This window comes from Arachis stenosperma, chromosome 6 (assembly GCF_014773155.1).
Source record: "Arachis stenosperma cultivar V10309 chromosome 6, arast.V10309.gnm1.PFL2, whole genome shotgun sequence".
Taxonomy (NCBI): Eukaryota; Viridiplantae; Streptophyta; class Magnoliopsida; order Fabales; family Fabaceae; genus Arachis; species Arachis stenosperma.
Window position 1 is genome coordinate 111313626 of NC_080382.1, and position 72089 is coordinate 111385714.

At 37.3% G+C, this 72089-nt stretch overlaps 3 non-coding genes across 3 annotated transcripts; all 3 read left to right on the forward strand.

Moving 5' to 3' along the window:
• Positions 1-14698: 14698 nt before the first annotated feature.
• LOC130938286 (small nucleolar RNA R71) lies at positions 14699-14806 on the forward strand. Its single transcript, XR_009069458.1, has one exon. It is a non-coding gene; the product is annotated as a small nucleolar RNA R71 (small nucleolar RNA).
• A 9818-nt stretch (positions 14807-24624) lies between these two features.
• On the forward strand, positions 24625-24732 carry LOC130937092 (small nucleolar RNA R71). The gene has a single exon (XR_009068326.1). It is a non-coding gene; the product is annotated as a small nucleolar RNA R71 (small nucleolar RNA).
• An 8481-nt stretch (positions 24733-33213) lies between these two features.
• LOC130938061 (small nucleolar RNA R71) lies at positions 33214-33317 on the forward strand. The gene has a single exon (XR_009069243.1). It is a non-coding gene; the product is annotated as a small nucleolar RNA R71 (small nucleolar RNA).
• Positions 33318-72089: the final 38772 nt, after the last annotated feature.

Here is a 72089-nt window from a genome sequence, read left to right on the forward strand (position 1 = left end):
GCCGCGCGCGCGTCCATGCGTGCTGCCGCCACTCTAGGCCATGGACCTGAGAGTTGGGCGTGCCTCAAGCCCACTCTAAGCCTCAGGCCCAATCTATGTACGCGTGCGCGCCCTGTACGCGCACGCGCCCATACCTCTTTCGCAATGCACGCGCCAGAGCGCATTGCACGCTCACGCGCGGATCTCCAATTCTTCTCACTGCGCGCGGACGCGTACATGCCGCGTGCGCGCCGATCTGATTGCGCGACTTCCAGGCCATTGTCCAGAGAGTTAGGCCTGCGTTGGGCCAACTCTAAGCCCCTAGCCCAACTCCATGCACGCGGGCGCGCACTATACGCGCACGCGTCCCTTCACATTTTGCTCACATACGCTCAGGCGCGCTATACGCGCACGCGTAGACCTCAAGTTTTCTCAATCGACGCGGACGCGCAAGGTGCGCGCTCGCGCCGATTCAAAAAATGGGAATCCTAAGATGCGAAGAGCGTTGCGCCGCAGCGCACTCCCTTCTTCTCCCTCCCCCATTTTCTTTTTCTTCTTCCTCCCTCCATAATCGCCGCTGCTCAGCCGGTACCACCGCCACAGCCAGAGCCTACCGGTGTACCTATCCCGGATCCTCAGGATTAGCATCGAGGACGATGCTTGATCTTAAGTGTGGGGAGGTAGCCGGTGGCATCATTAGATACCGGTGAACATTTTAACCACTTTTCTAGCTATCTCACTTTGCACATTTTTTTTGTTGTATATTTGATGTATTTTGAGTTTATTTTAGATACCTTTACTGCTTAGTCAAACATTGAAAGTTTCCAAGAAGTTTAAGTATAGGGCATTAACCCAATTGATTGAAAGAAAATTTTGGTAAAACTTGCTTGAATTTCATACTTTGTGAATCATGTATTGAACTGAGAACACAAGCTTGTGAGACTTGAGCCTATTGATGTGGTTACATTTTATAACCACTTATTTTCCATTCTTGTGTGAAATTGTTCTCTTTCTATGATTGTAATCCTTGATTTGCTTGATTCTATATATCCGATTATTTCTTGCATTTATGCATTTATATGATTGAGGCCATTACTTCATTAGCCACTTACCCAAATAGCCAACCTTTTACTCTCCATTGTTAGCCAATTTTGAGCCTATGCTTAACCAACGTGTTCTCAATTTAGCACATTACAAGCCCAAGGCGGAAAACCAATGAAAAGTCCTTACTTGGATCTTTGATTAGCCTAGGCTAGTGAGAGTGTTCATTATTCAAAGTTGGTGAGGCTTGGGAACATTGGATGGGATAAAAGGGGTAGTACACTTTCATGTTTAGGAATTGGGTACATATTCATGTATTGATTAAATGTAAAGACCTTATGCATTGATGTCCTTGTATGTAGTTTGAAAGAAGAAAAAGAAAAAAAAAGGAAAAAAAAAAGTATATAAAGAAAAGAAAAATGAATGAAAAGAAAAGAAAAGAGAAAAAATATGATGATGAAAAAGAAAAAAAAAAGAATATATAGCAAAGAGGGGACAAAAGGCCCCAAAGTGAAGTCAATAAAAAGGAATCAATGCATAGGTGTTATGAATCAAATAAGAATGCATGAGTATGTAAGAAAAAGTGAAGAATGGGTGGTTAGAATAGTTTGAATTTGTATAGGTCATCATATAGTTAGGTGGGAAAGTCTATGCTAATCAAAGATTCAAATCCTAGCCCACTTAACCATAAATGATCCTACCTTGACCCTAACCCCATTACAACCTAAATGAAAGACCTCATGATGAATGTATGCATGCATTGAATAAGTGTTGATTGTTAGAAGAAAATCAAATTTTGGAAAACATGATTAGAAGAGAATTGAGTGAATTAACCCTTAAACACTTGAGTGAATAGAGCGGATACACATCCGGTGAGGGTTCAAAAGTTCAATCACATGTATTCGCCCGTATTATCTATATTCTTGCAAGTTTGAACTCTTTTTGATAATTCAATACAATTGTGGTTTGGACTTAATTCCTATTGCCTAGCTCTTGTGCTTACACATGCTCTCTTAGGAATTAATTTGTTTGAACTAAGCATTTCCATTTGTTTAGATAGTTGCATTTAGATAGGATTCATATAGTTTAGTTGCATTCAATAAATGTCATAACCCTTAGCTCCTTCTTATTTTAGCATGAGGACATGCTAAGGCTTAAGTGTGGGGAGGTTGACAAACCCCAATTTGACGGTTTGTTTTGTATTGAATTTAGAGCATCTTGATAGCCTTTTGTCACATTTAGCCTAGGAATTAGCATGATTTCGTAATCTCTCCCGTATTTGTGCTTAAGTGTAAAAACATGCTTTTAAACCTTATTTTGATGAATTCTAAGCTTCTCTTTGATTCCATAAGATGCCTTGATGTGTTTGTTAGTAATCTCAGGATGAAATAGGCTAGGCATGGATCAAAGGAAGCAAGGAAGGAAGCATACAAGTGGAGAGAAGCATAAAAAGTCAAAGAAGCAAAGTCATCCAAGCACGCGCACGCGCACAAGGCGCTCGCGTGCACATTGCGAAGCAGGCCAAGGACGCGCACGCGTACCGTGCGCGCACGCGCCGATGATGGCACATGACCTCATTAAGGCAACACGTGCCTGGCGATTTTGGGAAGGTTTCAGCAACCAACTTTGGCGCCAAAATGCATATAAGAGCCAAGGATTGAAGGGGAATGACATGACATTAACACATTCACATCCATAGACTAATTGTAGATCATTAGGTAGATATTTTTAGTTAGTTACATTTGTAGAGAGAGAAACTCCAACTTCTCTCTAGGATTCATCTTCATCCTCTCAATTCTCAACCATTCCTTGGTGAGATCTATTACAACACTCAATTTACTTTGTTCATGTTGTAGATCATCTTCTCTCATCTCCATTAGTGTTTTGTAATTGTTCAATTCTTGTGGATCTTAGAATTAGCTTTGTTGTTTTGAATTCTATTGATTCAATAAAGATCTCATTTTCATTGTTGTTCATTGTTGATTGTTGTTTTCTCTTGTGTTGAATTGCTTTAATTCTAAATCTCTCCTCAATTTTACTATGTCTTTCATTCTTGCTCTCCAAGTGTTTGAGAAAATGCCAACTTTAGATATGGAGTAGTATTACCTCATTTGGCCTAGTGGTTGAGTCATTGGAGACACTTGAATAATGGATGTCAATTGTTGATTAGGAATTGAGGATTGCTAATTGACTTAGAGTGCACTAAAGCTAGACTTCCCTAGGGTAAGACTAGGACTTGTGACTTGAGTTAATTACTTTTACTTGACTTTCCTCTATAATTAGGGGTTAACTAAGTGAAGCAATACTCCTTTGTTATCACAATTGAAGGAAGCTATAGTGATGGGACTTCCAATGTTCAACCTTGGCCAAGGCTTTTAATATTGATTGATTGTTGTTTTCTTTTATTCACACTTTTATGCCACACTCTTCAAATCACAAAAAAGACCACTTAACCAATACATGCATCCTTGTAGCATTCCTAGGGAAGAACGACTCGGGACTAATACTCTCGATTATAGATTGTAGATTTGTTTGATGAATGGATTTTGCGTCGGTTTAGACTATACTACGATTGACTACTTAATAAATTCTATACCGTCAAAAATTCATTTGTCACATGTCTCTCAGGGGTGTGAGGTGGACGTTCAACTCGTCCGACCTCTTTGGCGTGAGACACTCAACTCGTCCGACTCGTCTGACTTCTTTGGTGTGAGACATTCAACTTGTCTGACCTCTTTGGTGTGAGGTGGACCTTCATCTCGTCCGACCTCTTTGGGGTGAGGTGGACCTTCAACTCGTTCGACCTCTTCGGTGTGAGGTGGACCTTCAACGCGTCCAACCTCTTTGGTGTGAGGTGGACCCTCAATGCGTCCGACCTCTTTGGTTTTGGATTGGTCGAGGTGGTGGGATCTTCTCAGTATTGCATATTTCTCGGTAGACATCCAATTGTGGTATTTTCTAGGCTTTTCTCCATGTTGATCTTCTTTTTTCTTGGACTCTTTATCCTTATCCCGAGAGGAGTAGGAATGTTCGGTTTTTGAGATCTCTCCTAGTCGAGAGTTTTCCTCCATGTTGATGTACTTCTATGCTCGTTCTTGTACCTCGTTTAGAGGTGTTTGGGTGCTTCTTGGATATTGAGTGGCTAAAAGGTCCTTCTCGTAGACCATTGATGAGGCCCCTGATAGCTGCTTCTGTTGGCAGACTTTGTATGCCTAGACATGTTTTGTTGAATCTTTCCATGTAGTTGCGAAGGCTTATCTCGATCTCCTTGCTTGATTCCTAATAGGCTCGGTGCGTGTTTGGCTTTGTCCCTCTGGATGGAGAATAACGGATTGCATCTGAGGCCTCCGTGAGATACATCCTGCTTCTGAAATTGCTAAGATGATGGCTTGGATCTGATGTGCCGTCGTACGGAGTCATGTCTAGAGCTTTGAAGTCCTTTGGGGCCTTTAGCTTTCATGATCTCTTTGGTGAATGGATCTTGGTCTTTGCAGGAGCTATCCTCATGAGAGGATCGATTAGCTTTGACCTTGAGATCGGCTTCGAGTTTTAGGAGTTTGTCCTCCAATTCCCGGCGTCGCTTTATCTCCCTTTGTAGGTCTTTCTCAGCCTTTCGTTGATGTAGGGCTTCTTCTTCCAGTTGTTTTAAACGGTCTCGAAGCGCCTCCATGGCTCCCGCATTTGGGGAATCCTTTTCGTTATTAAGTTGAGGAGTATCCTTTGGTGTAGTGTCCGTGTTTTTGTGCGGCGTTCTATCCTCTAGATCTGAATCATGGTCGTTGTCATGGTTGTCTGCCATGGTGGTGGGATGACTTCCAAGTTCCCCGACAATGGCGCAATGTTCCGAGGGTTACCTGAAACTATAGGTCGATCTCGGATGAGATCTTCTTGTGCTGGTCGGAGCCGATGTGTCCGGCAGGTGTGTAGCAGCCGGAGCTGGTGTGTCTAACTTGTGGAACTGAGAATGCTGCTGATCCCTTGTCACCGAGGGGGGGGGGGTACCTGCAAGGGACTCCGATGCTTAAGTTAGCAAGGGTATTAAACAGGTATTGAGTAGAATCAGAGTATGAGTTATACCTGGGTGCTCCAGCGTATTTATAATGGTGTGGAGTGACCTTTCTAGATAAGATAAGTTAGTTATCTTATCTTATTTTATCTTATCTTTTGGGTGAGGTCAACTTATCTTCAAGGGAACCGCCTCATCTTTCTAGGCTCTGACCGCCTTTAGATTTGTGCTGTGCTCCTTCATTTTGGGCCTACTTTGGGCTCCTATGGCGATTTGGCCGAGCTCTTTGTGAAGAGGTCGGGCATTGGCCGAGCACTTTGAGAAGAGGTCGGTCAGCTTGTCGCTAAACATCCCGGGTCGGACAGCTTGACCCAGGGTATGAACAACTACTTTTAGAGATTCATTTTGTACCTTATGACATTTTACATCTGAATTTGTATCTTCTATGGCATGAGTCTCTAAACCCCATGGTTGGGGTGAGGAGCTCTGCTGTGTCTCGATGGATTAATGCAATTATTTCTGTTTTCTTTTCAATCACGCTTATTTCTATTCTAAGATATTCATTCGCACTTCAATATGATGAATGTGATGATCCGTGATACTCATCACCATTCTCAACTTATGAATGCGTGCCTGACATCCACTTCCGTTCTACCTTAGATTGAGTGTGTATCTCTTGGGTTCTTGGTTTATGAGTTTGATTGCTTTTCCTGACAATAGAGCATTCAAATCCGTGGAACCAGAGTCTTCGTGGTATAAGCTAGAATCAATTAGCAGCACTCTTGAGATCCGAAAAGTCTAAACCTTTTCTGTGGTATTCCAAGTAGGATCTGGCAAGGGGTGACTGTGACGATCTTCAAACTCACAAATGCCGGGCGCAGTGACAGTGTGCAAAAGGATCAATGGATCCTATTCCAGCACAAGTGAGAACCGACAGATGATTAGCCCTACGTAACCCGTAGTTGGACCATTTTCACTGAGAGGATGGATGGCAGCCATTGACAACAGTGATCCACCAACATACAGCTTGTCATGGAAGGAGCCTTGCGTGGGTGAAGAAGACAACAGTAGGAAAGCAGAGATTTAGAAGACAAAGCATCTCCAAAATCTCAACCTGTTCCTCATTACTGAATCGCAAGTACTTTTTATTTCATGTTATTCATTCTTCATAAACATAAAAAATCATTTTTATCATTAATCTCCTAACTAAGAGTTACAAGATAACCATAGCTTGCTTCAAGCCGGCAATCTCCGTGGGATCGACCCTTACTCACGTAAGGTATTACTTGGACAACCCAGTGCACTTGCTGGTCAGCTGCACGAAGTTGTGTATCACGATTTCGTGTACTAAGCCCACAGGAAAATCCAAATTTGTTTATCTCTAATTTCCTGCAAATTTGTGACATGATAAAGACAAATGGTGTCTCAGCTGAAGTATACTGACTATTGCACTTTTCTTTTGCTGTGAGAGACCGGGCTAAGAAGTAGCTAGATAATCAGTGCAAGGAGAGCATAGCTACATGGGAGGACTTGGTCACTAAGTTCCTATAAAAGTTCTTTCCGCCTCAGAGGTTGACTAAGCTCAGAACCGACGTTCAGACCTTCAGACAGCATGAAGGAGAGTCCCTCTATAAAGCTTGGAAGAGGTACATGGAGATGCTCAGAAAGTGCCCTCAAGATATGTTCTCTGACTGGGTCCAGCTTCAGATATTTTATGTTGGGATCACCCTCCCCTCATGGGATTCACTGGACAACTCAGTTGGAGGGTCATTGAATATGAAGAAGACCATTGAGAAAGCACAAGAATTGATTGAGATGGTGGCCAACAATCAATATCGTTACTGTTCTGAAAGATCAACAAGAAAAGCAGTTATAGAGTTAGATGCTTTGGACACCCTTTTGATCATAATAAAATTTTGTCCCAGCAAATAACTATAATTACTCAATACCTAGAAGGAATGCAAGTGTTGGCAGTAAGCTCTTAGGAAAATTCCTGTGGTGGATTCTCTCAAAGTGAATACATGGAGTATGGACAATCTTCTCTAGAGCAAGTGAATTACAAGGGCAATCCTTCAAGACCACCTCAGAATGATCCTTACTCCAACTCTTTTAATTCCCTTTGGAGAAACCAGCCAAAATTTGGGTGAAAAAATCAAAACTAGAGGCCTAACCAATTTAACAACACCCACCAACCCAATCATTTCAATAACCACCAGTAAAGTACCTTCAGTAACCATCACCATAACCCTAATAACCCTCTTGTGAACCACTCTCACCAACCACCACCTCCTTCACAACCAACCTAGCAAGATTCACAAAGGCTTTCTAATCTGGTACTTGCCCTAGAAAAATTATCTTAGAGCACAACCGCATTCATGCAAGAAACTAGAAGCTTTAAGGAGGAAACAAGAACCAATTTAAAAAATCAAGCTACTTCAATTAGGAATTTGGAGGTGCAAGTAGGCCAAATTGCTTAATAGTTGGAGAAAGCCACAAATGTTCTCCCCAGTGATACAATTCTAAACCCAAGGGAGGAGTGCAAGGCTGTTTACTTGAGAAGTGGAAAGGTGATAAGAGAAGAAGAGAAGGAAGAAACCAAGAAAGAGGAGTTCACTGTCAGGGCAAGAAAGGAAGCCCAAGAGGATACTAATCTTGAGGTATGATAGGAAAAATTGTGATTTACTCTTTTCATAACTTGAACAATTCTTAGCAATGGCTCCAAAAACTTGGTGCATGCTACTATGGTTCACTCACATTCTTTACAATTTCACACAACTAACCAGCAAGTGCACTGGGTCGTCCAAGTAATAAACCTTACGTGAGTAAGGGTCGATCCCACGGAGATTGTTGGTATGAAGCAAGCTATGGTCATCTTGTAAATCTCAGTTAGGCTGATTTAAATGATTATAATAGTTTTCGAAAATAATAATAAATAAAGCATAAAATAAAGATAGAGATACTTATGTAATTCATTGGTGGAAATTTCAGATAAGTGTATGGAGATGCTTTGTCCCAGTTGAATCTCTGCTTTCCTACAGCCTTTCTTCAATCCTTCATACTCCTTTCCATCACAAGCTGTATGTAGGGCATCACCATTGTCAATGGCTACATCCCATCCTCTCAGTGAAAATGGTTCAAATGCTCTGTCACAGCACGGCTAATCATCTGTCGGTTCTCGATCATGTCGGAATAGAATCCATTGATTCTTTTGCGTCTGTCACCACGCCGAACAATCGCGAGTTTGAAGCTCGTCACAGTCATTCAATCCTTGAATCCTACTAGGAATACCACAGACAAGGTTTAGACTTTCCGGATTCTCAAGAGTGGCCGCCAAAGGGTTCTAGCTTATACCACGAAGATTCTGATTAAGGAATCCAAGAGATATTCGTTCGGTCTAAAGTAGAACGGAAGTGGTTGTTGGTGCGCGAAATTGTGAACTATATTTTTCACAACTCTCATAATCCCTGGTAATGGCTCCAAAAACTTGGTGCGCTCAATACCATGGCATTACACAACTTCGCACAACTAACCAGCAAGTGCACTGGGTCGTCCAAGTAATAAACCTTACGTGAGTAAGGGTCGATCCCACGGAGATTGTTAGTATTGAAGCAAGCTATGGTCATCTTGTAAATCTTAGTCAGGCAAACTCAGATGTATATGGTGATGAACGAAAATAACATAAAAGATAAAGATAGTGATACTTATGTAATTCATTGGTAGGAACTTCAGATAAGCGCATGAAGATGCCTTCCCTTCCGTCTCTCTGCTTTCCTACTGTCTTCATCCAACCCTTCTTACTCCTTTCCATGGCAAGCTCGTATAGGGTCTCACTGTTGTCAGCAGCTACCTCCCATCCTCGCAGTGAAAGCTAATGCTCAATACTCTGTCACAGTACGGCCAATCACCGGTTCGGTTCCCTCCCCTATCGGAATAGAATAACTCTTTTGCGTCTGTCACTAACGCCCAGTAGGTTACAGGTTTGAAGCACGTCACAGTCATTCAGTCATTGAATCCTACTCAGAATACCACAGACAAGGTTAGACCTTCCGGATTCTCTTGAATGCTGCCATCAGTTCTTGCCTATACCACGAAGACTCCAATTAAAGAATCCAAGAGATATTCACTAAGCCTCAGATGCTTGTAGAACAAGAATGGTTGTCAGTCACCTTGTTCATGGGTGAGAATGGTGATGGGCGTCAATCATCACCTTCATCATGTTGAAGAACAAGTGATATCTTGGACAAAGAACAAGCGGAATTGAATGGAAGAACAATAGTAATTGCATTAATACTCGAGGTACAGCAGAGCTCCACACCTTAATCTATGGTGTGTAGAAACTCCACCGTTGAAAATACATAAGCATAAGGTCTAGGCATGGCCGAATGGCCAGCCTCCCAATGATCTAAGAACTAAAATGTCCAAAGATGATCTAGAGATCTAAAAATGATCAAAAGATTTCCATACAATAGTAAAAGGTCCTACTTATAAGAAACTAGTAGCCTAGGGTGTACAGAAATGAGTAAATGACATAAAAATCCTCTTCCGGGCCCACTTGGTGTGTGCTTGGGCTGAGCAATGAAGCAATTTCGTGTAGAGACTCTTCTTGGAGTTAAACGCCAGCTTTGGTGCCAGTTTGGGCGTTTAACTCCCATTTGGGTGCCAGTTCCAGCGTTTAACGCTGGGATTTCTTGAGGTGACTTTGAACGCCGGTTTGGGCCATCAAATCTTGGGCAAAGTATGGACTATTATATATTGCTGGAAAGCCCAGGATGTCTACTTTTCAACGCCGTTGAGAGCGCGCCAATTGGGCTTTTGTAGCTCCAGAAAATCCGCTTCGAATGCAGGGAGGTCAGAATCCAACAGCATCTGCAGTCCTTTTTGGTCTCAGAATCAGATTTTTGCTCAGGTCCCTCAATTTCAGCCAGAAAATACCTGAAATCACAGAAAAACACACAAACTCATAGTAAAGTCCAGAAAAGTGAATTTTAATTAAAAACTAATAAAAATATACTAAAAACTAACTATATCATATCAAAAACATACTAAAAACAATGCCAAAAAGTATACAAATTATCCGCTCATCACAACACCAAACTTAAATTGTTGCTTGTCCTCAAGCAACTGAAAATCAAATAAGATAAAAAGAAGAGAATATGCAATGAATTCCAAAAACATCTGTGAAGATCAGTATTAATCAGATGAGCGGGGTTTTTAACTTTTTGCCTCCGAACAGTTTTGGCATCTCACTCTATCCTTTGAAATCCAGAATGGTTGGCTTCTTTAGGAACTTAGAATCCAGATAGTGTTAATGATTCTCTTAGTAAAGTATGATGATTCTTGAACATAGCTATTTATTGAGTCTTGGCTGTGGCCCAAAGCACTCTGTCTTCCAGTATTACCACCGGATACATACATGCCACAGACACATAATTGGGTGAACCTTTTCAGATTGTGACTCAGCTTTGCTAAAGTCCCCAATTAGAGGTGTCCAGGGTTCTTAAGCACACTCTTATTGCCTTGGATCACAACTCTTATTCCTCTCTTTTTTCTTTTTTTTTCTCTTTCTCTTTTTTTTTCGTTTTTTTTTTCGGTTTTTGAAATGCTTTTTCTTGCTTCAAGAATCATTTTATTGATTTTTCAGATCCTCAGTAACATGTCTCCTTTTTCATCATTCTTTCAAGAGCCAACATTCATGAACCACAAATTCAAAAGACATATGCACTGTTTAAGCATACATTCAGAGAGCAAAAATATTGCCACCACATCAAAATAATTAAACTATTATAAAATTCAAAATTCATGCAATTCTTTCTTTTATCAATTAGGCACGTTTTTATTGAAGAAAGGTGATGGATTCATAGGACATTCATAACTTTAAGGCATAGACACTAAGACAATAATGATCACAAGACACAAACATGGATAAACATAAGCATTAAAATTCGAAAAACAGAAGAACAATAACAAGGAAATCAAGGAACGGGTCCACCTTAGTGATGGCGGCTCTTTCTTGCTCTTGAAGATCCTATGGAGTGCTTGAGCTCCTCAATGTCTCTTCCTTGTCTTTGTTGCTCCTCCCTCATGATTCTTTGATCTTCTCTAATTTCATGAAGGATGATGGAGTGTTCTTGATGCTCCACCCTTAGTTGTCCCATGTTGGAACTTAGTTCTCCTAGGGAGGTGTTTAGTTGCTCCCAATAGTTTTGTGGAGGAAAATTCATCCCTTGAGGAATCTCAGGGATCTCATGATGAGTGAGATCTCTTGTGTACTCCATCCTTTTCTTGGTGATGGGCTTGTCCTCATCAATGGGAATGTCTCCCTCTATGTCAACTCCAACTGAATAACAGAGGTGACAAATGAGATGAGGAAAGGCTAACCTTGCCAAGGTGGAGGTCTTGTCCGCCACCTTATAGAGTTCTTGGGCTATAACCTCATGAACCTCTATTTCTTCTCCAATCATGATACTATGGATCATGATGGCCCGGTCTATGGTAACTTCGGACCGGTTGCTAGTGGGGATGATTGAGCGTTGTATGAACTCTAACCATCCTCTAGCCACGGGCTTGAGGTCATGCCTTCTCAATTGGACCGGCTTCCCTCTTGAATCTTGCTTCCATTGTGCGCCCTCTTCACATATGACTGTGAGGACTTGGTCCAACCTTTGATCAAAGTTGACCCTTCTAGTGTAAGGATGCTCATCTCCTTGCATCATAGGCAAGTTGAACGCCACCCTCACACTCTCCGGACTAAAATCCAAGTATTTCCCCCGAACCATAGTGAGATAATTCTTTGGATTCGGGTTCACACTTTGGTCATGGTTCTTTGTGATCCATGCATTGGCATAGAACTCTTGAACCATCAAGATTCCGACTTGTTGAATGGGGTTGGTAAGTACTTCCCAACCTCTTCTTCGGATCTCATGGCGGATCTCCGGATATTCACCCTTTTTGAGTGAAAAGGGGACTTCGGGGATCACCTTCTTCAAGGCCACAACTTCATAGAAGTGGTCTTGATGCACCCTTGAGAGGAATCTATCCATCTCCCATGACTCGGAGGTGGAAGCTTTTGCCTTCCCTTTCCTCTTTCTAGAGGTTTCTCCGGCCTTGGATGCCATAAATGGTTATGGAAAAATGAAAAAGCAACGCTTTTACCACACCAAACTTAAAATGTTTGCTCGTCCTCGAGCAAAAGAAGAAAGAAGAGAGTAGAAGAAGAAAAAATGAGGAAGAAGGGAGATGGTAGTGTGTTCGGCCAAGAAGGGTAGGAAAGGGTGTTTAGGTTGTGTGAAAATGAAGAGTTGAAGAAGGGTATTTATAGGAGAGAGGGGGGTGAAGGTTCGGCCATTATGGGTGGGTTTGGGAGGGAAAGTGGTTTGAATTTGAAGGGTGAGGTTGGTGGGGTTTTATGAAGGATGGATGTGAGTGGTGAAGAGAAAGATGGGATTTGATAGGTGAGGGGTTTTTGGGGAAGAGGTGTTGAGGTGATTGATGAATGGGGGAAGAAGAGAGAGAGTGATGGTAGGGTCCTGTGGGGTCCACAGATCCTGTAGTGTCAAGGAAAAGTCATCCCTGCACCAAATGTTGCTCAAAATTACGTTTTGAGCCATTTCTGGCGTTAAACGCCGGGCTGGTGCCCATTCCTGGCGTTTAACGCCAGGTTCTTGCCTTTACTGGCGTTTAACGCCAGTCTGGTGCCCCTTTCTGGCGTTAAACGCCCAGAATGGTGCCAGACTGGGCGTTAAACGCCCAACAGCTAGCATTACTGGCGTTTGAACGCCAGCTTCTTCTCCTCCAGGGTGTGCTGTTTTTCTTCCTGTTTTTCATTCTGTTTTTGCTTTTTTCATTGTTTTTGACTTCTTATGATCATCAACCTACAAAAAAGATAAAATAACAAAAGAAAATAATTAATTATAAAACATTGGGTTGCCTCCCAACAAGCGCTTCTTTAATGTCATTAGCTTGACAGAGGGCTCTCATGGAGCCTCAGAAATGCTCAGAACCGTGTTGAAACCTCCCAACACCAAACTTAGAGTTTGAATGTGGGGTTTCAACACCAAACTTAGAGTTTGGTTGTAGCCTCCCAACACCAAACTTAGAGTTTGACTGTGGGGGCTCTGTTTGGCTCTGTTTTGAGAGAAGCTCTTCATGTTTCCTCTCCCTGATGACAGAGGGATATCCTTGGGTCTTAAACACCAAAGATTTTTCATTCACTTGAATGATTAGCTCTCCTCTGTCAACATCAATCACAGCCTTTGCTGTGGTTAGGAAGGGTCTGCCAAGGATGATGGATTCATCCATGCACTTCCCAGTCTCTAGGACTATGAAATCAGTAGGAATGTACTGGTCTTCAACTTTAACCAGAACATCCTCTGCAAGTCCATGGGCTTGTTTTCTTGAGTTGTCTGCCATCTCTAGTGAGATCTTTGCAGCTTGCACCTCAAGGATCCCTAATTTCTCCATTACAGAGAGGGGCATGAGGTTCACACTTGACCCTAAGTCACACAAGGCCTTCTTGAAGGTCATGGTGCCTATGGTACAAGGTATAGAAAACTTCCCAGGATCCTGCCTCTTTTGAGGCAGTTTCTGCCTAGACAAGTCATCCAGTTCTTTGGTGAGCAAGGGAGGTTCATCCTCCCAAGTCTCATTTCCAAATAACTTGTCATTTAGTTTCATGATTGCTCCAAGGTATTTAGCAACTTGCTCCTCAGTGACATACTCATCCTCTTCAGAGGAAGAATACTCATCAGAGCTCATGAATGGCAGAAGTAAGTCCAATGGGATCTCTATGGTCTCATTTTGAGCCTCAGATTCCCATTGTTCCTCATTGAGGAACTCAGAGGAGGTTGGTACACGCCCACTGAGGTCTTCCTCAGTGGCGTCCTCCTCCTCTCTTTCCTCTCCATATTCGGCCATGTTGATGGCCTTGCACTCTTCTTTTGGATTTTCTTCTGTATTACTTGGGAGAGTACTAGGAGGGAGTTCAGTAACTTTCTTGCTCAGCTGACCCACTTGTCCTTCCAAATTTCTGATGGAGGACCTTGTTTCATTCATGAAACTTTGAGTGGTCTTTATTAGATCAGAGACCATTGTTGCTAAGTCAGAAGTATTCTGCTTAGAACTCTCTGTCTGTTGCTGAGAAGATGATGGAAAAGGCTTGCCATTGCTAAACCTGTTTCTTCCACCATTATTGTTATTGAAACCTTGTTGAGGCCTCTCTTGATTCTTCCATGAGAGATTTGGGTGATTTCTCCATGAAGAATTATAGGTGTTTCCATAGGGTTCTCCCATGTAATTCACCTCTTCCATGGAAGGGTTCTCAGGATCATAGGCTTCTTCCTCAGATGAAGCATCCTTAGTACTGTTTGGTGTATGTTGCATCCCAGACAGACTTTGAGAAATCAAATTGACTTGTTGAGTCAATATCTTGTTCTGAGCCAATATGGCATTCAGAGTGTCAATCTCAAGAACTCCTTTCTTCTGACTAGTCCCATTGTTCACAGGATTCCTTTCAGAAGTGTACATGAATTGGTTATTTGCAACCATTTCAATCAATTCTTGAGCTTCTGCAGGCGTCTTCTTCAGATGAAGAGATCCTCCAGCAGAGCTATCCAAGGACATCTTAGATAGTTCAGAGAGACCATCATAGAAAATACCTATGATGCTCCATTCAGAAAGCATGTCTGAAGGACATCTTCTGATTAATTGTTTGTATCTTTCCCAAGCTTCATAGAGGGATTCTCCATCCTTCTGTCTGAAGGTTTGGACTTCCACTCTAAGCTTACTCCATCTTTGTGGTGGAAAGAACTTTGCCAAGAAGGCATTGATTAGCTTTTCCCAAGAGTCCAGGCTTTCTTTAGGTTGAGAATCCAACCATATTCTAGCTCTGTCTCTTACAGCAAAAGGGAATAGCATCAGTCTATAGACCTCAGGGTTAACCCCATTAGTCTTGACTGTGTCACAGATTTGCAAGAATTCAGCTAAAAACTGATGAGGATCTTCCATTGGAAGTCCATGGAACTTGCAATTCTGTTGCATTAGAGAAACTAATTGAGGCTTAAGCTCAAAGTTGTTTGCTCCAATGGCAGGGATAGAAATGCTTCTCCCATAGAAGTCGGGAGTAGGTGCAGTGAAGTCACCCAGCACCTTCCTTGCATTGTTGGCATTGTTGTTGTTTTCGGCTGCCATGGGTTCTTCTTCTTTGAAGAATTCGGTCAGGTCCTCTAAAGAGAGTTGTGCTTTGGCTTCTCTTAGCTTTCGCTTCAAGGTTCTCTCAGGTTCAGGGTCAGCTTCAACAAGAATGCCTTTGTCTCTGCTCCTGCTCATATGAAAGAGAAGAGAACAAGAAAATATGGAATCCTCTATGTCACAGTATAGAGATTCCTTGAAGTGTCAGAGGAAAAGAGAAATAGAAAGAAGAAGGAGAAGGAGAATTTGAACTTTAATTAGATAAGGTTCGAATTGTGCATTAAGAAGGAGTGGTACTCCATAAATAGAAGGATGTGAGAAGGAGGGAAGAGAATTTTCGAAAATTCAATTTAAAAGATTTTGAAAACATTTTGAAAATTTGATTGATAATTTTCGAAAATTGAAAGTGGAAGAGAAATCAAGTGATTTTTGAAAAAGATTTTGAAATTAGAAACTAAAAAGATTTGATTGAAAACTAATTTGAAAAAGATATGATAAAAAAATATGATTGAAAGGTTATTGTCTTAAAAAGATGTGATTGAGAAGATATGATTTGAAAACCATTTTAAAAGATATGTTTTGAAAATTATTTTAAAAGATTTGATTTGGAAAATTAGTGACTTGCCTAACAAGAAAAGATATGATTCAAACATAAAACCTTCCTTAACAGAAAAGGCAAAAAATGTTCAATCAAATCATTAATTGTTAGTAAGTATCTTTGAAAAAGGAAAGAAATTGATTTTGAAAACATTTGATTGAAAAGATATGATTTGAAAAAGATTTGGTTTTGAAAAACTTGAAAAAAAATTGATTTGAAAACAAAATCTTCCCCCTAGCACCATCCTGGCGTTAAACGCCCAGAATGGTATACATTCTGGCGTTTAACGCCCAAAATGCTACCTCTTTGGGCGTTAAACGCCCAACCAGGTGCCCTGGCTGGCGTTTAAACGCCAGTCTGCCTTCTTCACTGGGCATTTTTGAATGCTCAGCTTTTTCTGTATAATTCCTCTGCAGTGTGTTCTGAATCTTCAATTCCTTGTATCATTGACTTGAAAAGACACAAATTAAAAATATTTTTGGATTTTTAATAATCAAAATGCAAAAGGAATCAATTAACAATGCATGCAAGACACCAAACTTAGCAGTTTGTATACTACTGACACTAACAATATGAGAATGCATATGAGACACACAAAATACTTCAAGTCAATAGAATTCAAAGATTAGAACACAAAAATCATCAAGAATTACTTGAGGATCCTTAAGACACATGAATGAATGCATGCAATTGACACCAAACTTAAGATGAGACACTAGACTTAAGCAGGAAACATCAAATATTTTTGGTTTTTATGATTTTGTAAATTTTTTTTTTTTCGAAAATTAAGTGGAAAAAGGTATCAAAATTCTCAATGAGAATTCCAGGAATCAGTGCAATGCTAGTCTAAGACTCCGGTCCAGGAATTAGACATGGCTTCACAGCCAGCCAAGCTTTCAAGGAAAGCTTCGGTCCAAAACACTAGACATGACCAAAGGTCAGCCAAGCCTTAGCAAATCACTGCTCCAAAAGCAAGATTGATACGCAATCAACAAGCTCTTGTGGTGATAAGTTGAAACCTCGGTCCAATCAGATTAGACATGGCTTCTCAGCCAGCCAGATTTCAACAAATCATCATGAAACTCTAGAATTCATCTTCAAGAATTTCGAAAAAATACCTAATCTAAGCAACAAGATGAACCGTCAGTTGTCCAGCCTGAACAATCCCGGGCAATAACACCAAAAATTTGATGTTGTTGCCGGATCTTGGCACTGATGTTACCAAAGGCTTGCTCAAAACTAGAACAATACCCGGCAACGGCGCCAAAAACTTGGTGCGCGAAATTGTGAACTATATTTTTCACAACTCTCATAATCCCTGGTAATGGCTCCAAAAACTTGGTGCGCTCAATACCATGGCATTACACAACTTCGCACAACTAACCAGCAAGTGCACTGGGTCGTCCAAGTAATAAACCTTACGTGAGTAAGGGTCGATCCCACGGAGATTGTTAGTATTGAAGCAAGCTATGGTCATCTTGTAAATCTTAGTCAGGCAAACTCAGATGTATATGGTGATGAACGAAAATAACATAAAAGATAAAGATAGTGATACTTATGTAATTCATTGGTAGGAACTTCAGATAAGCGCATGAAGATGCCTTCCCTTCCGTCTCTCTGCTTTCCTACTGTCTTCATCCAACCCTTCTTACTCCTTTCCATGGCAAGCTCGTATAGGGTCTCACTGTTGTCAGCAGCTACCTCCCATCCTCGCAGTGAAAGCTAATGCTCAATACTCTGTCACAGTACGGCCAATCACCGGTTCGGTTCCCTCCCCTACCGGAATAGAATAACTCTTTTGCGTCTGTCACTAACGCCCAGTAGGTTACAGGTTTGAAGCACGTCACAGTCATTCAGTCATTGAATCCTACTCAGAATACCACAGACAAGGTTAGACCTTCCGGATTCTCTTGAATGCTGCCATCAGTTCTTGCCTATACCACGAAGACTCCGATTAAAGAATCCAAGAGATATTCACTAAGCCTCAGATGCTTGTAGAACAAGAATGGTTGTCAGTCACCTTGTTCATGGGTGAGAATGGTGATGGGCGTCAATCATCACCTTCATCATGTTGAAGAACAAGTGATATCTTGGACAAAGAACAAGCGGAATTGAATGGAAGAACAATAGTAATTGCATTAATACTCGAGGTACAGCAGAGCTCCACACCTTAATCTATGGTGTGTAGAAACTCCACCGTTGAAAATACATAAGCATAAGGTCTAGGCATGGCCGAATGGCCAGCCTCCCAATGATCTAAGAACTAAAATGTCCAAAGATGATCTAGAGATCTAAAAATGATCAAAAGATTTCCATACAATAGTAAAAGGTCCTACTTATAAGAAACTAGTAGCCTAGGGTGTACAGAAATGAGTAAATGACATAAAAATCCTCTTCCGGGCCCACTTGGTGTGTGCTTGGGCTGAGCAATGAAGCAATTTCGTGTAGAGACTCTTCTTGGAGTTAAACGCCAGCTTTGGTGCCAGTTTGGGCGTTTAACTCCCATTTGGGTGCCAGTTCCAGCGTTTAACGCTGGGATTTCTTGAGGTGACTTTGAACGCCGGTTTGGGCCATCAAATCTTGGGCAAAGTATGGACTATTATATATTGCTGGAAAGCCCAGGATGTCTACTTTCCAACGCCGTTGAGAGCGCGCCAATTGGGCTTTTGTAGCTCCAGAAAATCCGCTTCGAATGCAGGGAGGTCAGAATCCAACAGCATCTGCAGTCCTTTTTGGTCTCAGAATCAGATTTTTGCTCAGGTCCCTCAATTTCAGCCAGAAAATACCTGAAATCACAGAAAAACACACAAACTCATAGTAAAGTCCAGAAAAGTGAATTTTAATTAAAAACTAATAAAAATATACTAAAAACTAACTATATCATATCAAAAACATACTAAAAACAATGCCAAAAAGTATACAAATTATCCGCTCATCAGTTGTCAATCACGTGTTCATAGGTGAGAATGATGATGAGTGTCACGGATCATCACATTTGTCATATTGAAGTGCAACGAATATCTTAGAATAGGAGTAAGCATGAATTGAATAGAAAATAGTAGTACTTTGCATTAAAACTCGAGGTACAGCAGAGCTTCACACCTTAATCTATGTTGTGTAGAAACTCCACCGTTGAAAATACATAAGTGGTGGTCCAGGCATGGCCGAGAGGCCAGCCTCCAAAACATGATCAATAGTCTCCTAAGATGAACAATAGATTAAAACTGAGACCAAAGATGTCTAATATAATAATAAAATATTCTATTTATACTAGACTAGCTACTAGGGTTTACAAAAATAAGTCTAAGTGCAGAAATCCACTTTCGGGGCCAACTTGGTATGTGCTTGGGCTGATCTTGAGCTTTACACGTGCAGAGGCTTCTTCTGGAGTTAAACGCCAAGTTGTAACGTGTTTTTGGCGTTAAACTCTGGTTCGTGACGTGTTTCTAGCATTTTACTCCAGAAAGCAGCATGGAACTAGCGTTGAATGCCAGTTTTCGTCATCTAAACTCGAACAAAGTATAGACCATTATATATTGCTGGAAAGCCCTGGATGTCTACTTTCCAACGCTGTTGAGAGTGCGCCATTTGAAGTTCTGTAGCTCCAGAAAATCCATTTCGAGTGTAGGGAGGTCAGAATCCAACAACATCAGCAGTCCTTTGTAAGCCCTCTATCAGACTTTTACTCAGGTCCCTCAATTTCAGCCAGAAAATACCTGAAATCATAGAAAAATACACAAACTCATAGAAAAGTCCAGAAATGTGAATTTAGCATAAAAACTAATGAAAACATCCCTAAAAGTAGCTAGATCCTACTAAAAATACCTAAAATAATGCCAAAAAGCGTATAAATTATTCGCTCATCACAACACCAAACTTAAATTGTTGCTTGTCCCCAAGCAACTGAAAATAAATAGGATAAAAAGAAGAGAATATACTATAAATCTCAAACTATCAATGAATATTAGTTCTAATTAGATGAGTGGGACTTGTAGCTTTTTGCTTCTGAACAGTTTTGGCATCTCACTTTTTCCTTTGAAGTTCAGAATGATTGGCATCTATAGGAACTCAGAGTTCATATAGTGTTATTAATTCTCCTAGTTAAGTATGATGATTCTTGAACACAACTACTTTTATGAGTCTTGGCCGTGGCCCTAAGCACTTTGTTTTCCAGTATTACCACCGGATACATAAATGCCACAGACACATGAATGGGTGAACCTTTTCAGATTGTGACTCATCTTTGCTAAAGTCCCCAGTTAGAGGTGTCCAGAGCTCTTAAGCACACTCCTTTTTGCTTTGGGTCACGACTCTAACCACTCAGTCTCAAGCTTTTCACTTGGACCTACATGCCACAAGCACATGGTTAGGGACAGCTTGATTTAGCCGCTTAGGCCTAGATTTTACTTCCTTGGGCCCTCCTATCAATTAATGCTCAAAGCCTTGGATCCTTTTTACCCTTGCCTTTTGATTTTAAGGGCTATTGGCTTTTTCTGCTTGCTTTTTCTTTTTCTTTCTTTAAAATTTTTTTCGCAAGCTTTTGTTATTCACTGCTTTTTCTTGCTTCAAGAATCAATTTTATGATTTTTCCGATCATCAATAACATTTCTCTTTTTCATCATTCTTTCAAGAGCCAACAATTTTAACATTCATAAACAACAAGATAAAAAATATGCACTGTTCAAGCATCCATTCAGAAAACAAAAAGTATTGTCACCACATCAATATAATTAAACTAAATTCATGGATGAATTCGAAACTCATGTACTTCTTGTTCTTTTGTATTAGAAACATTTTTTCATTTAAGAGAGATGAAGCATTCATGGAATTATTTATAGCCTTAAGACATAGTTACTAAACACTAATGATAATGTAATAAAGACTCAAAACATAAACAAATATGAAGCTTAAAACCGAAAAACAGAGAAATAGGAACAAGGAAGTTAAGGAATGAGTCCACCTTAGTGATGGTGGCGTCTTCTTCTTGAAGGACCAATGATGTCCTTGAGCTCCTCTATGTCTCTTCCTTGCCTTTGTTGCTCCTCCCTCATAGCTCTTTGATCTTCTCTAATCTCATGGAGAATGATGGAGTGCTCTTGGTGCTCCACCCTTAATTGGTCCATGTTATAACTCAAGTCTTCTAGAGAAGTGTTGAGTTGTTCCCAATAGTTATTTGGAGGAAAATGCATCCCTTGAGGCATCTCAGGGATTTCTTGATGGTGAGCTTCCTCATGCGTCTCTTGAGATCCATGAGTAGGCTCTCTTGTTTGCTCCATCCTCTTCTTAGTAATGGGCTTGTCCTCTTCAATGAGGATGTCTCCTTCTATGATAACTCCAGCTGAGTAGCGTAGATGGCAAATGAGATGAGGAAAAGCTAGCCTTGCCAAGGTAGAGGGCTTTTCGGCTATTTGTAGAATTCAAGAGAGATGACTTCATGAACTTCTACTTCCTCTCCAATCATGATGCTATGGATCATGATGGCCTGATCCACAGTAACTTCGGATCGGTTGCTAATGGGGATGATGGAGCGTTGGATGAACTCCAACCATCCTCTAGCCACAGGCTTAAGGTCCAGTCTTCTCAATTGAATTGGCTTGCCTTTAGAGTCTCTTTTCCATTGAGCTCCTTCAACACATATGTCCATAAGGACTTGGCCCAACCTTTGATCAAAGTTGACCCTTCTAGTGTAGGGGCGTGCATCTTCTTGCATCATAGGCAAGTGGAATGCCAACCTTACATTTTCCGGACTGAAATCTAAGTATTTCCCCTGAACCATTGTAAGATAATTCTTTGGATTCGGGTTCATACTTTGATCATGGTTCATAGTGATCCATGCATTGGCATAGAACTCTTGAACCATTAAGATTCTGACTTGTTGAATGGGGTTGGTTAGAACTTCCCAACCTCTTCTTTGGATCTCATATCGGATCTTTGGATACTCATTTTTCTTGAGCATGAAAGGGACCTCAGGGATCACCTTCTTCTTGGCCACAACTTCATAGAAGTGGTCTTGAAGGACCTTTGAGATAAATCTCTCCATCTCCCATGACTCGGAGGTGGAAGCTTTTGTCTTCCCTTTCCTCTTTCTAGAGGTTTTTCCTGCCTTAGGTGCCATAAGTGGTTATGAAAAAAGCAAAAAAAGCTATGCTTTTACCACACCAAACTTAGAATATTGCTCGCCCTCGAGCAAAAGAAGAAAGAATAGAAGAAGAAGAAAATATGGAGGAGAGGGGGAGAGATGTGTATTCGGCCAAGGGGGAGAATAGAGGATTGTGTTGTGTGAGAATGAAGAAGGATGTAGGAGTTTATATAGTAGAGGGAGAGGGGTTGGGTTCGGCCATTTAGGGTGGGTTTGGGTGGGAAGGAGAATTTGAATTTGAAGGTAGGTGGGGTTTATGCGGAAGAGTGGATTGATGTGAGTGGTGAAGAGGTGATGGGGAAGAGAGATTGAGGTGATTGGTGAAGGGTGTTTGAGTAAGAGTGTTATTGGATTGTGTGAAAGAAGAAAGAGGGTGAGTTGAGGTAGGTGGGGATCCTATGGGGTCCACAGATCCTGAGATGATCCTGTGGGGTCCACAGATCCTGAGGTGTCAAGGATTTATCATCCCTACACCAATTAGGCGTGTAAAACGCCATCTGCATGCAATCTTGGTGTTTAACGCCAGATTGATGCCTATTTCTGGCGTTAAACGCCAGTTCTATGCTTGTTTTGGGCGTTCAATGCCAGTCTGCAGCATGTTTCTGGCGTTCAACGCCAGATTCATCCTCTGTTCTGGTGTTGAACGCCAGCTCTCCTCAGGGTGTAATCCTGGCGTTTGAACGCCAGACTGCTACTTGTTTATGGCGTTCAACGCCAGATTCATGCTCTGTTCTGGTGTTGAACGCCAGCCAGATGCTCCTTACTGGCGTTTAAACGCCAGTAAGCTCTTCCTCCAGGGTGTGCTATTTCCTCTGCTATTTTTTATTCTATTTTTAATTTTAGTATTTGTTTTGTGACTCCACATGATCATGAACCTAATAAAACATAAAAGAACAATAAAAATATAGATAAATAAAAATTAGGTTACCTCCCAATAAGCGCTTCTTTAATGTCAATAGCTTGACAGTGAGCTCTCATGGAGCTTCACAGATCATCAGAGCATTGTTGGGACCTCCCAACACCAAACTTAGAGTTTGAATGTGGGGGTTCAACACCAAACTTAGAGTTTGGTTGTGGCCTCCCAACACCAAACTAAGAGTTTGATTGTGGGGGCTCTGTTTGACTCTGTATTGAGAGAAGCTTATCGTGCTTCCTCTCCATGGTTGTAGAAGAAGATCCTTGAGCTTTAAACACAAGGTAGTCCCCATTCAATTGAAGGACTAGGTCTCTTCTATCAACATCAATCACAGCTCCTGCTGTGGCTAGGAAGGGTCTTTCAAGGATGATGCATTCATCCTTCTCCTTCCTAGTGTCTAAGATTATGAAATCATCAGGGATGTAAAGGCCTTTAACCTTCACTAACACGTCCTCTACCAATCCATAAGCTTGTCTTATTGATTTGTCTGCCATCTCTAATGAGAAAGTGACAGCTTGTACCTCAAAGATTATCAGTTTCTCCATTATAGAGAGTGGCATAAGATTTATACTTGACCCTAGGTCACACAGAGCCTTTTCAAAGGTTATGGTGCCTATGGTACAGGATATTAAGAATTTACCAGGATCTTGTTTCTTTTGAGGTAGAGTTTACTGAACCCATGTATCTAGTTCACTAATGAGCAAGGGAGGTTCACCTTCCCAAGACTCATTACCAAACAACTTGGCATTCAGCTTTATGATGGCTCCTAGATTTTGAGCAACTTGCTCTTCAGTTACATCTTCATCCTCTTCAGAGGAAGAATAGTTCTTAGAGCTCATGAATGGTAAAAGGAGGTTCAATAGAATCTCTATGGTCTCTAGGTGAGCCTCATATTCCTTAGGTTCCTTGGTTTGGAACTCCATTTTGTTTGGAGGACGTCCCATGAGGTCTTCCTCATTAGGATTCACGTCCTCCCCTTCTTTTTTGGATTCGGCCATTGTGATTATATCAATGGCCTTGTACTCTCTTTTTGGATTCTCTTCAATATTGCTGGGGAGAGTACTAGGAGGTGTTTCAGTGATTTTCTTACTCAGCTGGCCCACTTGTGCCTCCAAATTTCTGATGGAGGAACTTGTTTCACTCATGAAACTTAAAGTGGCCTTAGACAGATTAGAGACTATATTTGCTAAGCTAGAGAAGCTTTACTCGGAATTCTCTGTCTGTTGCTGAGAAGATGATGGAAAGGGCTTGCTATTGCTAAGCCTGTTTCTTCCACCATTATTAAAGCCTTGTTGGGTCTTTTGTTGATCCTTCCATGAAAAGTTTGGATGATTTCTCCATGAAGAATTATAGGTGTTCCCATAGGGTTCACCCATGTAATTCACCTCTGCCATTGCAGGGTTCTCAGGATCATAAGCTTCTTCTTCAGAAGATGCTTCTTTAGTACTGTTGGATGCATTTTGCCCTCCATTCAGACTTTGAGAGATCATGTTGACTTGCTGAGTCAACATTTTATTCTGAGCCAATATGGTATTCAGAGCATCAATTTCAAGAACTCCCTTCCTCTGAGGCGTCCCATTACTCACATAATTCCTCTCAGAAGTGTACATAAATTGGTTATTTGCAACCATGTTAATGAGTTCTTGAGCTTCTGCAGGCGTTTTCTTTAGGTGAATGGATCCACCTGCAGAATGGTCCAGCGACATCTTAGAGAACTCAGATAGACCATAATAGAATATATCCAAAATGGTCCACTATGAAAGCATATCAGAAGGACACCTTTTGGTCATCTGCTTGTATCTTTCCCAAGCTTCATAGAGGGATTCACCATCTTTCTGTTTGAAGGTCTGAACATCCACTCTAAGCTTGCTCAGTTTTTGAGGAGGAAAGAACTTAGCCAAGAAGGCCGTGACCAGCTTATTCCAAGAGTCCAGGCTATCTTTAGGTTGTGAGTCTAACCATGTTCTAGCTCTGTCTTTTACAGCAAAAGGGAAAAGCATGAGCCTGTATACTTCAGGATCTACTCCATTAGTCTTAACAGTCTCACAGATCTGCAAGAACTCAGTTAAAAACTGATAGGGATCTTCTGATGGAAGTCCATGAAACTTGCAGTTATGTTGTATTAGAGCAACTAGTTGAGGTTTCAGCTCAAAATTGTTTGCTCCAATGGAAGGGATTGAGATGCTTCTTCCATTAAATTTGGAAGTAGGTGTAGTATAATCACCAAGCATCTTCCTTACATTATTGTTGTTGGGTTTGGCTGCCATATCCTTTTTTTGTTCGAAAATTTTAGTAAGGTTGTCTCTGGATTGTTGTATTTTAGCTTCTCTTAATTTCCTCTTCAGAGTCCTTTCAGGTTCAGGATCAGTTTCAACAAGAATGCCTTTTTCCTTGTTCCTGCTCATATGAAAGAGAAGAAAACAAAGAAAATCTAGAATCCTCTATGTCACAGTATAGAGATTCCTTTATGTGAGTAAAAGAATAAAAAAAATAGAAGAAGGATGAGAAAAATTCGAACACAGATAGAAGAGAGGGTTCGAATTTTTAGATGAAGAGAAGTGTTAGTAAATGAATAAATAAATAGAAAAGAGATGAGAGAGAGGAGAAAATTCGAATTTTAACTAAAAGAGAAAAAAATATTTTTATTTTTATTTTAATTATTAGTTAAAATTCAAAAATTAAGAGAAGAGGTAAGATAAAATTAAAATTTAAAAAATTAGTTAATAAAAAAGAATTTTGAAAAAGGGGAGGTTGATTTTTGAAAATTAGAAAGAAAAAAGTAGTTAGGTGGTTTTGAAAAAGATAAGAAACAAACAAAAAGTCAATTAGTTAGTTGAAAAAGATTTGAAAATCAATTTTGAAAAGATAAGAAGTTAGAAAAGATTTTTGAAATTGATTTTGAAAAAGATATGATTTGAAAAGATATGATTGAAAATATATTTTGAAAAAGATTTGATTTTAAAATTAAAATTGATTACTTGACTAACAAGAAACTAAAAAATATGATTCTAGAATTTAAAGATTGAACCTTTCTTAACAAGAAAGTAACAAACTTCAAATTTTTGAATCAATCACATTAATTGTTAGCAAAGTTTTCGAAAATTTGAAATGAAATTAAGAAAAAGATTTAAAAAAAAATTATTTTCAAATTTTCAAAAATCATAAAAAATAAAAAAGATTTGATTTTTGAAAAAGTTTTGAAAAGATAGGATTTTTTTTTAAAATTGAAATCTTGACTTGACTAACAAGAAACAACTTATTTTAAAATTTTTTGACTAAGTCAACCCAAAATTTCGAATTTTATGAGAGAAATAAGGGAAAGATATTTTTTTATTTTTAAATTTTTAATGAGGAGAGAGAAAAACACAAAAATGACTCACAATATAAAAATTATGAATCAAAACACATGATGCATGCAAGAACACTATGAATGTTAAGATGAACACCAAGAATACTTTGAATGTCAAGATAAACAGCAAGATTTTATTTTTGAAAAATTTTCAAGAAAAGAAAACATGCAAGACACCAAACTTAAAAATTTTTCATATTTAGACACTAAGAATTCAAAAATGCATATGAGAAACAACAAAAAACACACAACAAGAAAATATCAAGATCAAACAAGAAGATTTACCAAGAACAACTTGAAGATCATGAAGAACACATGCATGAATTTTCGAAAAATGCATAAATTTTAAAAACATGCAATTGACACCAAACTTAAAAATTGACACTAGACTCAAACAAGAAACACAAAATATTTTTTATTTTTATGATTTTATTAATTTTTTTGTATTTTTTTCGAAATTTATTATTATTTTTTTTGAAAAACGAAAACAAAGAAATAATTTTGAAAGATTTTTGAAAACTTTTTGAAAAAAAAAATTACCTAATCTGAGCAACAAGATGAACCGTCAGTTGTCCAAACTCGAACAATCCCCGGCAACGGCGCCAAAAACTTGATAGGCAAAATTGTGATTTACTCTTTTCATAACTTGAACAATTCTTAGCAATGGCTCCAAAAACTTGGTGCACACTACTATGGTTCACTCACATTCTTCACAACTTCACACAACTAACCAGCAAGTACACTGGGTCGTCCAAGTAATAAACCTTACGTGAGTAAAGGTCGATCCCACGGAGATTGTTGGTATGAAGCAAGCTATGGTCATTGGTGCACGAAATTGTGATTCGTTCTTTTCACAACTCAAACAGTCCCCGGTAATGGCTCCAAAAACTTGGTGCTCAATACCATGGTCTAAACATAATTTGACAACTCCGCACAACTAACCAGCAAGTGCACTGGGTCGTCCAAGTAATAAACCTTACGCGAGTAAGGGTCGATCCCACGGAGATTGTTGGTATGAAGCAAGCTATGGTCACCTTGTAAATCTCAGTCAGGTGAATTCAAATGGTTATGGGTGATTTATGAATAAAGCATAAAATAAAGATAGAGATACTTATGTAATCCATTGGTGAGAATTTCAGATAAGCGTATGGAGATGCTTTGTCCCTTCCGTCTCTCTGCTTTCCTACTGTCTTCATCCAATCCTTCTTACTCCTTTCCATGGCAAGCTGTATGTTGGGCATCACCGTTGTCAGTGGCTACAGTCCCGTCCTCTCAGTGAAAATGTTCAACGCGCTCTGTCACAACACGGCTAATCATCTGTCGGTTCTCAATCAGGTTGGAATAGAATCCATTGATTCTTTTGCGTCTGTCACTAACGCCCAGCCTTCAGGAGTTTGAAGCTCATCACAGTCATTCAATCATTGAATCCTACTCAGAATACCACAGACAAGGTTTAGACCTTCTGGATTCTCTTGAATGCCGCCATCAATTCTAGCTTATACCACGAAGATTCTGATTAAGGAATCCAAGAGATAAACATTCAAGCCTTGTTTGCCAGTAGAACGGGAGTGGTTGTCAGGCACGCGTTCATAAGTGAGAATGATGATGAGCGTCACATAATCATCACATTCATCATGTTCTTGGGTGCAAATGAATATCTTAGAACAAGAATAGGCTGAATTGAATAGAAAAACAATAGTAATTGCATTAATACTCGAGGTACAGCAGAGCTCCACACCTTAATCTATGGTGTGTAGAAACTCCACCGTTGAAAATACATAAGAACAAGGTTCAGGCATGGCCGAGAGGCCAGCCCCCAATGATCTAAGAACTAGACGTCCAAAGATGATCCTAAGATCTAAAATGATCCAAAGATCAAAATACAATAGCAAAAGGTCCTATTTGTAGAGAACTAGTAGCTTAGGGTTTACAAAGATGAGTAAATGACATAAAAATCCACTTCCGGGCCCACTTGGTGTGTGCTTGGGCTGAGCATTGAAGCTTTCATGTGTAGAGACTTTTCTTGGAGTTAAATGCCAGCTTTTGTGCCAGTTTGGGCGTTTAACTCCCATTCTTGTGCCAGTTCCGGCGTTTAACGCCGTGCAGTTTTGAGCTGATTTGGAACGCCGGTTTGGGCCATCAAATCTTGGGCAAAGTATGGACTATTATACATTGCTGGAAAGCCCAGGATGTCTACTTTCCAACTCAATTAAGAACGTGCCAATTGGGTTTCTGTAGCTCCAGAAAATTCACTTCGAATGCAGGGAGGTTAGAATCCAATAGCATCTGCAGTCCTTTTCAGCCTCTGAATCAGATTTTTGCTCAAGTCCCTCAATTTCAGCCAGAAAATACCTGAAATCACAGAAAAACACACAAACTCATAGTAAAGTCCGGAAAAGTAAATTTTAACTAAAAACTAATAAAAATATAATAAAAACTAACTAAAACTTACTAAAAACAATGCCAAAAAGCGTATAAATTATCCGCTCATCACAACACCAAACTTAAATAGTTGCTTGTCCCCAAGAAACTGAAAATCAAATAAGATAAAAAGAAGAGAATATGCAATGAATTCTAAAAATATCTATGAAGATCAGTATTAATTAGATGAGCGGGGCTTTTAGCTTTTTGCCTTTGAATAGTTTTGGCATCTCACTCTATCCTTTGAAATTCAGAATGATTGGCTTCTATAGGAACTCAGAATCCAGATAGTGTTATTGATTCTCCTAGTTAAGTATGATGATTCTTGAACACAACTACTTTATGAGTCTTGGCCGTGGCCCAAAGCACTCTGTCTTCCAGTATTACCACCGGATATATACATGCCACAGACACATAACTGGGTGAACCTTTTCAGATTGTGACTCAGCTTTGCTAGAGTCCCCAATTAGAGGTGTCCAAGGTTCTTAAGCACACTCTTTTTGCCTTGGATCACAACTTTATTTCTCTCTTTTTCTTTTCATTTTTTTGTATTCACTGCTTTTTCTTGCTTCAAGAATCATTTTTATGATTTTTCAGATCCTCAGTAACATGTCTCCTTTTTCATCATTCTTTCAAGAGCTAATCATTCATGAACAAAAAATTCAAAAGACATATGCACTGTTCAAGCATACATTCAGAAACCAAAATATTGCCACCACATCAAAATAATTAATCTGTTATAAAATTCAAAATTCATGCAATTCTTCTCTTTTTCAATTAAGAACATTTTTCATTTAAGAAAGGTGATGGATTCATAGGACATTCATAACTTTAAGGCATGGACACTAAGACACTAATGATCATAAGACACAAACATAGATAACATAAGCATGAAAATTCGAAAAACAGGAAAATAAAGAACAAGGAAATTAAAGAACGGGTCCACCTTAGTGATGGCGGCTTGTTCTTCTTCTTGAAGATCTTATGGAGTGCTTGAGCTCCTCAATATCTCTTCCTTGCCTTTGTTGCTCTTCTCTCATGATTCTTTGATCTTCTCTAATTTCATGGAGGAGGATGGAATGTTCTTGGTGCTGCACCCTTAGTTGTCCCATGTTGGAACTCAATTCTCCTAGGGAGGTGTTGATTTGCTCCCAATAGTTTTGTAGAGGAAAGTGCATCCCTTGAGGCATCTCAGGGATTTCATGATGAGTGGGATCTCTTGTTTGCTCCATCCTGAATAACAGAGGTGACAAATGAGATGAGGAAAGGCTAACCTTGCCAAGGTAGAGGACTTGTTCGCCACCTTATAAAGTTCTTGGGCTATAACCTCATGAACTTCTACTTCCTCTCCAATCATGATGTTATGAATCATGATGGCCCGGTCTATAGTAACTTCAGACCGGTTGCTAGTGGGAATGATTAAGCGTTGGATAAACTCCAACCATCCCCTAGCCACGGGCTTGAGGTCATGCCTTCTCAGTTGAACCGGCTTCCTTCTTGAATCTCTCTTCCATTGAGCGCCCTCTTCACAAATGTCTATGAGGACTTGGTCCAACCTTTGATCAAAGTTGACCCTTCTAGTGTAGGGGTGTTCATCTATTTGCATCATGGGCAAGTTGAATGCCAACCTTACATTTTCCAGACTAAAACCTAAGCATTTCCCACGAACCATTGTAAGCCAATTCATTGGATTCGGGTTCACACTTTGATCATGGTTCTTGGTGATCCATGCATTGGCATAGAACTCTTGAACCATTAAGTTTCTGACTTGTTGAATGGGGTTGGTAAGAACTTTCCAACCTCTTCTTCGGATCACATGTCGGATCTTCGGATATTCACTCTTTTTGAGTTTGAAAGGGACCTCGGGGATCACCTTCTTCATGGCCACAAATTCATAGAAGTGGTCTTGATGCACCCTTGAGATGAATCTCTCCATCTCCCATGAATCGGAGGTGGAAGCTTTTGCCTTCCCTTTCCTCTTTTTAGAGGTTTCTCCGGCCTTGGATGCCATAAATGGTTATGGAAAAACAAAAAGCAATGCTTTTACCACACCAAACTTAAAAGTTTGCTCGTCCTCGAGCAAAAGAAGAAAGAAGAGAGTAGAAGAAGAAGAAATAGAGGAGATGGAGATGGCTTTGTGGTTCAGCCAAAGGGGGAGAAGTAGTGTTTAGGTTGTGTGAAAATGAAGGAGTGAAGATGGGTTTATATAGGGGTAGAGAGAGGGGTAGGGTTCGGCCATTATGGGTGGGTTTGGGAGGGAAAGTGGTTTGAATTTGAATGGTGAGGTAGGTGGGGTTTTATGAAGGATGGATGTGAGTGGTGAAGAGAATAGTGGGATTTGATAGGTGAGGAGTTTTTGGGGAAGAGGTGTTGAGGTGATTGGTGAATGGGTGAAGAAGAGAGAGGGTGGTGGTGTAGGTGGGGATCCTGTGGGGTCCACAGATCCTGAGGTGTCAAGGAAAATTCATCCATGCACCAAGTGGCGAGCAAAAATGCTCTTCATGCTAATTCTGGCGTTAAACGCCGGGCTGGTGCCCATTTCTGGCGTTTAACGCCAACTTTTTGCCCTTTCCTGGCGTTTAACGCCAGTCTGGTGCCCCTTTCTGGCGTTAAACACCCAGAATGGTGCCAGACTAGGCGTTAAACGCCCATTTGCTGCTCTTACTAGCGTTTAAACGCCATCAAGGTTTTCCTCTAGGGTGTGCTATTTTTCTTTCTATTTTTCATTCTGTTTTTGCTTTTTCAATTGATTTTGTGACTTTCCATGATCATCAACCTACAGAAAACATAAAATAACAAAGGAAATTAGATAAATATAACATTGGGTTGCCTCCCAACAAGCGCTTTTTTAATGTCAGTAGCTTGACAGTGGGCTCTCATGGAGCCTCACAGATACTCAGAGCAATGTTGGAACCTCCCAACACCAAACTTAGAGTTTGAATGTGGGGGTTCAACACCAAACTTAGAAGTTGGTTGTGGCCTCCCAACACCAAACTTAGAGTTTGACTGTGGGGGCTCTGTTTGACTCTGTTTTGAGAGAAGCTCTTCATGCTTCCTCTCCATGGTAACAGAGGGATATCCTTGAGCTTTAAACACAAAGGATTCTTCATTCACTTGAATGATCAATTCTCCTCTATCAACATCAATCACAGCCTTTGCTGTGGCTAGGAAGGGTCTGCCAAGGATGATGGATTCATCCATGCACTTCCCAGTCTCTAGGACTATGAAATAAGCAGGGATGTAATGGTCTTTAACTTTCACCAAAACATCCTCTACAAGTCCATAAGCTTGTTTTCTTGAATTGTCTGCCATCTCTAGTGAGATTCTTGCAGCTTGTACCTCAAATATCCCTAGCTTCCCCATTACAGAGAGAGGCATAAGGTTTATGCTTGACCCTAGGTCACACAGAGCCTTCTCAAAGGTCATGGTGCCTATGGTACAAGGTATTGAGAACTTCCCAGGGTCCTGTCTCTTTTGAGGTAATCTCTGCCTAGTTAAGTCATCCAGTTCTTTGGTGAACAAAGGAGGTTCGTTCTCCCAAGTCTCATTACCAAATAACTTGTCATTTAGCTTCATGATTGCTCCAAGGTACTTAGCAACTTGCTCTTCAGTGACATCTTCATCCTCTTCAGAGGAAGAATATTCATCAGAGCTCATGAATAGCAGAAGTAAATCCACTGGAATCTTTATGGTCTCAGTGTGAGCCTCAGATTCCCATGGTTCCTCATTAGGGAATTCATTGGAGGCCAGTGGACGTCCATTGTGGTCTTCCTCAGTGGCGCTCACTGCCTCTTCCTCCTCTCCAAATTCGGCCATGTTGATGGCCTTGCACTCTCCTTTTGGATTTTCTTCTGTATTGCTTGGAAGTGTACTAGGAGGGAGTTCAGTAATTTTCTTGCTCAGCTGTCCCACTTGTGCCTCCAAGTTTCTAATGGAGGACCTTGTTTCAGTCATGAAACTTTGAGTGGTTTTGATTAGATCAGAGACCATGGTTGCTAAGTCAAAGTGGCTCTGCTTAGAATTCTCTGTCTGTTGCTGAGAAGATGATGGAAAAGGCTTGCCATTGCTAAACCTATTTCTTCCACCATTATTGTTGTTGAAACCTTATTGAGGTCTCTGTTGATCCTTCCATGAGAGATTTGGATGATTTCTCCATGAAGAATTATAGGTGTTTCCATAGGGTTCTCCTATGTAATTCACCTCTTCCATTGAAGGGTTCTCAGGATCATAAGCTTCTTCTTCAGATGAAGCATCCTTAGTACTGCCTGGTGCAGCTTGCATTCTAGACATACTTTGAGAAATCATATTGACTTGCTGAGTCAATATTTTGTTCTGAGCCAATATGGCATTCAGAGTATCAATCTCAAGAACTCCTTTCTTCTGATTCGTCCCATTGTTCACAGGATTCCTTTCAGAAGTGTACATGAATTGGTTATTTGCAATCATTTCAATGAGTTCTTGAGCTTCTGCAGGCGTCTTCTTCAGATGAAGAGATTCTCCAGCAGAGCTGTCCAATGACATCTTAGACAGTTCAGACAGACCATCATAGAAGATACCTATGATGCTCCATTCAGAAAGCATGTCAGATGGACACTTTTTGATCAATTGTTTGTATCTTTCCCAAGCTTCATAGAGGGATTCACCTTCCTTCTGTCTGAAGGTTTGGACTTCCACTCTAAGCTTACTCAATTTTTGAGGTGGAAAGAACTTTGCCAAGAAGGCATTGACTAGCTTTTCCCAAGAGTTCAGGCTTTCTTTAGGTTGTGAATCCAACCATATCCTAGCTCTGTCTCTTACAGCAAAAGGGAATAGCATAAGTCTGTAGACCTCAGGGTCAACTCCATTGGTCTTGACAGTGTCACAGATTTGCAAAAACTCAGCTAAAAACTGATGAGGATCTTCCAATGGAAGTCCATGGAACTTGCAATTTTGTTGCATTAGAGAAACTAATTGAGGCTTAAGCTCAAAGTTGTTTGCTCCAATGGCAGGGATAGAGATGCTTCTCCCATAGAAGTCGGGAGTAGGTGCAGTAAAGTCACGCAGCACCTTCCTTTGTTGGCATTGTTGTTATTTTCGGCTGCCATGGGTTCTTCTTCGTTGAAGATTTCTGTTAGGTCCTCTACAGAGAGTTGTGCTTTAGCTTCTCTTAGCTTTCGCTTCAAGGTCCTTTCAGGTTCAGGGTCAGCCTCAATAAGAATGCTTTTGTCTTTGCTCCTGCTCATATAAAAGAGAAGAGAACAAGAAAATATGGAATCCTCTATGTCACAGTATAGAGACTCCTTGAAGTGTCAGAGGAAAAGAAAAATAGAAGGAAGAGATAGAAAATTCGAACTTATCAAGGAAAGATAGAGTTCAGATTGTGCATTGAGGGGTAGTGTTAGTCCATAAATAGAAGGATGTGAGAAGAGGGGAAGAAATTTTTGAAAATTAAGTAAAAAGATTTTAAAAACATTTTGAAAAATACTAATTGATTTTCGAAAACTAGGAGTGGAAAAGAAATCAAGTGATTTTTGAAAAAGATTTTGAAATTAGAAATCAGAAAGATATGATTGAAAACTATTTTGAAAAAGATGTGATTAAAAGATATGATTGAGAAGATATGATTTGAAAAATAATTTAAAAAGATTTGATTTTAAAAATTAATGACCTGCCTAACAAGAAAGATATGATTCAAACATTAAACCTTTCTCAACAGAAAAGGCAACATACTTGAAATGTTGAATCAAATCATTAATTTTAAAAAAGGTTTGATTGAAAAGATATGATTTGAAAAAGATTTGATTTTAAAAAATTTTGAAAACTTAAAAAAAATCTGCATTAAAAACAAAATCTTCCCTCTTGTGCAATCCTGACGTTAAACGCCCAGAATGGTATACATTCTGGCGTTTAACGCCCAAATTGCTACCTTTTTGGGTGTTAAACGCCCAGCCAGGTATCCTGGCTGGCGTTTGGACGCCAATTTTCCTTCCTCACTGGGCATTTTGAATGCCCAGCTTTTTCTGTATAATTCCTCTGCTGTATGTTCTGAATCTTCAATTCTCTGTAGTATTGACTTGAAAAGACAAAAAGAAAAATTTTTTGGATTTTTAATAATGAGGAATAATCAAAATGCAACTAAAATCAAATAACAATGCATGTAAGACACCAAACTTAGAAGTTTGTATACTACTGACACTAACAAATTGAGAATGCATATGAGAAACACAAAATACTCAAGACAAGAGAATTTAAAGATCAGAGCAAGGAAATCATCAAGAACATCTTGAAGATCACTTAAGACACATGAATGAATGCAAGAAGAACAGAAACATGCAATTGACACCAAACTTAAAATGAGACACTAGACTCAAACAAGAAATATTTTTGGATTTTTTTTCGAAAATTAAGTGGAAAAGAAAATAAGTATATCAAAATTCTTAATGAGAATTCCAGGAATCATGCAATGTTAGTCTAAAGCTTTAATCTAAAGAAATTAGACATGGCTAGCCAAGCTTCAGTAGGACATTACATTCAAGAGCTAAATTGATGAGAATCAATCAGCTTTGGTGATGATAAGAACATCACCTTGAAACACTAGAATTCATTCTTAAGAACTCTGAAGAAAAATGCCTAATCTAAGCAACAAGATGAACCGTCAGTTGTCCAAACTCAACAATCCCCGGCAACGGCGCCAAAAACTTGGTGCACGAAATTGTGATTCGTTCTTTTCACAACTCAAACAGTCCCTGGTAATGGCTCCAAAAACTTGGTGCTCAATACCATGGTCTAAACATAATTTCACAACTTCGCACAACTAACCAGCAAGTGCACTGGGTCGTCCAAGTAATAAACCTTATGCGAGTAAGGGTCGATCCCACGGAGATTGTTGGTATGAAGCAAGCTATGGTCACCTTGTAAATCTCAGTCAGGCGAATTCAAATGGTTATGGGTGATTTATGAATAAAGCATAAAATAAAGATAGAGATACTTATGTAATCCATTGGTGAGAATTTTAGATAAGCGTATGGAGATGCTTTATCCCTTCCGTCTCTCTGCTTTCTTACTGTCTTCATCCAATCCTTCTTACTCCTTTCCATGGCAAGCTGTATGTTGGGCATCACCGTTGTCAGTGACTACAGTCCCGTCCTCTCAGTGAAAATGTTCAACGCGCTCTATCACAGCACGGCTAATCATCTGTCGGTTCTCAATCAGGTTGGAATAGAATCCATTGATTCTTTTGCGTCTGTCACTAACGCCCAGCTTCAGGAGTTTGAAGCTCATCACAGTCATTCAATCATTGAATCCTACTCAGAATACCACAGACAAGGTTTAGACCTTTCGAATTCTCTTGAATGCCGCCATCAATTCTAGCTTATACCACGAAGATTCTGATTAAGGAATCCAAGAGATAAACATTCAAGCCTTGTTTGCTTGTAGAACGGGAGTGGTTGTCAGGCATGCGTTCATAAGTGAGAATGATGATGAGCGTCACATAATCATCACATTCATCATGTTCTTGGGTGCAAATGAATATCTTAGAACAAGAATAGGCTGAATTGAATAGAAGAACAATAGTAATTGCATTAATACTCGAGGTACAGCAGAGCTCTACACCTTAATCTATGGTGTGTAGAAACTCCACCGTTGAAAATACATAAGAACAAGGTTCAGGTATGGCCGAGAGGCCAGCCCCCAATGATCTAAGAACTAGACGTCCAAAGATGATCCTAAGATCTAAAATGATCCAAAGATCAAAATACAATAGCAAAAGGTCCTATTTGTAGAGAACTAGTAGCTTAGGGTTTACAAAGATGAGTAAATGACATAAAAATCCACTTCCGGGTCCACTTGGTGTGTGCTTGGGCTGAGCATTAAAGCTTTCATGTATAGAGACTTTTTTTGGAGTTAAACGCCAGCTTTTGTGCCAGTTTGGGCGTTTAACTCCCATTCTTGTGCCAGTTCTGGCGTTTAACGCCGGGCAGTTTTGAGTTGATTTGGAACGCTAGTTTAAGCCATCAAATCTTGGGCAAAGTATGGACTATTAGGAAAGCCCAGGATGTCTACTTTCCAACGCAGTTGAGAGCGCGCCAATTGAGCTTCTGTAGCTCCAGAAAATCTACTTCGAGTGCAGGGAGGTCAGAATCCAACAGCATCTGCAGTCCTTTTCAGCCTCTGAATCAGATTTTTGCTCAAGTCCCTCAATTTTCAGCCAGAAAATACCTGAAATCACAGAAAAACACACAAACTCATAGTAAAGTCCAGAAAAGTGAATTTTAACTAAAAACTAATAAAAATATAATAAAAACTAACTAAAACATACTAAAAACGTACTAAAAACAATGCCAAAAAGCGTATAAATTATCCGCTCATCAGTCATCTTATAAATCTCAGTTAGGCTGATTCAAATGATTATAATGGTTTTCAAAAATAATAATAAATAAAGCATAAAATAAAGATAGAGATACTTTTGTAATTCATTGGTGGGAATTTCAGATAAGTGTATGGAGATGCTTTGTCCCTGTTGAATCTCTTCTTTCCTACAGCCTTTCTTCAATCCTTCATACTCTTTTCCATGGCAAGCTGTATGTAGGGCATCACCGTTGTCAATGGCTACATTCCATCCTCTTAATGAAAATGGTCTAAATGCTCTGTCACAGCACAGCTAATCATCTGTCGGTTCTCGATCATGTCGGAATAGAATCCATTGATTCTTTTGCGTCTGTCACCACGCCCAACAATCGCGAGCTTGAAGCTCGTCACAGTCATTCAATCCTTGAATTCTACTCGGAATACCACAGACAAGGTTTAGACTTTCCGGATTCTCAAGAGTGGCCGCCAAAGGGTTCTAGCTTATACCACGAAAATTCTGATTAAGGAATCCAAGAGATATTCGTTCGGTCTAAAGTAGAACGGAAGTGGTTGTCAATCACATGTTCATATGTGAGAATGATGATGAGTGTCACGGATCATCACATTCGTCATGTTGAAGTGCAACGAATATCTTAGAATAGGAATAAGCATGAATTGAATAGAAAATAGTAGTACTTTGCATTAAAACTCGAGGTACAACAGAGCTCCACACCTTAATCTATGGTGTGTAGAAACTCCACCGTTGAAAATACATAAGTGGTGGTCTAGGCATGGCCGAGAGGCCAGCCTCCAAAACGTGATCAATAGTCTCCTAAGATTAACAATAGATTAAAACTGAGACCAAAGATGTCTAATACAATAAAAAAATGTTCTATTTATACTAGAATAGCTTATAGGGTTTACAAAAATAAGTCTAAGTGCAGAAATCCACTTCTGGGGCCCACTTGGTGTGTGCTTGGGCTGAGCTTGAGCTTTACACGTGCAGAGACTTCTCCTGGAGTTAAACACCAAGTTGTAACGTGTTTTTGGCATTTAACTCTGGTTCGTGACGTGTTTCTGGCGTTTTACTCTAGAAAGCAGCATGGAACTGGCGTTGAACGCCGGTTTGCGTCGTCTAAACTCGAACAAAGTATGGACCATTATATATTGCTGGAAAGCCCTGGATGTCTACTTTCCAACGCCATTGAGAGTGTGCCATTTGTAGTTCTGTAGCTCCAGAAAAGCTATTTCAAGTGTAGGGAGGTCAGAATCCAACAGCATCAGCAATCCTTTGTAAGCCCTCTATCAGACTTTTGCTCAGGTCCCTCAATTTCAGCTAGAAAATACCTGAAATCACAGAAAAATACACAAACTCATAGTAAAGTCTAGAAATGTGAATTTAGCATAAAACTAATGAAAACATCCCTAAAAGTAGCTAGATCCTACTAAAAACTACCTAAAAACAATGTCAAAAAGCATATAAATTATCCGCTCATCAATGTGTAGCACGTACAGCCCACCTTCCAGCAACCAATTCATGCTATAAAAGTTCCACCAAAAGAGAGAATTCCAATGCCTGAATACAAGCCAAGAATTTCATATCCTCAAAGGCTCAAAGGGGAAAACAAGGAGAAGCAATATTCCAAATTCTTGGAGATATTCAAGACTTTGCACATCAACATTCCATAGAAGCTCTTGAAAAAATGCCCTTGTATGCAAAATTCATAAAGGAATTATTGTCCAAAAAAAAATCCTTGAAAGGTGGTCAAACAGTGGTGATGAACAAGAGGTGTAGATCAATTATTCAAAGAAAGTTTCCAATAAAAAAGAAAGATCCAGCGAGTTTTCAAATTCCTTGCACTATTGGCAATACTACCTTTGATAGAGCTTTATGTGATTTAGGAGCAAGTATTAATCTAATGCCTTTGTTTATGATGAAGAGGTTGAAAAATTAAGAGTTGAAGCCCACAAAAATAGCCTTACAACTTGTAGACAAATCAATGAAGCTTGCACATGGAGTGGTTGAAAATGTCCTGATCAAAGTGGAAAAATTCTTTCTCCCAGTGGATTTTGTCATTCTTGACATGGACGAAGATGAACTTGCCTCCATCATTCTAGGGAGACCTTTTCTAACCACTGGAAAACCCTTATTAATGTTGAAAAGGGTGAGTTAATATTGAGGGTGCATGATGAGCATCAAGTCTTTCATGTTTTCAAGACCATGCATCATTTAAGTGATCAAGAGAATTGTATGAAGGTTGAAGCCAAGGACCCAAATCTGAAAGAAGAACCTAATGAATCACTTTCAGAGGTCCCATTTTCATGCCTGAGTAGAAAGAAAGAGATAGAGAAGGCACAACAAGCTGACTACTCAACTGAAGCCTCAAAGATTTTGCAACCAAAGCCTCCCTTTACAATCAACAAACCTCCTGACATCAACCCTATGTTTGGTGTTAGGTGTGCATCAAACAAGGAGGAGGCTCCAAAAAAGAAAGTGTCTAGAGGTTGAAGGAACAAGAAAATTCCTACTGAAGATTTTTCACCAAGGGACAAAGTAGTGTTATCTCACCACCCACTGTTACCATACGAGTGAGTAGAGTTCTTTCTTTTGAGCATCTTGAGCTAACATATGAAGACACAGGGAGAAAATTCATGGTGAGAGAGGGAAGAGGTGAAGCACTATCAACCTCAACCTTAGCAGGGAACAACCGTCAAGCTAGTGACATTAAAGAAGCACTTGTTGGGAGGCAACCCAACGTTTGGTATCTTCTTTTCAATCATATTTTTGTTTTTCTTTTACTTAATTCTTAGTTATTATCTTATTTCCTACTATGCATAAACAGTCACAAGAGTTTGGTGCAAAAGATTTGAATGAGGACATGATTCCATTTAAAGTTTGGTGTGGTTAAATCCCTCACATTATACGTGACATCACCACGTACAATGTGGTTAAATTATTCACTCCCATAAAGGATTTCTAGTCCTGCGTACAATGTGAAAGCTTTCACATACTACGCCAAGCAATGGTCATGCATACGCGTGCTGTATGCGTACGCATGTTGGTGAAAATTCTGGCGTTGCGCGTACGCATAACGTATGCGTACACGCGAGTAGTAGTTTGCGTACTGCGTGAGATTTCTCATGTATAATGTAGGGAGCAAAAGCTACGCCCAGCGAACTTTTATGCCTTCACGTACTACGCCACATACCCCAAGTACTACGTGATGTTCATCTTCACGCCAGGGGACAATTTTACACATACGTATAACATCAATTATATCACGTTATACGCCAGAGCTTCATGTAATTCGGTGTACACTTCCAGGGAGCAATTTTTCTTTCATGTACAACGTGACATTGAGTACGTTGTATGCTAGGGAATTCTCCTTCAACTTCACGCTTTACGTGAAGTGCCCTAACGTACTATGCTAGCTCCATTTGGCTTCATTACATGCTGGCTTCCTTACTTTATTACATGCATCATTAATTTAATTCACACCATGCATGCTTCTTTTATAAAATTCATTGATTGGCTTCATTACATTCTTAATTAATTAATTAATTCATGCATCTTTGCTCCATTATTTCACTTGATAATCTTGTTTCTATCACCATTACTTTTTCTTTCTTTGATGCTTGAGGACAAGCAATCATTCTAAGTTTGGTGTTAGAATCTATGCTCTACATAGCCTAAAAGGTGATGAAAAAGAAGATGATGAAGAGAAAATCAGTGAGAACTAAGGTTGTTTCTTTCTTTTTTAATAATATGCATGTTTCATTTTTTTTATCTTATATAATGCATTTAAAATTTCTAATTGTCAAGTACATATCTTGTCCATCACAACCTATAATTAACTATGCTTGCTCTTGAATGTGAGTAATGAGTCACGTGCTGAAAAAAAGAAACTAAACAAAATAAGGAATGATCATAAAAGCGTATGACAAATTGAGTTTGGGAAGCCAAACTAACTAAGAGTATTCAACATAATCTGAGCCATATTGCTTGAGACTTTGGTCTAGAGGACTATTATGGGACCTTTACACTTGACAAAACCTTGAAGAAGCAACAATATAAGAAATAATAAATAAGAAAAAGGGGTTATAAGAGAAACCAAAGGCTATGAGTACCACTGACTAAGGAAATTAAAAGAAAAATAAGCTCAAAGAGCATCCTAGTCAAGTACTTATGGTGCTTATGTATTAAGCCAAAAGCTTAAAAACAAAGCATTTAGAAGTCACGTTTAAAATCAAGGTGCAAAGCACCCCATAAAATGAGAAAGCCAAAGGCTTTGAGCACCAATGGCAGGGAAGAATGAAAGAAAAATAAGCTCAAAGAGCTCCCCAACTATGTGCTTGTGGTGTTTCTATGTCAAGTAAAAGTTTGAGACAAAACATTTAGAGTCATGGCTAGGCTCAAGGTGTAAAGCACCCAACGAACTTAAATGATGAAAAGAAAGTAAATAAGCTTGCTTCAAGGTGATGATCAAGAAAAGATTATATAATCTAATCCAGATAGAAGTCTTGAAAGATTATGATCAATTGTGTTAAATTGTGCATACGTGAAACGGTTAACCAAACTCAATTAGATTGCAATTTTTTATCACTGTATCATAAGGTTAAGAAGTTTGGATTAAACCATGATTATTTGCTTACTTTAGGACAAGCAAGATCTTATGTTTGGGGTTGTGATGCGTCCACATCTTTAGTATTTTTCTCTCTTGATTTTAATTGATTCATTAAGAATTTCTGTAAATAATCAACAAATTTAAGGTTAGAATGAACATTACTTTGATTAGTTGAATTTTAATGATTAAAGGAAGTTTTAGAAGGAAAATGAGAAAGAAATAGAACAAAAAGGAGGCTGGAGAGCAAAAATAAAAAGCTCTTTGTGACATACAGTAACAAGCAGAATACCTTCTGTGAAGGACAAAAAGCTCACTGGAAGGAGAAGATGAAGGGCGTGCAACGTGAAGACCATCACATATTACGTTGGAGGCATTTCACATGTCATGCGTACGCATGCAGCATGCATATGCGTAACCATTACTTTTCACGTAGAACGCATGAGATTTCACGTACAACACAGCAGTCACGCGTATGCGCAACAAGAGAATTTTTGACAAGCACGCATACTCTTGAGTTATGCGTACGCGTAAGTTAATTTTCGCGTAGTCCGTGGAATTCACCACGTATAATGCTAGGGAAGATGGGAAGCCAAAATTAAGGGAAATTTGCTCACGTACAGCATAGCCTAATTCATGTTGTACATGAGCCCAAAAGAATGCATTCCAAGCCAAAAATGTACATAACGTATAACGTGATACAAGTCACGCACTACGTGGCCCTTGATGCTTCTCCCAGAACTTCAATTCAAGATCAACCTTTCTCCAAATTCTCAACCTTTTGAAGGTCAATCACAAGCCCATTTATGATGACGTTAATTGAAAATTACAAGTAGTTTAAGAGAAGATCTTTTCGGAGGAAAACAATTAAGAAAAAGATTTGATTCTGTTTTAAGTTTTGATTCTGTGTAGAAGTTGAATTTGAATTTAAATTAGGGTTAGTATTTAAGGCAAAGGGAGGCTCTCTTCTAGGGCTCTCTCTTCTTCGGCCATTTTATGTTTCTTAAAAATTTTTTGAAGAACATGAGTTTCTAATTCTCCTTGGTTAAGGTTAGGAGCTCTGTTAGTTCTATGGATTAGCACAATAACTTTTCTACCTCTAATTGATGCAATTGATTACTTCTTAAGAAAAAGTTTTTGTTCTTCATCTTAAAGGGTTTGAATATGTTGGAAAACAATTCTTTTCTAACTTGAATTTTCTTAATCTCTTGGAAAATTTTATTAATTAAATTAAGTTTGAAAACTGATTTTCATAATTCTTAAGTTTTGAAACTAGATTGATAAGTCACATAAAATCAACTAGGTTAAATTCTTATGAATTGTGTGATTTTATAAATCACAACTTACCTCTTTTCTTGATTAAGTGACTAAGAGATTAGCATTTAATTAGTTAAAGAAAAATTGAATTACCAAGGGATTGAGGTTTAATTACTAATGATTTTCCATAAAAGAATCATCGCATGATTAGAGTAGAGAGTGAAAATTGTTAATCTGGACGTCTAATATCTTTGAAACCTTAACTTTCTTAATCATACAACTTTTTCACACTCATTGTTTACTTCTGTTTTTGTTTCATTTGCTTGCTGTTTATGTTTAAAGGTTTTTAAAACCCTAATTAGATTGTCTGACTAGATTAATTATTTGATTTTTGTTGCTTAATCCGTTAATCCTTGTGGGACCGATAGTCACTCACTGTCAGTTATTGCTTGGTACGACCCGATGCACTTGCCAGTGTTTTGTGGATTGTAAAATTCACATCAACATGATACTATACTACTACTATATTCCTTGGTTGATCCTCTCTTGATCCATGTTTCAAATGCTTTAGAAATGAGTTGGATTAGGCCCAAAATGGGCTTGAAATCGCGAGTCATGTGCTGCAAGTCGTGCGTACGCATTACTAATACGTCTGGACAACCACCAAATTTTCACAACTTCATTTCTTCATGAATTCTCTACTTTTGCATACTTTTCCTCCTTCTTTCCAAGCTATTCTTCCCTCATAAATCTTAAATACTCAATTTGATTTTGATAATGATGGAATGCTTATGGAGACAGCTTATATGAAACAACATGAAGATTTTAGTGACATTAATATTGAGCTTCTATGTAAGTTATAGAAGGTTGTATATGGACTTAGATAGGCCCCTAGGGACTGGTTTGAAATTCTAGCTATTACTTTGTACAAATTTGGTTTTAAACAAACTAGGTAAGATTTTTCTCGGTTTCTTGAAAGAACTAATACCTCTACTTTGTATCTTTTAGCCTATGGGGATGATATTTTTTGACAGGTAACAATACATCAAAAATTGATTCATTAGTACATCAAACTAAGTATTTCCTTTAAAGGATTTGGTCAAGTTTAACTTTTTCATAGGCCTGGAAGTAACATACTTAAATTATGGATGAGCCTGCGTAGTATTAGGTAGTTGGTCAGGTAAAGGCTGACCAAGCCAATGATGCTTAGCTGGTCTTTTCGAATGATTAGCCACATTGGGACTGAGACACGGCCTGGTCTCCTACGGGGGGCAGCAGTGGGGAATCTTGTACAATGGGCGAAAGCCAGATCCAGCAGTATCGCGTGAATGTGATGTTAAGCCAATCTAAGTATTCTACTGAGCTCCTCGAGAAGACTAAAATGCAGAAAGCAAAGCCAATGCCCACTCCAATGGTTTTCTCCCTTAAATTGTTCTAGTTAGGCTCTGAAGCTTTTGAAGACCCAAAACATTATCGATCTGTCATCATAGCACTTCAGTATCTCATAATTAGTCATCTGAATCTTGCTTACTTAGTGAAAAGAGAGGCCCAGTTCATGCATGCTTCCACTCTTGAACATTGGAAGGCGTTCAAGCGTATTCTTCACTATGTTAAGGGAATGGTAAATAAGGGCTTGAAATTTAACAAATGTTTTGGCTTAGACTGGTTGTGTTTATTAATGTAGATTAGGTAGCGAATATAGATGATTGACATTCAATTAGTGGTTATTATATCTTCCTTGGTTGCAATTTGATGGCGTCAAAGTGTGCAAAACAGGGAACATTAGTTGCTCAATGATGGAGGTAGAGTACCGTGCTTTGGCAGCGGTAAAGATAGACTCATTGCAATTCAGTAGCTTTTGAAGGAGCTTCAAGTGCCTCAGATGATTATGCCGACGCTATACTCTGACAACCAGAGCTGCTGCATTTTGTTGGCTAATCCAGTTCTCCATTCCTACTACAAACAAATGGAACTCGGCCTCCATTTTTTGTGTGGATAACTAGTCAATCAGAAGTAGGTATTCGTCCTGCACATTTCGATGACAGACCAAATCATCGATACGTTCACCAAGCCACTGTTGAAGAGCCTCTTCCACATAGAAAGGGAATACAAAGAACATATGCATTCACACAAAATACATAATAGAGGAATATGCGCAAACAATGATGATGCAGTAGAGGTGTTTGCTTTGCTGAACTTTTAGAAAAATTCTATTTTGCCAAAAATAGGTCGTTACAAAATTCATAAATGATCATATATGCTTCTTAAATTAAGTTCTAAATAAAAAATGTCTCATTTTCTGCAAAAGTAGTAAATTGTTTTTTTATGAAAAAGAAATAAAAGTAAAACAAAATGTAACGAGAAAAGTTTTCCTACTTATAAGCCATTGAACATTAATGGTAGAAAGTAATATGCATTATCCACCTATAGTTGTTGTACAATTAAGGCGAGAAAAAATTTAATCTAAATATGTTATCTCATTAATAACAAATATCATCAAACAAGAGCGAAGTCATCTAAAGAGAAAAGTATATGAATTTCTTTGAGATGTATTCACCTACATAGTTAAAGGAAATTGTATTCTCCTTTTGTCAACACATAGTTATTGTAATCTCCTTGTGATAGATAGAAGTTGTAATTCTCAAAGATAACCACTTAGTTTTTTTTCCATATTTTATATAGAGTTTTTTTTCATCTTTATATTTTAGTTGCATCATTTTTCTGGTATCTAATAGTGGTGTCAGAGGTTAAAGTTGTTAACCAAAAAAATGATAGCAAAGTATTAGATTCAAAAATTCAATGGGATTAATTTTTCCTTATGAAAATAAAGATAAAAGCAATCATGAGGAAACACAATTATGTGATAGCAATCGAAGGTAAACCTTCTGATATTACAAATGAAAAATGGAAGAAAAAAGTTGATAATGTCATTGCAAACTTACACATGGCATTAACTGATTCAGTCTTGTTAAGTGTAGCAGAGAAAAAGACAGCAAAAAAAATTTTGGATGTTCTCACCAAATTATATGAAGTCAAGTCACTTCACAATAAGATATTCTTAAAGAAAATATTTTATACTTTTTGAATGTGTATATCAACAACGGTAACAGTTCAAATCAACATTCTAAACACGCTATTTTTTCAACTCTAATCATTGGATTACAACATAGTAGTTAACGAATGTGCCGAGATTCTACTTCAAAGTCTACTAGATTCATATGATCAGCTCATCCTTAACTAATAATTTTTTGATTGATTATCTTTCCTTTGATAATATGACTACTGTAATTCTGAAAGAAGAATCCATGCACAAGAATAAGAAAGATAGATTAGAGAGCTCAAAGCAAGAAGAGACATGTTGATGACAAAAGAGGGATCAATGGAGCATGGTTTTAGTGGGAGCTAAAGTACACCAAAGTCATAAAGATATAAGTACTTCAAATGCTATAATTGTGGCATGAGATGGTGTTGAGTTAAGAAATTGACTAAAGTAATTAGTGATGACAACCATTATTTTATTGGACAAAATAAATAATTAAATGTTGATTGTTTATCATTATATGTTGCTAATTAGTTAGTGTTGCAGGTCAAAACTCAACATTGCAATAACCCAATATAAAAACAAGTAGTCCAAACTGAATGAAATCAAGAAACAAGACTGACGGGCTATAAAGCAATGAAAGTCCAAAGAAAATGAAAGTCCAAAGAAAATCAAAGCAAGATATCTAACGGGCTGAACTTGAGTATCCACCCAAGCCCGATTTAATACTCAGCAAGCAATTCCCCCTCACTTGCCTTCACCAACTCAACATACACTTTAACCTGCTGTGGTCAGAACTCAAAGAAAGTGAGAGAAAGCTTCTTCCCTAAGCTGATCACCAAAGAAGCAAGAAAGAGAAAGACTAAGCTTGAAAGACAGAAGTCTAATCAACCATTTCAAACCAAATCAAGCTTAGGTAAAGGTAAAAAAGGTAACCCATTTCCTTATACATGCATCGTATCTTCTTCTCCTCTTTTCAACTCTCTGCTCAGTCCGAAATGGGATACAAAGAAAAGTTAATTTCTGTTCTTTACTACTGTGTATCTACGATCACAAATGATTCTTGGAGACCAAGTAGCTTCTCAATGGCTCGATTCGATTTACCATTGGAAGACTTTTGTGGTTGCTATTTTATGGCTTTCGGTCAACAAAAGAAGGTCAGAAGCAAAGTTTCTACTCTGAGGATTAATGAGGAAAAGTGAGGTTGTGGGTTGGTAAAACACAGTGCTCAAGAAGTTAACCTAGGAAGAAGAACCCAGCAACATGCAAGGAGATAAAAGAAGATTTTCTGTTCATTCAGAAGCAGGGAAAGAAAACCAGAGTTTGGTGAGTTGTGTTCTGTGAAGAGTTCCCTGAAGAAGTTCCTCTACTTGGATAATGCTTTCTTTCAAAAAAGCATTCGGCCAATACTGAAGAGCTAAATCAGAGGTTTGCAAATCTGGTTTATCACATAACAAAGAGGCTATTGATGAAGTCAATCTCCTTCATGTTTAACAGATTGTAATTTACTTTTCAATGTTTATCTTTTTGTAATTTCTTAAGTGAAAAGGCATATTGAGAGAGTTCAAGTATAAGCCATGAGTGGAAAAAGGCCGAGTGATACACTTGAGAGAAAAACCTAGAGTTATTTTCAGATTTCTTTATGTTTGTCTGTGTCTTGTATCTTGTACCTGTAAGGTATCCCTTTCTTAGTTGGGTTAGCACTAAAAGTGAAGAGTTAGGTATTAGCATAGCCAATGTCAAGTTAGGTTAGAACTTGAGTGTGAAAGGATTGTATCAATCCTGTGGAATTGGTATATGTAATACTTATAACTATAGTGAAAATTCATCCATTGTTGTAGAGGAGACTGGACGTAGGTTGCATAGCACATGGCAACCAAACCAAGATACATACTGGTGTTAGCTTCTCTCTTCTCTACTATGTTCTATTTTCTAATATTCATGAGACAAAAATAAATGGTCTCATAAATTTTCCGCTGCTGAGTTCAACAGAATTAGAATTGAAAGTTTGCTTTAAAGGGTCATTTCAGAAACTTAAAAGAAAGGCATACATTCAACCCCCTCTTTTCTAAGCCTACTCCAACCTTCAGATGGAACTTTAAGAAAGATTATATAAATAAGAAGAGTATAGAGAAAGTTCTAGAAGATCAAGTTCTCAAAACAGCTCAATGATTTCTGGATTGTGGATTCAGGAGTAACCTGGCACATGACTCCAGATCGATATTGGTTTTCTGCTTATAAACCTGTTTTAGAATGATCTGTGTTCATGGAAAATAATCATACCTTAAAAATTATTAAAGTGGATACAATCGAAATAAAACTGTTTGATTGTTTTATTCATTCACTTTAAATGGTAACACACTTGAAAGGCTTGAAGAAAAATTGATTGTCCATTAGGCAACTGAATGAACTTGGTTGTAAGATCCATATTCAAAGTAACATCTTGAAGTCTGTGTAGAAAAGATTGCAGCAAATCTATACATACTTATAGGAGATGCTTTGCAAGAGATAAAGGCATCAATTGCTTCAACAAGCTAAGAAGAAATGACGATGACATGGCATCACAAACTAGGTCACATGTTAGAATGGGGCTTGAAGATTCTTGTGGAATGCAATCTCATTCCCGGGATCAAATCAGTAAACTTTCCATTTTGTGAGCACCGTGTTACAAGCAAGCAACATAGATGAACATCTGATAGATTGACTATTCAGAGCAAACAAATATTGGAATTAATTCAATTTTCTGTATAAGAGTCACCAGAGATGTCTTTAGGAGGAAAAATATCCTGTATTATTTATTGATGATTATTCTAGGATGCTTTAGGTATCCCAATCAAGAAATTCAAAGCAAAGTTAGAACTTGAATTTGGAATGAAGATGAAGTTTTTAAAATCATATAATGAAGGTGAATATGTAGACAATGATTTTTTAACATTTGCAACCATGCAGGTATTTAGTGACACTTCATAGGTGAACATATGCCTCAGTAAAATGGTGTAGTAGAGTGAATGAATATGACTCCCCTAGAAAGAGCATGAGCTATGTTGTGAATTGTAGGTTTATCTAATTTATTTTGTGCAGAAGCTGTTAAAATTGTCTATTATGTTATAATTTAATCACTGTTAACCACCATTGGATTGAAGACACCAATGGAGATGTAATAACATAAGCTACCTAATTATTCTTCTTTACATATATTTATTTTTCCTGTGTACATGATATACAATTTCCAGGAAAGAACAAAGTTATTGTACCTATTACAAGAGATCTGATGATAATAATTTTATCATTTACTGTTGTATGCAGATGACATGTTAGCGGTAAGTCCCAACAAAAATCAAATCCAAGAATTGAAGGCTTGTCTAGGGAATTTGACAATTTGATATGAAGGACATAGGACCAACAAACAAGATTTTAGGAATACAAATCCAACGAGACAAAAGGGATAGGAAGATGAGGCTATCCCAAAAGAATTATTTAAATAAGATCTTGCAGCGGATCAACATGCAATAATGTAAGCCAATTTTAACCCCACTTTCTATGAATTTTAAATTATCCTCAGGTGTGTACCCTAGTAGTGAAGAAGAGACAATCAAAATGTTTTGAGTGTCGTATGCATCAACGATGAGAAGCCTTATATATGCCATGATTTGTATATGGCTAGATATTGCTCAAGCAGTTATGGTGGTAAATCTATTTATGGCAGATCCGGGTGAACAACATTAAGATGTTGTTACGAGGATCTTGAGATATATTAAAGGGACCTCAAATGTTGCATTATATTTTGGAGGATCAGAACTCATTGTCAATGGATATATTGATTCAAACTTTGCAGGTGATATTGATTAACAAAAATTTACTACAAGATATGTGTTCATACTTGCAAAAGGAGCTGTAAGCTGGCTATTTGAGTTACAGACTGTTATAGCTCTATCTACTACAAAAAATGAATATATTGTAGCTAAACAAACATGCAAGGAAGCCATTTGGATCCAAAGATTAATGAAAAAATCCGAGCACAAACAACAAAAAATTCTTATGTATTCTAATAGTCAGAATGCCTTGCACATTACAACAAATCCTATCTTTCTTTTGAGAACAAAATACATTTGACTACAACATCATTTTATTCAGAAAGTAGCAGAAGAAGAAAGTGTAGACATGCAAAAGATTCACATTAAAGATAACCTAACAGATTTTATGACAAAACCAATTAATACTAAAAAGTTTGAATGTGTAAATCCTCATATGGCCTGTCAGATACATGAGCAAGAGAGAATTTGAAAATTTACCAAAATTAGCTTTATGCTAGAGATTGTAAAAAAGGTAAAGCAAATTTTTATGAAAAAGAAATAAAAATCAAACAAAATGAAAGGAGAAAAATTCTCCTACTTATAAGAAATTGATCGTTGACGGTGGAAAGTAAAACCCATTATCCACTCTCTCTCTCTCTCTCTCTCTCTCTCTCTCTCTCTCTCTACCCAAACATTGCAGGGCCGTTTACTCTCCAACTGGAGCTCCGTTCGCCAATTCGGGACCACCCTGTGTTCGTGGTGAAAAAAGCTTCAATTTAATTAGTTTAATATTTTATTTTTTCGTAGTTTTTTTACATGTTTTTAACCTCCCTATTTTTGAGTTTTGGGTTAATTTGAAAATATTGTTGATCAAAATGTAGGTGGTTGATGTTGCTAATGTTGTTTTGCTTTTGTTGTTATTGTTAGAAATTGAAAGAGTTAGTAGATTTTGATTTCCTTCAGGTATGTTATCAAAATTAATTAATTTTAATATTATGAAAATGTAATTAAAATTATAATTAAATAATTTTTATTAGCAATTATGCATGTTTAAGATAGATACTTAAAACTTAGGATAGATTTGTAGTATTGGAGAGGTGAAATGATTCTATGTGGAGCTATAAGGTGATTAGAACAGCATATGATTAACAAATTAAATCTTTTTTTTTCATGTTGATTATTGTTTGTCTTGGTTGTGGTTAGTAATTGAAAAATTTGGAGTGTTCCAATTATAGGGGAGACTCCATCAAAATTTTCAAAAAAAAAATTGAAATACTTAATTAATAAAACATAAATAAGAAGTCTTTTGTCGACAATAATGTTTGAGGAATTAAGCACTAATGGTCTAACCTTATTTAATTTTACTTGCTTTAGGTGACGTGTCAGGTGATAGGGGGCAGGGGACGAGCTAAAGGCAAGAGAGGTGGTCGTAGTAAGGCCAGCCTAAAAAAAATAGGGGCATCCCACTTGACATGGGTGCTTTATCATGACACATCCAGCCTACGATCATGACACCTACTACCAATCCTGGCACAATTGTAATAGGAGTTAGATCTTATCAGGATAATACCAAACCTTATACTATCCTTAGAGGCAGGTTGCAAACACCAGACACCTCCACAACCATAAATTCAGACACCACCGAAAGCACATGCATTGCGTAGCTAATCCATAATTATAATCGACACAGTTGACAGTTGGAGCCTCAGAAGGTGCTGCATCTACACATGCTGCTAAATAGAAGCTAGTGTGAGATGGAGGTGACTGCTATGTTTTATATTTACGAATTTATTTAATTTCATGGTATAACATGCATATGCATATATAATGATAATTGTTTGCTTAATAATAGTTGGAACTCTCCGAGATCGGAGACAGAGAGGATTAATTGAGATTACAAGAGCCACTGTAGGTGATTCATACCCAAGTTTAGCATGGGTTTAAATAGCGTTTGCGACCTTTGGTGGCAACTTTTTAAGGTAATTAAGTGGTTTTTTTTCACTTCAAATTATAATTTATATTGATCTAATTTACTTTTGTTTGCTATTGCAGGACCACTTTGAGTTCATCCCCAGGGAGGAGCAGAACATGTACAATGTTGGTCGTGTGAGAGACACCAAGCCGCCTTTGAGAGACGCTTGGCAATGGGTCTCCATGGGGGCGGAGACCATTCCTCCATCCCTTGACCCTATTTAGTAAAATATCCTCCGTCCCCGCCCAATCCCCGTCGTGGGTGCCCGTTTATTTCTCTCCGCCTAGGAGGCATATACCCACAGGTATGCATGGATATTGAGTTTTAAATGTTTTTTAAAGAAATTAACATAACCATAATAAAATCCTATACAATTCAACCAAATATATCAAATCAGACACAATTAAACACAAATTTAACATAATAACATACATATAAACTTTTCAACATATAAATTAAAATAAAATGGATTAGGATTACTTACACAACTTATATATATATAAGAAAATTTCCTTTTACGGGGATTTCACGGGTCCCCATAGGGCGACTAACTCAATTCCTGCCATCATTTTCATTTATTTGTGGGATGGATCCCGGTTTTCATGGGGATTTTGCGGGTCCTCATTAGCCTCTCCATCGCAGGTGCAGGTCATTTTGCCATCTCTATTGTAGCAGACATCTGCAACAATGGTGCTCTTGCAGACTAGATCCTAAACGATATGCTTGCCCAGCTGAAGGAGTACTAGAACACAGGGGATTATTGGACGATTAAGACTAAGGCCCGAGCCAGTCGAGCATCCGAGACCAATAGATCCATGGACATCCGAGGGGAGGGGGGTTCAACACCTACGGAGTAATTGAGAAGAAGATGATTCATATCAATTAAAGTTGAAACTAATATAATAACTTCTTGAAATTTTAAACGTCGTGGACAGAAGATCGAGTTGGTCGCAAACCTCGTCGGAGCGAGGTCTTTAAAGGGACGCACATGAGGAAGGATGATCGTATGGTGTGAGTTGACAAGTGGTTCAAAGACAGTTTTGTAAGTTTAGCAAACCCATATATATCTCAACAAATTATATTCATTTGTATATTTAACTCTGTGTTCATCAATATTATTTGATTTCAGATTAAGTTTAACATTCAACTAGCCCAGGCCCAAGACGAGCATACGACTCAAATTGAATAGGGGCCCATGCGCTGCCACCCATATCTTAGGATGAGATATGAACGCAGAGAGTTGACGGCAGCAAGCGAGGGAGGGTCTAAGGCATGAGATGTCAATCCACCATAACTACTCTATGATTCTTCAATATTGAGTCCACTACCAACAGAGATGTGGATATCAGGAATCAGGTTCTCCTACTCAATAGGGAGCTACAACAGGACATGGAGCAAGAGCTGCAATAACATCGGACGAGATATGCTGAGCTGAAGGTACACTACCAACAAGGACGAGACGAGTGGAGGCATGCTCATCGGAGATACGTGGTAGAGATCAGGAGCTTCCAAGAGACCGTCATCCACCAACAGTCCGATCTAGACCAATTGAACTAGGGAGAAACTGGGGAGTGGCTCGTCCAATAGTTCGCCAGCTATGCCACCTCTTTTTCCACGTAGATATCCTCCTACATCGTCTGGTCCTTGGCTGCCGATGCAACCACCAACACCTCGAAGACCATAAGATGGAGTTGCCGCCAACGGCAGCGACTTCATATCAGATAATTACATGTAGTGTATTTGTATTTTCAGTTTTGATGATATTTTTGGATTTTCCTTATTCCGATGTATCTTAGTTTTGAATAATCTTGTGAATTTACTAATTCAGTTTTGTTTTGAATAAAAACTCTTTTATTGAGTTTGTGTTTGGTTAAAAAGTCTTTTAGATATATGTATAGATATTATTTTCAACACTACAGAAAATTAAAAAAAAAATCATTTTTGACTTTTTCTAGATAGCTAAGTTGTCAGTAATATTGAATTAATATTTTTGTTCTTAATGTTATTAATACTGACGACCACGAACCGTCAGTAATATTGATCGAGATTTTTCAACGACAACTTTGCCAATGGCCGTGTTGTTGGTAAATTTACTTACCAACGCTATAGCCATCGGCAAAATACGCGGTTCTTGTAGCGAAATATCATCGAACAAGAGAGAAGTTATTTAGAGAGGAAAGTATAATAATTTCTTTAAGAGGTGTTCTCCTATATAATGAGAGAAATGTATTCTCCTTCTGTTAAGAGAAAGTCTTATTATAATCTCTTTGTGATAGAGAGAAGTTGTAATTTTCAAAGATAACTATTTAGTTATTAACGTTTTTTGGATACTAAAAAGGTAAAGTAGACCCCGTAAAACAATATCAATGTGGAAAAATGTCAAGTTTAGTAAAAGATAGAGAAAATTATTATATTTCCAAAAAATGAAGCTTAGTTTGTATAAGGGTTAATAGTCAAATTCATCCCTGAAAGATACACATTCTTCAAATTAGTCCTCAAATAATTTTTATAGTCATATTAGTTCTTGAAAGATAAAACGCAAGTCAAATTGGTCATTCTATTAGTTATATGATGATGTGTCATGTTAAGTGCCTTGTAGCATGATGACGTAGTAGGTTACTGCCACATGTCACAAGATGATTGGTTGACATGTTAGGTCAGTGATACCTAGCACGCCACGTGTCACTTGACATGTAAAAAATTTATTTATAATCAAAATAGTTCATGAAAGTCTAAACGTAAGTTATTTTCATTCCTAAAATTTTAAAAATTAATCAAAGTAGTCCTTATATAAAGTTCTTTTATTTTTTCTTCATAATATTAAATTTGAAATATTTTTTATAGTACTAATTTTAATATTTTTTAGACTTTAATAAATAAATTTCTCTTTATGACCTGACATGTCAACCAATCATCTTATGACACATCATCATCTAACTAAGAGAAGGACCAATTTGACTTACTTTTTATCTTTCAAGGACTAATATGACTAAAAAAATCATTTGAGGACTAATTTGAAGAATGGGTGATATTTCAAGGACAAATTTGACTATTAACACGTTTGTATAACCCTTATAACTAAAATACCTACTAAATAATATAAAGGTTTAATTACTCAGTCGGTCTCTATAGTTTCATCGAATTTTCAATTAGGTCCTTATATTTTTTTAATTTTTAGTTAGGTCCCTATACCATATCAGATTTTGTAACTAAGTTTCTACTGTAACAAAACGTTGAAATTAATAGAATATTTTGTTAAACTATAGGAAATATTCAGTCAAGTATTAGGCATATTCATTTTGTTTAACAAAATATTCTGTTAATTTTAATATTTTTGTCACGGCAGGAACATAATTACAAAATCTGATATGGTATGAGGACTTAAAATTATAGAAACTGATAGAGTAATTAAACTTAATATAAACAAACAAGCTTATTATGAACTACTGTTCATATTGCTTTCATAGGTTCCACTATATGAATAACTTCAATAGGATTTTGTGTTGATTCTGCTGCCTTTTAAAGATAAAAAATAATAATAAATCACTTACGTAAATCAATTGATTTGGAATTCCTCATAAACTCGACCTTTCGAATAATATTTGCATTTAGATTAACCATAACTAACATGATAGTGACGGTAGTTTGGAGCTAGTGATGGTAGTTACCTAATTAAATCATCACTAAATATATTATACATGTTTTTCCCTTCTATAAACAATAATATTTGTTACCGATTCTTTTAATGTAACACCCTCACTATCAGAAATCACGCTTCCGGCTGCGCAACTCTGATTGCAAGAAGCATTACGACTACTTTATATACTAAACACTAAAATAGGAGCCTGTGACTCAACACTAAATCGCTGATTTCTTTGAAAATCGGAAATAAACACTTTATCTTAAGAAGAATACAAACAGGCATAGATTCATATACAAGACTCCTTACATAATAACTCATAATATAATATACATATAAAACATATAATTCTTGTCCCTCTTACAAACTTGTAATAACAAAGACGAGGGAATAAAATAATCTAATTAACACAACAGTATATAAACCAAACTCAATAGGGCTCTTCTTAATGCTTCTTCAGCCGGTTCCTAGAAAGATAAAGCTGTAGGGGGTGAGAACCTAACCACACGGTCTCACCACGGAGTTTCAAAGTTGTCATAAGAAGATATTTAATAAGAAAACTATTTTCAAGCTCAATGATTATCATTGCCTTATGGCTCTTTTAAAAACCAATAGGTAATCGTTCAAAACCTTTTTAAAGAAACCATGTTTAATCTTTCAGAAATCCAAGGTCTTTCTTTTTACATAAGCAAATCTCAATCAGAAACCAACCACACAATCAAACCACACAATCATTAATTCAGTATCAAAGTCCATTCTCAAATGTAACACGCCAGGACAAACACAGGCAAGACAGACAAGTAAAACACAAGTAGGAAGCAGTTACAGCAAATAGCTCAAGTAGCAGTTAGGAACAATTTAGCAATTAGGCAAACCAAAACAAGTTCAAGCCCAAGAAAAGCATACGAATGCATATGATGCATACCTTTCCTATGGCTGATGAGGCTCATCTGTCGGTTATCCAACCAATCCGACAAGTCTGAATTGTCCTTAGACTGTCCCCCGACGTGCATCCCCAAGAGTCTATGCATAGCTTTTTCTCAAATAATCAATATTGCTCAATGGGGGTAACATTCCTGGGAATTTATATAGTGCCCGGTCACACTTACGTCGTAGGATCAACAGAGTATCGAGTTTTCAACCTGGTACACGTGGTGACAAGCCACGGTACTTAATCCAGGAAACCTCGTATATCAGATATTTCATTCATAAGCCATTTCATTTTCATAATCAGTATATAATCATTTATCAAGCCATGACATTAACCTTCATGTAACATTCTCAATATTCTCAACATCATAATCATTCATCAATCCAATTCTCATTTCCAAATTCATTCAAAAACCATATTTCAAAGAAATCCTCATCATCCTTCTTTTCATTCCATTTACTAACAATTCTCAATCCAAAACATAACTTTTCCTTTGATAAATGAAGTAATCTCAAATCATATAATACTTAAAATTAAACATTTTTAAAAATAACTTCTTCAAGTGAAGCTTCTAATTTTATAAAATTTCGGCAGCATCTCCTCTAAAACTCGGACTCTGCCACCCTTTTCGGGTCCCATCTAATCATTTCTCAAACCCTTTCTCAACCATTTCCAAATCTCATTCATTTTCAGAATTCAACCAGTTCCAATATCGTTGTTTTCAAGCGAATCAGTGCCAATAGTAAATCTCTTTTAAAATCAAACCAGTTCAATTACTAAATCATTTATAAAGTCACTAACTCAAAGTTAATCCAGTTTCATATTCCAAATCATTTCCAAGGCCAATTCCTTTACATTAACGAAAATAGCTTCAAAACCAAGAAAAGCCATTTTTCATAATAATCAACTAAATAACCTTTCAAACTAATTTCTTTTCAGCAATCACAAACTACTCAAGCAATCAAGCAATCAGTCATTCAGTCCAGCAAACAACCACATTTAGAAGACAATCATAATCACAAATATATGTTCTCTCACATTAATATCTAGTTATCACAACTCTGTAATATAAATTAGATTTTAAGAAAAACCCTCTACCTCGATTAATCGAGTTCGCACAAATTTATCGTGATAATTCCCTCTCTTTTTAGTTCATGGCAATAGCTGCGAATCTCACGCAATTGGAACGACAGTGGCAGCAACCGGAACAGCGATATTGTTAGTCTTCACAGCAATGGCCATAGTTGCAGCAAAATGGAAAATCCAAATTGGATAGGAATTAAAAGCAATTACAATCCTGGGAATTCAAGACAAAGTAAGGACTAGAATTAAAATCAGAACATGAAAACCATAGCAGTGATAAAATAGGACTTACAAATTGACCAAACCTAAGGGAAAGATTAGACCAGTACCAAGATAACAAAATCAGAACTAGTAGCAACTTCAGTAGCCCGGCGGTAACACTAGCGTCAATACTCAACCTAATTGTAGCAGAAAATAGGATAAAAGCAGAATAAAAGTAAAAGCAGAACAAATTTAAGGAATCAAAGGACCTAAAGCGAAATAGAGGTAGCAAAGATACCTCTATCAGTGACAATCGGCAGCGACTCAAACCAAGGTTCCAACGGCCACAGCACCGTCCACCGCAGCCAAAAGCTTAGCGACGACAACTGTAACAACCACGCAGCGACAATAATCTTTCCGAAACCCACAAGAACAGAGACCAACCTAAAAAAGAAAACCCTTACTGGCAATGGACCTTAGCTACGGCAACGCCATTTTCCGACGACACATGCTCGATAACCCACCTCCAACAGTGGCGACGGAGCTTGCGACGGTGACTGACGCGAGGAGGCGGCACAGCTTCTCTTCCTCTCCTTCTCTCGGATCCCTTCTCTTCTCCATCTGCAGTGGCGGTTCATAACTCCTCGCCGCTCTAACCCTCATGAGCGCTCTCTCTCACCGCGGCTGGGCTTCCCGACGGCGCGTTGCGAGCTTTGGTGACGGCGACGGACCCTGGTAGCGGCGGCGGCACAACCTCTTCTCCTTCTCCCTCGCGAGTTTGTCCCTCTCTCTTCCTCAGCTCCGTTCGACAGCTTCATGGTAGTAGTGATGGCAGGATGATGAATTGACGGGTTTAGGAGTGGAATCATCGTCGAGAAGGGAAAGCTTGGAAAAATCAATTGGAACAGAAGGGGTTTTGCCTTCGGAGAGACAAGGGTGCATGTTGGTGAAGGGCTTCTATGTACCGAATTGGAAAATGCATGAATCAATGGAGTGGTGAGATTCGAGGGGCTTTAGGGATTGTTGGGTTTGGGAAATTAACTAAGTCATCTCATGACATTATTTAATAATGGAATCTATGAATGAAATGGAATTGCAAATCGGAATGGCTTAGGTGCAGGAGTTTGATACGGTTGTATGTGTTAAGAGAGGGTAGGGTGAGTGGCGGTGAGGTAAGGTTAGGGTTAGTGGGTTTTAATTTGGGGATTTAGGGTTAATAGATTAGTGTAATTTTAATAAAATTAGAGCATATTGTATTAATTTGAAATCTAATTAATTCCTTTAAATTACTTTAAAAAAATATTATTTTGGTTATCAATTTGCTAATTGGCATTTAATTAGGTATTTTAATTTAAAATTAGAAATAATATAATTAATTTTCTTTGTTTATAAAATTAAAGTATTAAATTCTAAAATCTCAATTATTTAAATTAAATCATTTAAAATTTTTATCCTTTTACAACTGTTAAGTTGTATAATTTAAATATAGAAAATTACTCAATAATTATGAGATTAAGTAATTTTTTTTAATTATCAAAGCTTAATTTAATTATTTTTAATAAAATAATTTCTAAAGATAAAATTTTTAATGAATAAATAATTTGAATTTGACTCATAATAATATTTTTCAAAAATTCTAGATCTTACATCCTACCTCACTTATAAAAAAATTTCGTCCTCGAAAATTGATACAAAATTAAAGAAATTTCATATTACTTCACTCTTGAACTCATTTAAAGAAGAAATATAAAGTCCTCATTATATATATATATATATATATATATATATATATATATATATATATATATATATATATATATATATATATATATATATATATATATATATAGTTTCAAATACCAAGATTTTCATATAGCATAAAAATATAAAGGGTATAAGTATGATGTAAAACAAGATTACAAGATAGGCTTGATGCACAAAATAATATGTTTCAAACATGTGATGGTAAAGCAAGGCGACAAAAGGTTATAAAACAAGCCGAAGTTAAAACGATGTGCTTAACGCCCGCATACTGATCTCATACCAACTTCAGAGATTCAACTATTCAAACTTCAATATAATTTATCTCCACCATTTCCAGCCGTACTTTATTAGGCAACTCATCTGAAGGTTCTCAACTTCGTTTAACACTTTACAAACCTTACTACTGGTCATAAGTCCCACATCAATAGAACTCTTTTACGTAAAATAATGTTTCACAATTCTCTGTGACATCGTACACTTACGAGTTTTACCTTTTGCATTCTCCAAACATGTCCTAAAGAATTAATGTGTCATTTACTAAGTCCAACAGTCACACAAGATACCAAAACTAATCTCGAGTATACTCAAAAGGATAACAGACCTTAGAAAAGAAAGAAAGGCGGCAAGGACCGTATTAGCGAGAATTTGAAAGAATTGTTGAAATCACAAGTAGACAAGGATAAACAAATAATGAAGAATGTTGGAAAGAGAATCAACTGATAACTTTAAGTGTAACTCTTGAGTCGAAAAGATTTCGATAGGACCAATAAGATAAAAAAACAACACAGTATTTTGAAACGAATTCAAGCTAAATCAAGAAATATGAGGTTTATAGAAGAAGAATATCCAAACCAAAGACAGCTTATAGAACTCAAGAGTATGGTTTAAAAATATTCTCGAATGCATTGTTCGTAAAGAATGGAAAACTTAAGGAGAAATCATTTCATGTTCTGAAAAAGAAAATGGGTAACAAACATCCTTCAAAAGATTAATAAAAGCGTAAATGTGACATTATTTCAATATAAATTAAAGTGGAAATAGATTACACAAACTTTGTAAATGGAAAGATTAATTTGGATAAGAGCAAAATTGTATTTTCTCTTCTTTTTCAAGCATGTATGAAAACTACAATCTTGTTGGAAGAAAACCTGAGATAAAGTTTTACTCATAAAAAGAAAAGAGGATACACTATAATCGAACGATTTAAATCACATACAGAAATTTTCAGAGTATAAGGTAAAGGAGTGTAGACTGGATTGAAAGCGATTTTATTAAAACTTCAATAGACGGTTATATCGTCCCAAAATAAGTTCAAATCACATCAAAGAGAGGCACTGCTCAAGTAAAGCAATTCAAAGTCAGGGACAACTTTGCATAAGAATAAATCAAAACTTGTTTAAAAAGATTTAAAACAAAACTCCAATAATATACTTAAAATCACAATTTTATAAAGATGTTGAATAATATTAAGATGCGAAAAAACAAAAGAAACTAACTCATTTTAAGAAAGGAACTTAAATCAAAGGATTTCGATTAGAATTCATAAAGCATGTCACTCATAGAAACGAAAAACTTAAAAAGGGACTCAGCAACTTAAAAAGTTGATTCAAAACTTAAATTTCTTTAAAAGAACTCAAAACTTCGTCAAAATGGTCCAGAACAAAATTGAGAGTATACTTAGAATAACCACCTCGCAAAATCATTTAAGAAAATTATGGTGCGCTTAAAAGGAAATCAGCCCATGGAAGAAAGAATCTTTAAATCAAGGGAATTTGACAAGAAATCACTAGGCATGGATTATTAAATGAGTTTTCAATTGGTCCAAAGGAATACAAAATGCGTCAGGAAAGGTATCTTAATCAATAGAAAATTCTCAAGAAATAATCTTTGACTAAAGAAAGACAAATAAAAGGAGAAATGGTGCATTAGATGGAAACGAATTCAAGTTGACTCGGATGAGCATGAGATTCACAAGAAATGGAAAACTAAGACTAATGATGATGTTCAAAAAAAAAGGTAAGAAAGTAATTAAAAATAGAATCAAATATGACATTCTCAGAAATGAAAAGCTTAAGAAAGAAATTGGTCTATTCACAAGAATAAAGACATAAGTTCAACATTTTTTTTTCTAAATGAACAATTATATAAACAATGTAATATGCTAAATCAAATTCAAATTAAAAATAAATTAGGTGAAGTTTACCAAACAAAAACCAACCGGGAAGAGATAAAAACCTTTTTTTTAATATCTAAATATATAATCAAATAAAGATATTCGTAAAAATTGTAACAAAATTATTAGAAAATCAAATTGTATTTAAAGTATATATATATTTCTATAAATCAGTAAAAAAAACAGGCGAGGTATTGGAAAAAATTAATTTTAAACTGTATAAGAAACTTTCAATGTTTATATAAAGAAGTATATATCAAATTAAAAGAGGTTGTAGATTTCAAATCAAAAGCGGTTTTGTTAAGATTTAAAGAATGACTGTAATTATCGTCAATTAAGAGGAAAAGTAAATTTACAATTTGTTTACAAATGACTCGAAATATGAACAGGTAAATACAAAGAGTACATGGTTCAAGAAGAAGTGCCTAAATAAAAAAGGAAAATACACCAAGGGTTTTAAGCAGGCATATGTAGTTAGGATCAAACAAGAGCGCATGTGAACAAGAGGGTAGGATTAGAAGATAATCCGATTACTTTTTAAGAAAAGAATCGCAAAGAAAAACCTTAGAGCATACCAGCAGGAACAAGATACATAATATTCGCAGAGTTTAAGACACTTAACCGAGTAACCTCAAGAATTAACTCCTAACGTTCCCAAAACCCGCAATTCGCATTACCTATGACTCGCAAATTGTCTATGATAACCCATTGGTGCTTCCATGTACATAATTCACTAGTGTTAAGCCAGCCAAACTTAATACCAGGAATTATGCAATACATGACTAATGGCATTAATTAATAGACCGTCATGTGTATAAAACTCTAATTTTCATTATCTGAACGAGACCTATTACATGACAGACACTCAGAGTATGCAATTGAAACATAATCAGTCCATTCCTCAGGCTCTACAGGAAGAACCGCTCTGATACCATAATGTAACACCCTCACTATCAGAAGTCACGCTTCCGGCTGCGCAACTCTGATTGCAAGAAGTATTACGACTACTTTATATACTAAACACTAAAATAGGAGCCTGTGACTCAACACTAAATCGCTGATTTCTTTGAAAATCGGAAATAAACACTTTATCTTAAGAAGAATACAAACATGCATAGATTCGTATACAAGACTCCTTACATAATAACTCATAATATAATATACATATAAAACATATAATTCATGTCCCTCTTACAAACTTGTAATAACAAAGACGAGGGAATAAAATAATCTAATTAACACAACAGTATATAAACCAAACTCAATAGGACTCTTTTTAATGCTTCTTCAGCCGGTTCCTGAAAAGATAAAGCTGTAGGGGGTGAGAACCTAACCACACGGTCTCACCACGGAGTTTCAAAGTTGTCATAAAAAGATATTTAATAAGAAAACTATTTTCAAGCTCAATGATTATCATTGCCTTATGACTCTTTTAAAAACCAATAGGAAATCGTTCAAAACCTTTTTAAAGAAACCATGTTTAATCTTTCAGAAATCCAAGGTCTTTCTTTTTACATAAGCAAATCTCAATCAGAAACCAACCACGCAATCAAACCACACAATCATTAATTAGTATCAAAGTCCATTCTCAAATGTAACACGCCAGGACAAACACAGGCAAGATAGACAAGTAAAACACAAGTAGGAAGTAGTTACAGCAAATAGTTCAAGTAGCAGTTAGGAACAGTTTAGCAATTAGGCAAACCAAAACAAGTTCAAGCCCAAGCAAAGCATACAAATGCATATGATGTATGCCTGTCCTATGGCTGATGAGGCTCATCTGTTGGTTATCCAGCCAACCCGACAAGTCTGAATTATCCTTAGACTGTCCCCCGACGTGCATCCCCAAGAGTCTATGCATAGCTTTTTCTCAAATAATCAATATTGCTCAATGGGAGTAACATTCCTGGGAATTTATATAATGCCCGGTCACACTTACGTCGTAGGGTCAACAGAGTATCGAGTTTTCAACCTGGTACACGTGGTGACAAGCCACGGTACTTAATCCAGGGAACCTCGTATCTCAGATATTTCATTCATAAGCCATTTCATTTTCATAATCAGTATATAATCATTTATCAAGCCATGACATTAACCTTCATGTAACATTCTCAATATTCTCAACATCATAATCATTCATCAATCCAATTCTCACTTCCAAATTCATTCAAAAACCATATTTCAAAGAAATCCTCGTCATCCTTCTTTTCATTCCATTTACTAACAATTCTCAATCCAAAACATAACTTTTCCTTTGATAAATGAAGTAATCTCAAATCATATAATACTTAAAATTAAACATTTTTAAAAATAACTTCTTCAAGTGAAGCTTCTAATTTTATTAAATTTCGGCAGCATCTCCTCTAAAACTCGAACTCTGCCACCCTTTTCGGGTCCCATCTAATCATTTCTCAAACCCTTTCTCAACCATTTCCAAATCTCATTCATTTTCAGAATTCAACCAGTTCCAATATCGTTGTTTTCAAGCGAATCAGTGCCAATAGTAAATCTCTTTTAAAATCAAACCAGTTCAATTACTAAATCATTTATAAAGTCACTAACTCAAAGTTAATCCAGTTTCATATTCCAAATCATTTCCAAGGCCAATTCCTTTACTTAACGAAAATAGCTTCAAAACTAAGAAAAACCATTTTTCATAATAATCAACTAAATAACCTTTCAAACTAATTTTTTTTCAGCAATCACAAACTACTCAAGCAATCAAGCAATCAGTCATTCAGTCCAGCAAACAACCACATTTAGAAGACAATCATAATCACAGACATATGTTCTCTCACATTAATATCTAGTTATCACAACTCTGTAATATAAATTAGATTTTAAGAAAAACCCTACCTCGATTAATCGAGTTCGCACAAATTTATCGTGATAATTCCCTCTCCTTTTAGTTCATGGCAACAGCTGCGACTCTCACGCAACTGGAACAATAGTGGCAGCAACCGGAACAGCGATATTGTTAGTATTCACAGCAATGGCCATGGTTGCAGCAAAATGGAAAATCCAAATTGGATAGGAATTAAAAGCAATTACAATCCTGGGAATTCAAGACAAAGTAAGGACTAGAATTAAAATCAGAACATGGAAACCATAGCAGTAATAAAATAGGACATACAAATTACCAAACCTAAGGGAAAGATCAGACTAGTACCAAGATAACAAAATCAGAACTAGTAGCAGCTTCAGCAGCCCGGCGGTAACACTAGCGTCAATACTCAACCTAATTGTAGCAGAAAATAGGATAAAAGCAGAATAAAAGTAAAAGCAGAACAAGTTTAAGGAAGCAAAGGACCTAAAGTGAAATAGAGGCAGCAAAGATACTTCTATCAGTGACAATCAGCAGCGACTCAAACCAAGGTTCCAACGGCCACAGCACCGTCCCCGGCGGCCAGAAGCTTAGCGACGACAACTGTAACAACCACGCAGTGACAATAATATTTGCGAAACCCACAAGAACAGAGACCAACCTAAAGAAGAAAACCCTTACCAGTAATGGACCTCAGCTACGGCAACGCCATTTTCCGACGACACAGGCTCGACAACCCACCTCCAACAGTGGCGACGGAGCTTGCGACGGTGACTGACGCGAGGAGGCGGCACAGCTTCTCTTCCTCTCCTTCTCTCGGATCCCTTCTCTTCTCCGTCTGCAGCGGCGGTTCACAACTCCTCGCGGCTCTAACCCTCATGAGTGCTCTCTCTCACCGCGGCTGGGCTTCCCGATGGCGTTGCGAGCTTTGGCGACGGCGACGGACCCTGGTAGCGGCGGCGGCACAACCTCTCATCCTTCTCCCTCGCGAGTTCATCCCTCTCTCTTCCTCAGATCCATTCGACAGCTTCATGGTAGTAGTGATGGCAGGATGATGAATTGACGGGTTTAGGAGTGGAATCATCGTCGAGAAGAGAAAGCTTGAAAAAATCAATTGGAACAGAAGGGGTTTTGCCTTCGGAGAGACAAGGGTGCTTGTTGGTGAAGGGCTTCTATGTACCGAATTGAAAAAATGCATGAATCAATGGAGTGGTGAGATTCGAGGGGCTTTAGGGATTGTTGGGTTTGAGAAATTAACTAAGTCATCTCATGACATTATTTAATAATGGAATCTATGAATGAAATGGAATTGCAAATTGGAATGGCTTAGGTGCAGGAGTTTGATATGGTTGTATGTGTTAAGAGAGGGTAGGGTGAGTGGCGGTGAGGTAAGGTTAGGGTTAGTGGGTTTTAATTTGGGGATTTAGGGTTAATAGATTAGTGTAATTTTAATAAAATTAGAGCATATTGTATTAATTTAAAATCTAATTAATTCCTTTAAATTACTTTAAAAAAATATTATTTTGGTTATCAATTTGCTAATTGGCATTTAATTAGGTATTTTAATTTAAAATTAGAAATAGTATAATTAATTTTCTTTGTTTATAAAATTAAAGTATTAAATTCTAAAATCTCAATTATTTAAATTAAATCATTTAAAATTTTTATCCTTTTACAACTATTAAGTTGTATAATTTAAATATAGAAAATTACTCAATAATTATGAGATTAAGTATTTTTTTTAATTATCAAAGTTTAATTTAATTATTTTTAATAAAATAATTTCTAAAAATAAAATTTTTAATGAATAAATAATTTGAATTTGACTCATAATAATATTTTTTAAAAATTCTAGATCTTACATTTAAAGTATGGTTCACACAATAATAAACGAAAATGATGAATATTAGTATAAGGGTTATTACTAGTTAGTATTAAATAAAAGTATTTTGGTAAAAGTGTATGTAATGAACCATAAATTTTGAATATCATAATAATCATGAAAACTGATTAGTTATAAATTTTATTGGAATATTCCCATAGGAATCTGGACACCACCTTAAGATAAAATTGTTATTGAGGATTACATCTTAAAACAATAACGTCTTTATATATGTGTGATATTTTTAAGCATGTGAGATACCTAACTTGCCAAGGCTAGTACTCATTACAAACCAAATTCAGAACATATTTTAAACGATTTTGCTAGGTAGACAATGACTTTTGTAAATAATATAAATAATGGGCTCTAACATTGACTCAATAAAATAAAAAACACTCCACCCCTAGATTACCTCTTAAACCTTAACACTAGGATAACCATATACACATCTAGTGAATTGAACATCCAGCCATCGTTAAATATGCATAAGAAAATCGAATCAAAAGAAATAACCATCCAATTAAAAATAATGAACATAATCATTTGCATACCTATTAAATTGAACATCTGATATATTCATTATTCACATATATATTGTTTAGTATTCTCATTGTCTACTTATACTTTTTATATTCTAAAATAGGAAACAAGCTAGTTTGTTCTATTTTTGAATTGGTTAGTTTTGGCGCTTGAAGAATATGTTCATATATACCTTCTTCTAGTTCTAATATAATGTAGAGTTTATTTTGTAATCCAATTCAATTCTATTCACACTCAACACGGCAGTTGAGTGCTTAGAAAAGTTCATTGAACATATAATTTCAATTTTCAAGTGTGAATACATTTGTATGCCAAACTCAAATAAGCACTACAACAAAGCAGTATTTTTGCGACATTTTTTTCAATGTTTGGCGATGGTTTTAACTGTCACTAAATATTTTCGTGGTAGCTAAAAAATGTCACGAATTTGAGCGCCGTAGTTGACATAGTGACGGTTTTGGATCACGGTTGGTAAGGAATATTGCTAAACTATGTTGTGACGATTTTTGAAGTATAGAATCGTCATTAATTTGTAACACTTGTCAATGTGTTTTCTATGTTGTATTTTGCAACGTTTTGAAACTGTTATTAAATTATTAAATCTTGTGACAGTTTTTCCTTATATTTCGTGACTATTTTAAACTGTCATGAAATTTTTAGCGACGATTTGAAACCATAATGAAGTTACTAGTTCTTATGTCAATTTTTAGGTATATTAGTGACTGTTTAAATCGTGACAATATTTTAAGTGACGATTTTTTTATTTAAAACCGCCACTAAGTTACTTTCTTTTAGTATTTCTTTTATTAATTATTATCCATTAAACCAATATAAGAATCTTTATTCAAATTTTAAACAAGAGTATATCCTTAATTCTATCTACAATACAATATATACTATACTATGAAAAGTACAATGCAATAAAATTTAGCATTAGGATAGGAGTCGCACAAAGTTGATGAAATCCAAGATTTCCATGATGGAAACTACTACTACTTCACCTACTACTACTATAATTAAAAGACCAGCAATACAGCTTAGAAATAACAACACTACTACTAATTAAAGTAGTAGTCATAATAACAAGACACCATGGTGTCACACATGGATAAAATAGAAAACTCAAACAAAAAATTATTCAAGTGTGAGGCACTCAGTAATTAATAAAATGTTAGAGGGAGACAAAGCATGTACCTGAATTAGTAAAATTGAAATAGTTAATAATTCAAATAAATAATTGACTCACAGATGACAGCAAAATCTCATAGTTCTACAAAAAGGTCTTAATGATAAAAATCAATGATTGCTTGAAGCATTTCATCGAACATGTTGATCGCATGTGAAATTTAAAAAAAATAAGAGAATTTAAAACTTAATTTGAGAAGAGAACATAGTAACCTTAAATTTTAATTCAGTCTGTCAAAAAAATTCAAACCACTACCAAATCAAATAACTAATTATCTATAATAGAGAACGAGAAGTTGCAAAGTTTGAAGCAAAGTAAAGTAGCTTCTACACGGTAATGACGAAAGAGAGCAGTTCTGTCGTAAAGTTTGAAACAGAGCAAAGTAGCCTCTACACGAATGCGAATGGGAACACGAAAATGAATGGCTAAGAAAGGTGAATGACGAAGAACACCAACGGTGAAGGAAGGTGAATGGCGAAAAATGCAAACGCCATTGTTACCTTCTCATCTCAACGGCAACAAGGTTCTGAGAAATAAAAAATAAGAAAAAAGAGTGAAAGGGATAGATTGCAATGTATGTAATTACTTAGATATTTAAATTCTTAGTGACAGTTAGAAAAGTATATAAATAAGTGTCACCATTTTATTTAACAATGACTATTTAAATAAGGGTCACAAAACAAGTGTAGTTATTCATCTAATTTGGTGTAGTGGATGTACAATGTCTTTGAAAGATAAGAGAGTATTGAGTCAAGATTTGATTCGGTACCATATATACGATTGCAAACATAATTGATTATTTTCTATTATAACTAACCATTAAGATAAACACGGTAGGAATTAATTTAGGATAACCAATCAAACAAGTGAGAATTGTGCAAAATAATAATATTAATAAGATATCATTAAGAAGATATCAAGTCAAGTTTGGACTTTGGAAAGATGTTGCACAATCAAGACAGCAAGATATATGCTCCAAGAATCACGTTCTTGAGTAATTGGGGAGCTGTTGTACTCTACAATCAAGCTAAACAAGAAAAGAATTCTCATTCAAAGCCAACAGCTAAGAGCATTGAAGTGTGTAATGGCTAGTTGATGAAAAAGAGAAATTATCCCAACACTAAAGAGAAGATATCAAGATCTATCAAAAAAGAGTTTTGATCTAAGGAAGAAAGTAACCATTCAAATTGACTCTAATCTGAAACACTTTGTTCTTATTCCTTGTGTATTGAGTGTGTTCTTACTTCTCTTTGGTCTAGAACTACATTGAGAGATATGATGAGCGGATATTTTATACACTTTTTGGCATTGTTTTCGTATAGTTTTTAGCATGTTTTGTTTAGTTTTTATTATATTTTTATAGGTTTTAGTGTTAAATTCACATTTTTGGATTCTAATATGAGTTTTTGTGTTTTTGTATTTTGTACAATTTTTGGTTGAAATTGAGAAGCGGAGCAAAAGTCTGATTCAGAGACAGAGAAAGCACTGTAGATGTTGTCTGGATCTGACCTCCTTGCACTCGGAAGAGCTTTTCTTGAGATAAAGAAGTCCAAATAGAGTGTTCTCAATGGTTATGGAAAGATGACTTCTAGATCTTTCCAGCAATACATAATAGTCCATACTTTGCTTCGGATTAGAAGGCCCAAAACTAGCATCCAACGCTAGCCTCCTGCCCCCTTCCAGGCGTCCAGCGCCGAAAGAATAGAGACCAGCGTCCAAATGCTCAGAGAGGACCCCTTAGCCAGCATTTCACGCCCTAGAGACCTCATAACACGTGGATCTCATCAAAGCTCAGTCCAAACACTCACCAAGTGGGCCCCAGAAGTGGCTTTTAGCACCAAAAGACTGCTTTACCTTTTTTATGTAATCCCTAGTTATTAGTTTAGTATTTAAAGTACTTTTACATTCTCCATCAAGGAGGACACATACCATACACGTTTTTGCCATTGTATTTTCCTTTCAGTATGAGTTTCTAAACCTCCTAGGTTGAGGGGACGAGCCCTGCTGAGTTCTATGAGTTAATAAAAGTATTACTGTTTTTTCTTTGATCCGTGTTTGATTAATTCTAAGATGTATACTCGTTCTTCAACATGATGAATAGGATGATCAGTGACAATCAGCTCTGTTCATCATACTAAAATGAACATGCTTGACAAACACCTACGTATACTTGGGTTCATGTGAAAACTTCAGTGAAAGCATTGAACCGCCAGCTTGATTATACATCTCTCAGACGGCCAATCTACAACTTCATTGGGGACTTCTCGACACACCAGTTTAGCCGATTTACAAGGAGATTAGGGTCTCTGTGGTAGAGGCTAGAACCCACAGATGCAGCATTCTCTAATCCGAAAGATCCGACCTTGTCTGTGGCACTTTGAGTAGGATCATTAAGGAGAATGGACTGTACGAGCTTCACCCTCAAGCAGACTGGATCCACACTAACCCCGGGGTTTAGATCCGAAGGAGTATTGACGACCTCTCAATAAAGGCATTGATCACATACAGCCTGCCATTGAAGAAATCGTTCACAAGCAAAGAAAGTAGCAATACCAGAGTTAATTAAGAAAGATAATGCAACTCCAAACCTTTACCATATTCCTATTACTGATTCCATTTAATTTACAAAGTATTAGCACCATATTATATTAGACCTCCTTCACACTATCAAACATTTAAACCAAGAACCTTCTGATCTGCCTGACTAAGACCTGCAAAATAACCATAGCTTGCTTCAAACCACAATCCTCGTGGGATCGACCCTGACTCGCTCAGGTATTTCTTGGACGACCCACTGTACTTGCTGGTACAGCTGTATGAAAGTGTGGGGATTCATGCACCAAGATACAAAAGGCAACGAGAGTAGTGCATACAAAAGTAAATTTCTATTTTGTTTGAGTATTTTGATTTCGAAAGTATGTTGGGATAGAGTGCACTTGGTTCCCCTTAACTAGGTTGGGTTAGCACCTAGGTGAGTTACTAAGCTTAGGATAACTTAAGTGGAGTTACAAGAGTGTGAGTCTCTTGGAATTGGTGTTTGTGTTTATAGTAAAAATTCTTCCATTATTGTGGTGGAGACTGGACATAGGTCACATTGCACTTTGTGACCAAACTAGGATATATTGATGCGTCACTCTTCTCCTTTCCTGTTTTTTGCACTTTCTTTTATTCTCTGTTTTATAGTATGGGATGAGACAAAATCACAAATAATCTCTTGGATTTATTATTCTACCAAACTATTTTATTAAATGTTAAAAGTAGTTCCTTGATTCAACCCCCCTTCTCAACTCAGTTGGTATAACACCCTAATTACCCTAAGCCTTACCTCATGCCGTAAAGCAAAGGATAATTAAAGGTTACGATAGTTCTAAGGCTTATACGATAATATATATATATATATATATATATATATATATATATGTATGTATGTATGTATAGAGAAAGAAATAGTAAATTTAGAAGCCCGATGAAGAGATAAGCTCAAAAATAGAATTACAAAAGCGTGAAACGTTCACACGAAGCTACAAGCCTAAAGGCACAAGACATAGATACAAGATAACAAATCATATGTAGATATATGAGTATAATAGTCATAAAGTACTAGCCGCAGCCCGTGGAGTTTAGGCTGACTAGTATATACAGACATAACAGAGTTCTGAAAGTTAAAACAACATATACAACATCTCTCTCAAAGTTAGCCTCTAAGGAAAATATAGATACAAAAGTGAGAGTACTAAATAAAATATCCAAAATGACTCCAAGATATGATAAAGATCTTCCGTTCTATCACCGTCACGTAATGCACCGAGGTGGGTTACAACCTACATCTTAAAAACAACAACAGAATATGGTATGAGAACCAGAGGTTCTTAGTATGGTAACAGTGCCCTCTAATGTAAGATATAAGATTCCGGGAGCCAGAGGCTATCCTAAAACTTCACACCATCATAATATTCAAGATTATAAAACAGATAAATAAATCCTTAAACAGGTAATCTAACTTAGGGAATTTTAATCTAATATTAACACCGTTGTCCCACAGCCTTCGCCAGCCTAACCACCATGCGATCCTAATGTCACCGCCTACCGAACCCCCTTAATCCCAGTAAAAAACACAAGTAATTCATACAAGTAAAGCACAAGTAATTATCATGTATAGCAAGTAAATCAAGAAGAAGTTAAGCATGTTATACAATTAGGCATAGTATGCAAGTAAAC